General features: G+C 44.8%; 1 protein-coding gene across 1 annotated transcript; it reads right to left on the bottom strand.

The window, feature by feature from the left end:
- Positions 1-27,993: 27,993 nt before the first annotated feature.
- On the bottom strand, positions 27,994-67,181 carry LOC135571547 (sporozoite surface protein 2-like). Its single transcript, XM_065018148.1, has 3 exons — positions 67,075-67,181; positions 28,678-29,242; positions 27,994-28,113 (listed from the first exon to the last, which is right to left on the bottom strand). Exons 1-3 carry the CDS (start codon positions 67,179-67,181, stop codon positions 27,994-27,996), a joined length of 792 nt encoding a protein of 263 aa, XP_064874220.1.
- Positions 67,182-72,089: the final 4,908 nt, after the last annotated feature.

Below are 72,089 nucleotides of genomic sequence, written 5' to 3'. Positions count from 1 at the left end.
TCAGTTTAATTTAGACTAGCTAGACCTACAATAAAGGGGATTGGTGGTAGGAGGAAGGAGTGGGGCCCCAGGCTAAAGGTATGTGGGGATTGTAAACCAGCTAGAGGCAGGACTTCCCAGAAACATGAAAGTTTCCACCTTTTGGCTCAATCCTCCCGAAATAAGCCCGGCTAGCCCAAGGCAAAGTCATCCAGTCGTAACTCGTATCCGGCCTATCAGCATCTAGGATCTGGGGTAAGGCAGATTCAGGAGGAGGACACAGTGTCCCGCATGAGTTACAGTGTATACAGACACTAGCAGCATCTCAAATGGCACCCTATTCCCTATATAGTGCACTACTTTTCACCAGAGCATACATAGGGAGTAGGGTGCAATTTGGGACGAAGCCACTATCATGTCAGTAAAGTTCATGTAGAAAATAAAAGATTTGTATGTGAGTTAGTGGACTGAATCATTTTAACGCAGGTGGTGCTTAGAGAAAATGACACTGAACCATTGAATACCCTTAGATGTGATATTGTGTTTCCCTCAATTGGCAACAGATAACATCTAAATTACAGGACAAGACCAGTCAAGAGCCTCACAGCCTCTATGTTAGCTACCATCAACAATACAGATCAATGATGCAAAGATGCCAAAAACATCAAAGTAGAACTGGGACAGTCTGTCAGTGAACAGTGCATCAAAGCAGAACTGGGACAGTCTGTCAGTGCATCAAAGCAGAACTGAGACAGTCGGTCAGTGAACAGTGCATCAAAGCAGAACTGAGACAGTCTGTCAGTGCATCAAAGCAGAACTGAGACAGTCGGTCAGTGAACAGTGCATCAAAGCAGAACTGGGACAGTCTGTCAGTGCATCAAAGCAGAACTGAGACAGTCGGTCAGTGAACAGTGCATCAAAGCAGAACTGAGACAGTCTGTCAGTGCATCAAAGCAGAACTGAGACAGTCGGTCAGTGAACAGTGCATCAAAGCAGAACTGAGACAGTCTGTCAGTGCATCAAAGCAGAACTGAGACAGTCGGTCAGTGAACAGTGCATCAAAGCAGAACTGAGACAGTCTGTCAGTGAACAGTGCATCAAAGCAGAACTGAGACAGTCTGTCAGTGAACAGTGCATCAAAGCAGAACTGAGACAGTCTGTCAGTGAACAGTGCATCAAAGTAGAACTGGGACAGTCTGCCAGTGAACAGTGCATCAAAGCAGAACTGGGACAGTCTGTCAGTGAACAGTGCATCAAAGCAGAACTGAGACAGTCTGTCAGTGAACAGTGCATCAAAGCAGAACTGAGACAGTCTGTCAGTGCATCAAAGCAGAACTGAGACAGTCTGTCAGTGCATCAAAGCAGAACTGAGACAGTCTGTCAGTGCATCAAAGCAGAACTGAGACAGTCGGTCAGTGAACAGTGCATCAAAGCAGAACTGAGACAGTCTGTCAGTGCATCAAAGCAGAACTGAGACAGTCTGTCAGTGCATCAAAGCAGAACTGAGACAGTCTGTCAGTCATCAAAGCAGAACTGAGACAGTCTGCATCAAAAAGCAGAACTGAGACAGTCTGTCAGTGCATCAAAGCAGAACTGAGACAGTCGGTCAGTGAACAGTGCATCAAAGCAGAACTGAGACAGTCGGTCAGTAAACAGTGCATCAAAGCAGAACTGAGACAGTCGGTCAGTAAACAGTGCATCAAAGCAGAACTGAGACAGTCGGTCAGTAAACAGTGCATCAAAGCAGAACTGAGACAGTCGGTCAGTGCATCAAAGCAGAACTGAGACAGTCTGTCAGTGCATCAAAGCAGAACTGAGACAGTCGGTCAGTGAACAGTGCATCAAAGCAGAACTGAGACAGTCGGTCAGTAAACAGTGCATCAAAGCAGAACTGAGACAGTCGGTCAGTGCATCAAAGCAGAACTGAGACAGTCTGTCAGTGCATCAAAGCAGAACTGAGACAGTCTGTCAGTGCATCAAAGCAGAACTGAGACAGTCGGTCAGTAAACAGTGCATCAAAGCAGAACTGAGACAGTCTGTCAGTGCATCAAAGCAGAACTGAGACAGTCGGTCAGTAAACAGTGCATCAAAGCAGAACTGAGACAGTGAACAGTGCATCAAAGCAGAACTGAGACAGTCCAACAGTCCATCAAAGCAGAACTGAGACAGACGGTCAGTGAACAGTCCATCAAAGCAGAACTGAGACAGTCGGTCAGTGAACAGTCCATCAAAGCAGAACTGAAACAGTCGGTCAGTGAACAGTCCATCAAAGCAGAACTGAGACAGTCGGTCAGTGAACAGTGCATCAAAGCAGAACTGAGACAGTCGGTCAGTGAACAGTCCATCAAAGCAGAACTGAGACAGTCGGTCAGTGAACAGTCCATCAAAGCAGAACTGAGACAGTCGGTCAGTGAACAGTGCATCAAAGCAGAACTGAGACAGTCGGTCAGTGCATCAAAGCAGAACTGAGACAGTCTGTCAGTGCATCAAAGCAGAACTGGGACAGTCTGTCAGTGCATCAAAGCAGAACTGAGACAGTCGGTCAGTGAACAGTGCATCAAAGCAGAACTGAGACAGTCTGTCAGTGCATCAAAGCAGAACTGAGACAGTCGGTCAGTGAACAGTGCATCAAAGCAGAACTGGGACAGTCTGTCAGTGCATCAAAGCAGAACTGAGACAGTCGGTCAGTGAACAGTGCATCAAAGCAGAACTGAGACAGTCTGTCAGTGCATCAAAGCAGAACTGAGACAGTCGGTCAGTGAACAGTGCATCAAAGCAGAACTGAGACAGTCTGTCAGTGCATCAAAGCAGAACTGAGACAGTCGGTCAGTGAACAGTGCATCAAAGCAGAACTGAGACAGTCTGTCAGTGAACAGTGCATCAAAGCAGAACTGAGACAGTCTGTCAGTGAACAGTGCATCAAAGCAGAACTGAGACAGTCTGTCAGTGAACAGTGCATCAAAGTAGAACTGGGACAGTCTGTCAGTGAACAGTGCATCAAAGCAGAACTGGGACAGTCTGTCAGTGAACAGTGCATCAAAGCAGAACTGAGACAGTCTGTCAGTGCATCAAAGCAGAACTGAGACAGTCTGTCAGTGCATCAAAGCAGAACTGAGACAGTCTGTCAGTGCATCAAAGCAGAACTGAGACAGTCGGTCAGTGAACAGTGCATCAAAGCAGAACTGAGACAGTCGGTCAGTAAACAGTGCATCAAAGCAGAACTGAGACAGTCTGTCAGTGCATCAAAGCAGAACTGAGACAGTCTGTCAGTGCATCAAAGCAGAACTGAGACAGTCTGTCAGTGCATCAAAGCAGAACTGAGACAGTCTGTCAGTGCATCAAAGCAGAACTAAGACAGTCGGTCAGTGAACAGTGCATCAAAGCAGAACTGAGACAGTCGGTCAGTAAACAGTGCATCAAAGCAGAACTGAGACAGTCGGTCAGTAAACAGTGCATCAAAGCAGAACTGAGACAGTCGGTCAGTAAACAGTGCATCAAAGCAGAACTGAGACAGTCGGTCAGTGCATCAAAGCAGAACTGAGACAGTCTGTCAGTGCATCAAAGCAGAACTGAGACAGTCGGTCAGTGAACAGTGCATCAAAGCAGAACTGAGACAGTCGGTCAGTAAACAGTGCATCAAAGCAGAACTGAGACAGTCGGTCAGTGCATCAAAGCAGAACTGAGACAGTCTGTCAGTGCATCAAAGCAGAACTGAGACAGTCTGTCAGTGCATCAAAGCAGAACTGAGACAGTCGGTCAGTAAACAGTGCATCAAAGCAGAACTGAGACAGTCTGTCAGTGCATCAAAGCAGAACTGAGACAGTCGGTCAGTAAACAGTGCATCAAAGCAGAACTGAGACAGTCGGTCAGTGAACAGTGCATCAAAGCAGAACTGAGACAGTCGGTCAGTGAACAGTCCATCAAAGCAGAACTGAGACAGTCGGTCAGTGAACAGTCCATCAAAGCAGAACTGAGACAGTCGGTCAGTGAACAGTCCATCAAAGCAGAACTGAAACAGTCGGTCAGTGAACAGTCCATCAAAGCAGAACTGAGACAGTCGGTCAGTGAACAGTGCATCAAAGCAGAACTGAGACAGTCGGTCAGTGAACAGTCCATCAAAGCAGAACTGAGACAGTCGGTCAGTGAACAGTCCATCAAAGCAGAACTGAGACAGTCGGTCAGTGAACAGTGCATCAAAGCAGAACTGAGACAGTCGGTCAGTGAACAGTCCATCAAAGCAGAACTGAGACAGTCGGTCAGTGAACAGTCCATCAAAGCAGAACTGAGACAGTCGGTCAGTGAACAGTGCATCAAAGCAGAACTGAGACAGTCTGTCAGTGCATCAAAGCAGAACTGAGACAGTCGGTCAGTGAACAGTGCATCAAAGCAGAACTGAGACAGTCGGTCAGTGAACAGGGCATCAAAGCAGAACTGAGACAGTCGGTCAGTGAACAGTGCATCAAAGCAGAACTGAGACAGTCTGTCAGTGCATCAAAGCAGAACTGAGACAGTCTGTCAGTGAACAGTGCATCAAAGCAGAACTGAGACAGTCTGTCAGTGAACAGTGCATCAAAGCACCGCTGCCGCCCCCGGACTGGGCACCCTCGTTGCGAGACCCGGACTGGGCACCCTCGTTGCGGGCCCCGGACTGGGCACCCTCGTTGCGGGCCCCGGACTGGGCACCCTCGTTGCGGGCCCCCTCGTTACGGGCCCCGGACTGGGCACCCTCGTTGCGGGCCCCGGACTGGGCACCCTCGTTGCGGGCCCCGGACTGGGCACCCTCATTGCGGGCCCCGGACTGGGCACCCTCGTTGCGGGCTCCGGACTGAAGGACGTCGCCGGAGGCTCCGGACTGGAGGCCCTCAAAACATAGAAACACAAAATCATAGAAAACAACATAGAATGCCCACCCCAAATCACACCCTGACCAAAACAAATAGAGACATTAAAAGGCTCTCTAAGGTCAGGGCGTGACAGTTATCAGGTCTACAGTGCGCTAGAAGGATGTACTGCAGATTCCGCCAGGTGCCACATAGACTAATCCCATTGGTCAAAAGTAGTGCATGAAATAGTCAAGTATGTGTGACCACGTTTAACTTCTTAATCTCACAGTATTTAGGATGCAGGAACAGAGTCACTTTACTGTCTGTCTGGACACAATCAGCTCATTGGTCTCTATGGCTACTCTAGTAGATGATGCCTCTTCACTGATAAGATCAGAGAGATTCTATAGATTCTTGTCAGAGATCACTTCCTGTCTTTGACAAAAATCCCCCACAAAGTGGAGTTTCCTGTGTCGGTAGATGAGTGGATTTCCTAGTACACACTGTCATAGCACAAACTTTTTATGTAAGTGTGTACTTTGTAGTACACAGACATTTCATAGTACACCTCTACTCTTTATGTGAATGTGTAGGTAGGTCTGCTATGACCGCATAGGCTCTGTTTGTACAGTAAAGTATGTGGGTGTGTACATACTGTACCTATGAAATAATGTCTGTGAGACGTCCTAATATTTAGACTCAGTAGGCTCTTACAGTGTATGTCTGAATGCACGAAAACATTAAGGCTGAGTGAATCACTCTATAAGTTGGCACCAGTTGGACCGTCAGACTAAACAAAGGCTCTGCGGGTTGGAACTCTGATGTCATTCTATGAAGCCATAGTAATTTCAGGCCGGTTGGAACTCTGATGTCTTTTCTATGAAGCCATAGTAATTTCAGGCCGGTTGGAACTCTGATGTCTTTTCTATGAAGCCATAGTCATTTCAGGCCGGTTGGAACTCTGATGTCTTTTCTATGAAGCCATATTAATTTCAGGCAGGTTGGGACTCTGATGTCTTTTCTATGAAGCCATAGTCATTTCAGGCCGGTTGGAACTCTGATGTCTTTTCTATGAAGCTATAGTCATTTCAGGCAGGTTGGGACTCTGATGTCTTTTCTATGAAGCCATAGTCATTTCAGGCCGGTTGGAACTCTGATGTCTTTTCTATGAAGCCATAGTCATTTCAGGCCGGTTGGAACTCTGATATATAGCGGGACTATGAAACTACACAGGACAGTGTCGTAGTACAACAGGCCACATGATGTAGTAGAACACATGATGAGTAGAACAGCCCTTGTCCCTCCCACCTTTGTAAACTTACTTATCCAGTTCAAAAGGGACTCAGCACACAATAACTACCTGTACCCCCTCCTCATAGAGAATAGTAACATGAATAGTAACATAGTATATAGTAATATGAATAGTAACATGAATAGTAACATAGTGAATAGTAACATGAAAAGTAACATGAATAGTAACATAGTAAATAGTAACATGAATAGTAACATAGTAAATAGTAATATGAATAGTAACATGAATAGTAACATAGTAAATAGTAATATGAATAGTAACATAGCGAATAGTAACATGAATAGTAACATGAATAGTAACATAGTGAATAGTAACATAGTGAATAGTAACATAGTGAACAGTAACATGAATAGTAACATGAATAGTAACATAGTGAATAGTAACATGAATAGTAACATAGTGAATAGTAACAGTGAATAGTAACATAGTGAATAGTAACATGAATAGTAATATGAATAGTAACATAGTGAATAGTAATATGAATAGTAACATAGTGAATAGTAACATGAATAGTAACATGAATAGTAACATGAATAGTAACATAGTGAATAGTAACATAGTGAATAGTAACATGAATAGTAACATAATAATAATAATTTTTTATTTTATTTCACCTTTATTTAACCAGGTAGGCTAGTTGAGAACAGGTTCTCATTTGCAACTGCGACCTGGCCAAGATAAAGCATAGCAGAGTGATCAGACAACACAGAGTTACACATGGAGTAAACAATTAACAAGTCAATAACACAGTAGAGAAAAAAAAAGGGGGGGTCTATATACAATGTGTGCAAAAGGCATGAGGAGGTAGGCGAATAATTACAATATTGCAGATTAACACTGGAGTGATAAATGATCATGTGCAGGTAGAGATATTTGTGTGCAAAAGAGCAGAAAAGTAAATAAATAAAAACTGTGGGGATGAGGTAGGTGAAAATGGGTGGGCTATTTACCAATAGATTATGTACAGCTGCAGCGATCGGTTAGCTGCTCAGATAGCTGATGTTTGAAGTTGGTGAGGGAGATAAAATTCTCCAACTTCAGCGATTTTTGCAATTCGTTCCAGTCACAGGCAGCAGAGTACTGGAACGAAAGGCGGCCGAATGAGGTGTTGGCTTTGGGGATGCTCAATGAGATACACCTGCTGGAGCGCGTGCTACGGATGGGTGTTGCCATCGTGACCAGTGAGCTGAGATAAGGCGGAGCTTTGCCTAGCATGGCCTTGTAGATGACCTGGAGCCAGTGGGTCTGGCGACGAATATGTAGCGAGGGCCAGCCGACTAGAGCATACAAGTCGCAGTGGTGGGTAGTATAAGGTGCTTTAGTGACAAAACGGATGGCACTGTGATAAACTGCATCCAGTTTGCTGAGAAGAGTGTTGGAAGCCATTTTGTAGATGACATCGCCGAAGTCGAGGATCGGTAGGATAGTCAGTTTTACTAGGGTAAGCTTGGCAGCGTGAGTGAAGGAGGCTTTGTTGCGGAATAGAAAGCCGACTCTTGATTTGATTTTCGATTGGAGATGTTTGATATGGGTCTGGAAGGAGAGTTTGCAGTCTAGCCAGACACCTAGGTACTTATAGGTGTCCACATATTCAAGGTCGGAACCATCCAGTGTGGTGATGCTAGTCGGGGAAGCGGGTGCAGGCAGCGATCGGTTGAAAAGCATGCATTTGGTTTTACTAGCGTTTAAGAGCAGTTGGAGGCCACGGAAGGAGTGTTGTATGGCATTGAAGCTCGATTGGAGGTTAGATAGCACAGTGTCCAGTGACGGGCCAAAAGTGTATAGAATGGTGTCGTCTGCGTAGAGGTGGATCAGGGAATCGCCCGCAGCAAGAGCAACATCATTGATATACACAGAGAAAAGAGTCGGCCCGAGAATTGAACCCTGTGGCACCCCCACAGAGACTGCCAGAGGACCGGACAACATGCCCTCCGATTTGAAACACTGAACTCTGTCTGCAAAGTAATTGGTGAACCAGGCAAGGCAGTCATCCGAAAAGCCGAGGCTACTGAGTCTGCCGATAAGAATATGGTGATTGACAGAGTCGAAAGCCTTGGCAAGGTCGATGAAGACGGCTGCACAGTACTGTCTTTTATCGATGGCGGTTATGATGTCGTTTAGTACCTTGAGTGTGGCTGAGGTGCACCCGTGACCGGCTCGGAAACCAGATTGCATAGCGGAGAAGGTACGGTGGGATTCGAGATGGTCAATGACCTGTTTGTTGACTTGGCTTTCAAGACCTTAGATAGGCAGGGCAGAATGGATATAGGTCTGTAACAGTTTGGGTCCAGGGTGTCTCCCCTTTGAAGAGGGGGATGACTGCGGCAGCTTTCCAATCCTTGGGGATCTCAGACGATATGAGAGAGAGGTTGAACAGGCTGGTAATAGGGGTTGCGACAATGGCGGCGGATAGTTTCAGAAATAGAGGGTCCAGATTGTCAAGCCCAGCTGATTTATACGGGTCCAGGTTTTGCAGCTCTTTCAGAACATCTGCTATCTGGATTTGGGTAAAGGAGAACCTGGAGAGGCTTGGGCGAGGAGCTGCGGGGGGGCCGGAGCTGTTGGCTGAGGTAGGAGTAGCCAGGCGGAAGGCATGGCCAGCCGTTGAGAAATGCTTGTTGAAGTTTTCGATAATCATGGATTTGTCGGTGGTGACAGTGTTCCCTAGCCTCAGTGCAGTGGGCAGCTGGGAGGAGGTGCTCTTGTTCTCCATGGACTTCACAGTGTCCCAGAACGTTTTGGAGTTGGAGCTACAGGATGCAAACTTCTGCCTGAAGAAGCTGGCCTTAGCTTTCCTGACTGACTGCGTGTATTGGTTCCTGACTTCCCTGAACAGTTGCATATCGCGGGGACTGTTCGATGCTATTGCAGTCCGCCACAGGATGTTTTTGTGCTGGTCGAGGGCAGTCAGGACTGGAGTGAACCAAGGGCTGTATCTGTTCTTAGTTCTGCATTTTTTGAACGGAGCATGCTTATCTAATATGGTGAGGAAGTTACTCTTAAAGAATGACCAGGCATCCTCAACTGACGGGATGAGGTCAATGTCCTTCCAGGATACCCGGGCCAGGTCGATTAGAAAGGCCTGCTCACAGAAGTGTTTTAGGGAGCGTTTGACAGTGATGTAACATAGTGAATAGTAACATGAATAGTAACATAGTGAATAGTAACATAGTGAATAGTAACATGAATAGTAACATAGTGAATAGTAACATGAATAGTAACATGGTGAATAGTAACATGAATAGTAACATGAATAGTAACATGAATAGTAACATAGTGAATAGTACCATGAAGAATAACATAGTGAATAGTAACATGAATAGTAACATAGTGAATAGTAACATGAACAGTAACATAGTAAATAGTAATATAAATAGTAACATGAATAGTAACATGAATAGTAACATAGTGAATAGTAACATGAGTAGTAACATGAATAGTAACATACTGAATAGTACCATGAATAGTAACATAGTGAATAGTACCATGAATAGTAACACAGTGAATAGTAACATGAATAGTAACATAGTGAGTAGTAACAAGAATAGTAACATAGTGAATAGTACCATGAATAGTAACACAGTGAATAGTAACATGAATAGTAACATAGTGAATAGTAACATGAATAGTAACATGAATAGTAACATAGTGAATAGTAACATGAATAGTAACACCATGAATAGTAACATAGTGAATAGTAACATAGTGAATAGTAACATGAATAGTAACATGAATAGTAACATAGTGAATAGTACCATGAATAGTAACACAGTGAATAGTAACGTGAATAGTAACATGAATAGTAACATAGTGAATAGTAACGTGAATAGTAACATGAATAGTAACACAGTGAATAGTAACGTGAATAGTAATATGAATAGTAACACAGTGAATAGTAACATAGTGAATAGTAACATGAATAGTAACATAGTGAATAGTAACATAGTGAATAGTAACATGAATAGTAACATAGTGAATAGTAACATGAATAGTAACATGGTGAATAGTAACACTAATAGTAACATGAATAGTAACATAGTGAATAGTAATATGAATAGTAACATGAATAGTAACATAGTGAATAGTACCATGAAGAGTAACATAGTGAATAGTAACATGAATAGTAACATAGTGAATAGTAACATGAACAGTAACATAGTAAATAGTAACATGAATAGTAACATGGTGAATAGCAACATGAATAGTACCATGAATAGTAACATAGTGAATAGTAACATGAATAGTAACATGAATAGTAACATAGTGAATAGTAACATGAATAGTAACATAGTGAATAGTAACATAGTGAATAGTAACATGAATAGTAACATAGTGAATCGTAACATGAACAGTAACATGAATAGTAATATAGTGAACAGTAACATGAATAGTAAAATAGTGAATAGTAACATGAATAGAAACATGAATAGTAACATAGTGAATAGTAACATAGTGAATAGTAACATGAACAGTAACATGAATAGTAACATAGTGAATAGTAACATGAATAGTAACATAGTGAATAGTAACATAGTGAATAGTAACATAGTGAATAGTAACATAGTGAATAGTAACATAGTGAATAGTAACATAGTGAATAGTAACATAGTGAATAGTAACATAGTGAATAGTAACATAGTGAATAGTAACATGAACAGTAACATGAATAGTAACATAGTGAATAGTAATGTTGTGGAGAGTAACATGAATAGTAACATATTGAATTGTAACATGGTGAATTGTAACATAGTGAATAGTAATATAGTGAATATGTAACAGTATAGACTTTACGTCCGTCCCCTCGCCCGACCTGGGCGCGAACCAGGGACGCTCTGCAGTCACCCTCGAAGCATCGTTACCCATCACTCCACAAGTGACGTCACCGATTGAAACACCACTAGCGCCCACCACCGCTAACTAGCTAGCCATTTCACATCGGCTACATAGAGTAACATAGTGAATATTAAAATGAACTGTAACAAAGTGGATAGTTACATGAATAGCAACATAGTGAATAGTTACATCGTGAATTGTAACATTGTGAATAGTATCATAGTGAATTTTAACATAGTGAATAGTAACATAGTGAATAGTAAAATGAGTAATAACATAGTGAATAGTAACATGAAAAGTAACATAGTGAATAGCAACATGAATAGTAACATAGTGAATAGTAACATGAATAGTAACATAGTGAATAGTAACATGAATAGTAACATGAATAGTAACATAGTGAATAGTAACATAGTGAATAGTAACATGAATAGTAACATAGTGAATAGTAACATAGTGAATAGTAACATAGTGAATCGTAACATAGTGAATAGTAACATGAATAGTAACATAGTGAATAGTAACATGAATAGTAACATAGTGAATAGTAACATAGTAAATAGTAACATGAATAGTAACACAGTGAATAGTAACATAGTGAATAGCAACATGAATAGTAACATAGTGAATTGTAACATGAAGAGTAACATAGTGAATAGTAACATGAATAGTAACATAGTGAAGAGTAACATAATGAATAGCAACATGAATAGTAACACATATATACAATGGACACATATATACAAATGACTAATATATATGAATATATACAGTACCAGTCAAAAGTTTGGACACACCTATTCATTCAAGGGTTTTTCTTTATTTTATTATTTTCTACATTGCTGAAAAGATTTGGCATGGGTCCTCAGATCCTCAAAAGGTTTTACAGCTGTACAATGGAGAGCATCCTGACTGGTTGCAACACTGCCTAGTAATGGCAAATGCTTGGCCTCCGACACTACAGAGGGCACTATAGAGGGTAGTGCTAACGGCCCAGTATATCACCGGGGCCAAGCTTTCTGCCATCCAGGATCTCTATACCAGGCGGTGTCAGAGGAAGTCTAGGTCCAAGAGGCTTCTAAACAGCTTCTACCCCCCAAGCCATAAGACTCTTGAACAGCTAATCAAATGGCTACCCAGACTATTTGCTGCTGCTACTCTCTGATATTATCTATGCATAGCCACTTTAATAACTTTAATAACCCGACCTGCATGTACATCATTTTGTTGTGAAATAGGAAGCCGATTCAAGAGTTAATTTTGGATTGGAGATGTTTAATGTGAGTCTGGAAGGAGAGTTTGCAGTCTAGCCAGACACCAAGGTATTTGTAGTTGTCCACATATTCTAAGTCAGAACTGTCCAGAGTAGTGATGCTGGTCGGGCGGGTGGGTGCGGGCAGCGAACGACTCAAAAGCATGCATTTGGTTTTACTAGCGTTAAAGAGCAGTTGGAGGCCACGGAAGGAGTGTTTTATGGCATTGAAGCTCGTTTGGAGATTAGCTAACAGTGTCCAAAGAAGGGCCAGATATATAGAGAATGGTGTCGTCTGCGTAGAGGTGGATCGGGGAATCACCCGCAGCAAGAGCAACATCATTGATATATACAAAGAAAAGAGTCGGCCCGAGAATTGAACCCTGTGGTACCCCCGTAGAAACTACCAGAGGTCCGGAAAATAGGCCCTCCAATTTGACACACTGAACTCTGTCTGAGAAGTAGTTGGTGAGCCAGGCGAGACAATCATTTGAGAAACCAAGGCCGACTCTAGATTTGATTTTGGATTGGAGATGTTTGATATGAGTCTGGAAGGAGAGTTTACAGTCTAGCCAGACACCTAGGTACTTATAGATGTCCACATATTCTAGGTCGGAACCATCCAGGTTGGTGATGCTAGTCGAGCGGGCGGGTGCAGGCAGCAAACGGTTGAAAAGCATGCATTTGGTTTTACTAGCGTTTAAGAGCAGTTGGAGGCCACGGAAGGAGTGTTGAATGGCATTGAAGCTCGTTTGGAGGTTAGATAGCACAGTGTCGGAGGAAGGGCCAGAAGTATACAGAATGGGCTCGTCTGCGTAGAGGTGGATCAGGGAATCGCCTGCAGCAGGAGCAACATCATTGATATACACAGAGAAAAGAGTCGGCCCCAGAATTGAACCCTGTGGTACCCCCATAGAGACTGCCAGAGGACCGGACAACATGCCCTCCGATTTGAACCAGGCAAGGCAGTCATTAGAAAAACCGAGGCTACTGAGTCTGCCGATAAGAATACGGTGATTGACAGAGTCGAAAGCCTTGGCCAGGTTGATGAAGACGGCTGCACAGTACTGTCTTTTATGGATGGCGGTTATGATATCGTTTAGTACCTTGAGCGTGGCTGAGGTGTACCTGTGACCAGCTCGGAAACTGGATTGCACAGCAGAGAAGGTACGGTGGGATTCAAGATGGTCAGTGATCTGTTTGTTGACTTGGCTTTCGAAGACCTTAGATAGGCAGGGCAGATGGATATAGGTCTGTAACAGTTTGGGTCCAGGGTGTCACCCCCTTTGAAGAGGGGGATGACCGCGGCAGCTTTCCAATCCTTGGGGATCTCAGATGATACGAAGGAGAGGTTGAACAGGCTGGTAATAGGGGTTGCGACAATGGTTGCAGACAGTTTCAGAAATAGTGGGTCCAGATTGTCAAGCCCAGCTGATTTGTATTGTATGGGTCCAGATTTTGCCGCTCTTTCAGAACATCTGCTATCTGGATTTGGGTAAAGGAGAAGCTGGGGGGGCGTGGGCTAGTAGCTACGGAGGGGGGGGGGGCGGAGCTGTTGGCCGGGTTGGAGTAGCCAGGAAGTTTTCGATTATCACGGATTTATCGGTGGTGACCGTGTTACCTAGCCTCAATGCAGTGAGCAGCTGGGAGGAGGTGCTCTTGTTCTCCATGGACTTTACAGTGTCCCAGAACGTTTTGGAGATGCAAATTTCTGCTTGAAAAAGCTGGCCTTAGCTTTCCTGACTGACTGCGTGTATTGGTTCCTGACTTCCCTGAACAGTTGCATATCGCGGGGACTATTCGATGCTATTGCAGTCCGCCACAGGATGCTTTTGTGCTGGTCGAGGGCAGTCAGGTCTGAAGTGAACCAAGGGCTATATCTGTTCTTAGTTCTTCATTTTTTGAACGGAGCATGCTTGTCTAAGATGGTGAGGAAGTTACTTTTAAAGAATGACCAGGCATCCTCAACTGACAGGATGAGGTCAATATCCTTCCAGGATACCCAGGCCAGGTCGAATAGAAAGGCCTGCTCGCAGAAGTGTTTTAGGGAGCGTTTGACAGTGGACCCAGGGTGGTCGTTTGACCGTGGACCCGTAGCGGATACAGGCAATGAGGCAGTGATCGCTGAGATCCTGATTGAAGAGAGCAGAAGTGTATTTGGAGGGCAAGTTGGTCAGGATCATGTCAATTAGGGTGCCCATGTTTACGGATTCAGGGTTGTACCTGGTGGGTTCCTTGATGATTTGTGTGAGATTGAGGGCATCTAGCTTAGATTGTAGGACTGCCAGGGTGTTAAGCATATCCCAGTTTAGGTCACCTAACAGAACAAACTCTGAAGCCAGATGGGGGGCGATCAATTCACAGATGGTGTCCAGGGCACAGCTTGGAGCTGAGGGGGGTCGGTACCAGGCGGCAACAGTGAGAGACTGATTTCTGGAGAGATGAATTCTTTAAATTAGAAGTTCGAACTGTTTGGGCATAGACCTGGAAAGTATGTCAGAACTTTGCAGGCTATTGATTGGGAGAGCTTGCTAAAACAACAGGTGAGACAACAACAGCTAGTTAGCTAACACAACAACAGCAGGTAAAATGGCGATGACTAGGCAGAGAGGGTTGGATTAACTACACAAAGAGCCTGAGTTCGCGGCTGGGGCCGACAGATAAAACATAAATAAACTAAATGGAGTACCGTGATTAATGGACAGTCCAGCAGGCATCAGTTATGTAGCCAAGTGATCCTAGAGTCCAGGGGGCAGCAGTAGATGGAACAGGGAAGCCGCCACTACGCTAGCACGCGGGCGACACAGCGTTTAAAGTTAGAGGCCCGGGGGTGGTAGGGGGGGTGGTAGGGGGGGTCTACCACAGCAGATGGAGTAGGCACAGCAGATGGAGTATTCGTCGGCAGACCAGTCGTGGTGGTGCGGCGGGGGTCTGATTTGTCAGAGAATCCAAGCCAGATGGCGAAAGAGGTATTGTAGAATTTAGTTTGCTAGCAGGGAGATGTGCCTGGCTCACGGCTAACTGGTGCTAGCTTCGTGGCAGTGGGGTTAGCCAAGGTCCAGAGTTTACAGCAAGGATCCGGTGGAGTATTGGGCTCTAGCCATGTATGATTGGGGTTCAGGTGAACAGCTGAGTAGGCCGGGAGGTGGGCCTCAGGGATAGCTTCGGTACTGGGTGCAAGCTAGCTGTGAAGATCAGAAGTAGTGGTCCAGGGTGTCACGCCCTGGCCTTAGTATTTTGTGTTTTCTTTATTATTTTGGTCAGGCCAGGGTGTGACATGGGTGATTTATGTGTCTTGTCTTGTCTAGGGGTTTATTAGATTTATCTGGTTGTATTTAGTAGAGTTGTCTAGGAAAGTCTATGGTTTCCTAGAGTGGTTCTCAATCAGAGGCAGGTGTTTATCATTGTCTCTGATTGGGAACCATGTTTAGACAGCCATATTCTTTGAGTATTTCGTGGGTGATTGTTCCTGTCTCTGTGTTTTGCACCAGTTAGGACTGTTTTCGGTTTTCCACGTTTTGTATAAGTATATTGTTCACGTTATCATCTTTACTAAAGATGTTTATAAATAACCACGCTGTGTTTTGGTCCGCCTCTCTTTCACCAGAAGAAAACCGTAACACAGGGATTACGGCAGGAATCCGACGTTGTTGTGGAGAGACAGTTCGATACTGGTAGACTGGCGAGCATTATCCAGGCTAAAAAGGGCTGGCTGTGCAGAAGGTAAAAGCCGCTAGCAGTGGCTAACAATGACTAAACAGCTTGTAGCTAATTAGCTGGTTAGCTTCTGGAGGTTCCTGAATGTATTCTAAAATTAAAAATAATAGCGATTCCGTATCACATTGGGTGAGGCAGGTTACCGGAAGGTATAATCGAATTAAAAATCGAAAAGAGATTGAAAATAAATATGGGTCCAGTGAGTGGTTGGGCTGGCTGGGGACACGGCGATTCAGACAGTTAGCAGGCCTGTGCTAACAAGCTAACAGTTAGTAGGCTGGGGCTAAACAAGCTAGCAGATAGCAGACCGGGGCTAAACAAGCTAGCAGTTAGTAGACCAGGGCAGGCTAGCAGTTACCTGGCCGGGTTAGCAAGCAAGCAGGGGCTAGAAAGTTAGCCTTTGGGGGTTAAGTCTGTTTTTGCCTCTTCATGCGGTGACGTCGATAGACCGGTCGTGGAATTAGTAGTGTTCCAAGTAGCTCTAGGTAGCTAGCAGGCCTAGCTGGTTAGCATAATGGGCCTTCAGCGGGCGTCGCGCCTGAGGGGCCTGTTGGAGTCCTCGGGCAGATTATGTCGGTATTCCAGTCGTAGGGGATCTGTGGGGTTCCATGCCCTGTACCGGCTGTAGAAGGGGTCCGGATATTGTAGCCCAGGTGTATGCTTCGGTGGTAGCACAGGAGCTCTGGCCAGGCTAGCTTCAAGCTAAGTGGATGGAAACGCTAGCCAGGGGTAATCATCCGGGGTTGCTGTTAGCTAGTTGTGAAGATCCAGATGAAAATGTTCAGTTTGCGAGGGGAATCCGGTGATAAAAATAATAGGTCTGTTATGCTCTGGTTAGAGTCACGTTGTTCGAACTGGCGAGAGCTATTCGAGCTGAAGGTTAGCTGATGACCGCTGGCAATGGTTTGCTGACTGATAGCTGGTAGTTAGCTGGCTAGCTTCAGTTGAGGGATTCCAGATCCGAAGTAAATATAAATACTTTAGAAGGAAAAAAAAGCAGATCCATGCCACATTGGGTGAGGCGGGTTGCAGGAGAGTATTTAGATGTTGAGGTTTAGCAAAATATTTTTTTTAAATATGCGAAGAAAAATATATATATTCATCACTGTTGCAGTTATTAATATGTATATCATATTATTTACTTGTTTTTATTTCACTCAATGGTTGTGCTGCTGTTCCCCCTATGGTAATTCCACCCCACCCCCTCAAGCCTTTACTCTGCCTCTGCCCCAATGGACGTATTTACTCATCACTGCCACAGTTGTTATGATGTATATAGTGGTATATCTATTCATAACTGCCACAGTTGTTATGATGTATATAGTGGTATATCTATTCATAACTGCCACAGTTGTTATGATGTATATAGTGGTATATATATTCATAACTGCCACAGTTGTTATGATGTATATAGTGGTATATCTATTCATAACTGCCACAGTTGTTATGATGTATATAGTGGTATATCTATTCATAACTGCCACAGTTGTTATGATGTATATAGTGGTATATATATTCATTGACTGCCACAGTTGTTATGACTTATATAGTGGTATATCTATTCATCACAGTTGTTATGATGTATATAGTGGTATATCTATTTCTATTCTTTTTATGACCATTGTCATTATTTTATTTCATTAGTTCTGCATGTTGGAGTTCGAAGCCTAAGATTTTCATTGCACCCTGCAATTACACCTGCAACCCTGTACATGTGATTATCAAACACTCTGAATCTGAACAGCAATGAGGGTATTTGCAACAATCACACGGTTTCCTCTCTGGCACATGGTTTTGTGTATACTAACCACATCTTTGTCCACAGTGTGACCGATGAGAGGATCCATAGCCTGATAATGACAATGAGTTTTCAAAACACCACAAATATATCACCTCAATTCCAAGGTCAAACAGCCTGACTACCTGGACCCATGTGACTAAAAAATACCTAATGACATGCTAGTTCGGAAACTCGCACATTTCCAACTTGCTAAATGGTTGAAAGTGGCACGTGTATAATTACAACCAGTTAGCAAGTCATACATTTCAGAGTTTTCTAGTTCCAAGTAGCATGTGAACGCGGTAATATATATATATTTTTTAAATGTTCCACCTTTATTTAACCAGGTAGGCCAGTTGAGAACACCTTTATTTAACCAGGTAGGCCAGGTGAGAACACCTTTATTTAACCAGGTAGGCCAGTTGAGAACACCTTTATTTAACCAGGTGAGCTAGTTGAGAACACCTTTATTTAACCAGGTAGGCCAGTTGAGAACACCTTTATTTAACCAGGTAGGCCAGTTGAGAACACCTTTATTTAACCAGGTAGGCCAGTTGAGAACACCTTTATTTAACCAGGTAGGCTAGTTGAGAACACCTTTATTTAACCAGGTAGGCCAGTTGAGAACACCTTTATTTAACCAGGTAGGCTAGTTGAGAACACCTTTATTTAACCAGGTGAGCTAGTTGAGAACACCTTTATTTAACCAGGTAGGCCAGTTGAGAACACCTTTATTTAACCAGGTAGGCCAGTTGAGAACACCTTTATTTAACCAGGTAGGCTAGTTGAGAACACCTTTATTTAACCAGGTAGGCCAGTTGAGAACACCTTTATTTAACCAGGTAGGCCAGTTGAGAACACCTTTATTTAACCAGGTAGGCCAGTTGAGAACACCTTTATTTAACCAGGTAGGCCAGTTGAGAACACCTTTATTTAACCAGGTAGGCTAGTTGAGAACACCTTTATTTAACCAGGTAGGCCAGTTGAGAACACCTTTATTTAACCAGGTAGGCCAGTTGAGAACACCTTTATTTAACCAGGTAGGCCAGTTGAGAACACCTTTATTTAACCAGGTAGGCCAGTTGAGAACACCTTTATTTAACCAGGTAGGCTAGTTGAGAACACCTTTATTTAACCAGGTAGGCCAGTTGAGAACACCTTTATTTAACCAGGTAGGCCAGTTGAGAACACCTTTATTTAACCAGGTAGGCCAGTTGAGAACACCTTTATTTAACCAGGTAGGCCAGTTGAGAACACCTTTATTTAACCAGGTAGGCTAGTTGAGAACACCTTTATTTAACCAGGTAGGCCAGTTGAGAACACCTTTATTTAACCAGGTAGGCTAGTTGAGAACACCTTTATTTAACCAGGTAGGCTAGTTGAGAACACCTTTATTTAACCAGGTAGGCCAGTTGAGAACACCTTTATTTAACCAGGTAGGCTAGTTGAGAACAAATTCTCATTGAAAACTGTGACCTGGCCAAGATAAAGCAAAGCAGTGTGACACAGACAACAACACAGAGTTACACATGGAGTAGACAATAAACAAGCCAATAACACAATAAACAAGTCAATGACACAGAGAAAAATCAAGTCTATATACAGTGTGTGCAAAAGGCATGAGGAGGTAGGCAATAAATAGGCCATAGGAGAGAATTATTACAATTTAGCAGATTAACACTGGAGTGATAAATGAGCAGATGATGATGTGCAAGTAGAGATACTGGTGTGCAAAAGAGCAGAAAAGTAAATCAAATATAAACAGTATGGGGATGAGGTAGGTAGATTGGGTGGGCTATTTACAGATGGACTATGTACAGCTGCAGCGATCGGTTAGCTGCTCAGATAGTTGATGTTTAAAGTTAGTGAGGGAAATAAAAGTCTCCAACTTCAGCGATTTTTGCAATTCGTTCCAGTCACTGGCAGCAGAGAACTGGAAGGAAAGGCGGCCAAATTAGGTGTTGGCTAAGCGGATGATCAGTGAGATATACCTGCTGGAATGTGAGCTACAGGTGGGTGTTGTTATCGTGGCCAGTGAACTGAGATAAGGCGGAGCTTAACCTAGCATAGACTTATAGATGACCTGGAGCCAGTGGGTCTGGCGACTAATATGTAGCGAGGGCCAGCCTACTACAGGATACAGGTCACAGTGGTGGGTGGTACAAGGTGATTTGGTAACAAAACGGATGGCACTGTGATAAACTGCATCCAGTTTGCTGAGTATAGTATTGGAAGCTATTTTGTAGATGACATCGCCGAAGTTCAAGATCGGTAGGATAATCAGATTTATGTTTGGCGGCGAGTGAAGGAGGCTTTGTTGTGAAATAGGAAGCCGATTCAAGAGTTAATTTTGGATTGGAGATGTTTAATGTGGGTCTGGAAAGATAGTTTGCAGTCTAACCAGACACCTAGGTATTTATAGTTGTGCACATATTCTAGGTCGGAACCGTCCAGGGTGGTGATGCTAGTCGGGCGGGCGGGTGCAAGCAGCAAACGGTTGAAAAGCATGCATTTGGTTTTACTAGCGTTTAAGAGCAGTTGGAGGCCACGGAAGGAGTGTTGTATGGCATTGAAGCTCGTTTGGATGTTAGTTAGCACAGTACCCAAGGAAGGGCCAGAAGATACAGAATGATGTCGTCTGCGTAGAGGTGGATCAGGGAATCACCCACAGCAAGAGCGACATCATTGATATATACAGAGAAAAGAGTCGGCCCGAGAATTGAACCCTGTGGTACCCCCATAGAGACTGCCAGAGATCCGGACAACATGCCCTCCAATTTAACACACTGAACTCTGTCTGCAAAGTAGTTGGTGAACCAGGCAAGGCAGTCATTAGAAAAACCGAGGCTACTGAGTCTGCCGATAAGAATACGGTGATTGACAGAGTCGAAAGCCTTGGCCAGGTTGATGAAGACGGCTGCACAGTACTGTCTTTTATGGATGGCGGTTATGATATCGTTTAGTACCTTGAGCGTGGCTGAGGTGCACCCGTGACCGGCTCGGAAACCGGATTGCACAGCGGAGAAGGTATGGTGGGATTCAAGATGGTCAGTGATCTGTTTGTTGACTTGGCTTTCGAAGACCTTAGATAGGCAGGGCAGGATGGATATAGGTCTGTAACAGTTTGGGTCTAGGGTGTCACCCCCTTTGAAGAGGCTTTCCAATCTTTAGGGATCTCAGACGATACGAAAGAGAGGTTGAACAGGCTGGTAATAGGGGTTGCAACAATGGCGGCGCATAGTTTTAGAAAGAGAGGGTCCAGATTGTCAAGCCCAGCTGATATGTATGGGCCCAGGTTTTGCAGTTCTTTCAGAACTCCTGCTGTCTGGATTTGGGTGAAGGAGAATCTGGGGAGGCTTGGTGCAAGTAGCTGCCGGGGGAGCTGTTGGCTGGGGTTGGAGTAGCCAGGAGAAAGGCATGGCCAGTCGTTGAGAAATGCTTATTGAAATTTTTGATTATCATCGATTTATCAGTGGTGACCGTGTTACCTAGCCTCAGTGCACTGGACAGCTGGGAGGAGGTGCTCTTGTTCTCCATGGACTTTAGTGTCCCAAAACCTTTTGGAGTTAGAGCTACAGGATGCGAATTTCTGATTGAAAAATTTAGCCTTTGCTTTCCTGACTGACTGCATGTATTGGTTCCTGACTTCCCTGAACAGTTGCGTATCGTAGGGACTATTCGATGCTATTGCAGTCCGCCACAGGATGTTTTTGTGCTGGTCAAGGGCAGTCAGGTCTGGAGTGAACCAAGGGCTATATCTGTTCTTAGTTCTACATTGAACGGGACATGCTTATCTAAGATGGTGAGGAAATTACTTTTAAAGAATGACCAGGCATCCTTGACTGATGGGATAAGGTCAATATTCTTCCAGGATACCCGGGCCAGGTCGATTAGAAAGGCCTGCTCGCAGAAGTGTTTTAGGGAGTTTTTGACAGTGATGAGGGGTGGTTGTTTGACTACCGACCCATAGCGTATCCTGAGATCCTGATTGAAAACAGCGGAGGTGTATTTGGAGGGCAAGTTGGTCAGGATAATGTCTATGAGGGTGCCCATGTTTACGGATTTAGGGTTGTACCTAGATGGGGGGAGATCATTTCACAAATGGTGTCCAGGGCACAGCTGGGAGCGGAGGGGGGACGATAGCAGGTGGCAACAGTGAGAGACTGATTTCTGGAGAGGTTCATTTTTAAAATTAGAAGTTCAAACTGTTTGGGTATAGACCTGGAAAGTATGACAGAACTTTGCAGGCTATCTCTGCAGTAGATTGCAACTCCTCCCCCTTTGGCAGTTCTATCTTGATGGAAAATGTTGTAGTTGGGTATGGAAATCTCAGAATTGTTGGTGGCCTTCCTAAGCCAGGATTCAGACACGGCAAGGACATCAGAGTGTGCTAAAGCAGTGACTAAAACAAACTTAGGGAGGAGACTTCTGATATTGACATGCATGAAACCAAGGCTTTTTCGATCACAGAAGTTAACAAATGAGGGTGCCTGGGGACAAGCAGGGCCTGGGCTTTCCTCCACATCAACCGAGGAACAGAGGAGGAGTAAGGATGAGGGTACGGCTAAAGGCTATCAAAACTGGTTGCCTAGAGCGTTGAGGACAAAGAATAAAAGGAGCAGATTTCTGGGCGTGGTAGAATAAATTCAGGGCATAATGCGCAGACAGGGGTATGGTGGGGTACAGCGGAGGTAAGCCCAGGCACTGAGTGATAATAAGAGAGGTGGTATCTCTGGATAAGCTGGTTATAATGGGTGAGATCACCGCATGTGTGGGCGGTTGGACAACGGAGGTATCAGAGGTATGATGAATGGAACTGGGGGCCCCATTGTAAACTAAAACAATGATAACTAACCTAAACAATAGTATACAAGGCATATTGACATATGAGAGAGACATACAGCGAGGCATAAAGTAATCACAGGTGTTGATTGGGAGAGCTAGCTAAGACAACGTGTGAGACAACAAAGGCTAATCAGCTAAAACAACAAAATGTAAAATGGCGATGACTGGGCAGAGAGGGTCGGTTAACTACACAGAGTAGAGCCTGAGTTCACGGCTGGGGCCGACAGATAAACAAAAAATAAACAGAATGGAGTACCGTGATTAATGAACAGTCCAGCAGGCATCAGCTATGTAGCCAAGTGATTCAGGGGGCAGCAATAGAAGGAACAGGGAAGCAGCTACTACCCTAGCACGCGGGCGATGACACGGCGTCGGCGACACGGCGTGTAAAGTTAGTAGCCCGGGGCTAGTAGAAGCGTCTGCTCCGATGTCCGACGGAGGCCGGTTGAAGGCACAGTGGATGAGATATTCGTCGGCAGACCTGTCGTGGTGGTGCGGCGGGGCGCCGTGTCGACAAAGGATCCAAGCCAGATGGCGAAAGAGGTATTGTAGTTGTAGTAATTTAGTTTTCTAGCCGGGAGATGCGCCTGGCTCATGGCTAACTGGTGCTAGCTTCGGGGCAGGGGCGTTAGCCACTATAGCCACTCGGTAGCAGCGGTGATCCTGTGTCCAGAGTTTACAGCAAGGATCCAGTGGAGTAGTGTGTTCTAGCCGTGTTTGGGTGGAGTCCGGGTGAACAACTGAGTAGGCCGGGAGGTGGGCCTCAGGGATAGCTTCGGTACTGGGTAACTCGGTGGGTGCTAGCTAGCTGTGAAGATCAGGAGTAATGGTCCAGGGATTAAGGCAGGAATCCGGCGTTGTAGTGGAGAGACAGGCCGTTACTGGTAGGCTGGCGAGTATTATCCAGGCAAAAAAATAAAAAAGGGCTGTTATCTGTGCAGAAGGTAAAGGCCACTAGCAGTGGCTAACAATGACTAAATAGCTTCTAGCTAATTAGCTGGTTAGCTTCTGATGGCTAGGTTGTTCTTGCTATAAGGTTAAAAAATGAAAAATAATAGCAGTTCCGTATCACATTGGGTGAGGCAGGTTACCGGAAGGTATAATTGAACTAAAATGGGGAAGAGATTGAAAATAAAATTGAAATATATACAAAAAAATACAAAAAATACAAAAGTACACGAGAGGATGAACAAAACACGTCTGCACTGATACGCCATCTTGGTGTTCAATAGTCGGCAGGGGGGCGGCAGGGTAGCCTAGTGGTTAGAGTGTAGAGGCGGCAGGGTAGTCTAGTGGTTAGAGTGTAGAGGCGGCAGGGTAGCCTAGTGGTTAGAGTGTAGAGGCGGCAGGGTAGCCTAGTGGTTAGAGCGTTGGACTAGTAACCGGAAGGTTTCAAGTTCAAACCCCCGAGCTGACAAGGTACAAATCTGTCGTTCTGCCCCTGAACAAGCAGTTAACCCACTGTTCCTAGGCCATCATTGAAAATAATAATTTGTTCTTAACTGACTTGCCTAGTTAAATAAAGGTAAAATAAAAATAAAAATAAATAAAAATAGCGACCCCCCCCAGGGTCTTAATCTGGTTTCCAGTACTAAACAGCTACGTCTCTTTGAAAGTCCTGGTCTAGACAAACACCTTGTCAGTCCACTTACCATATAAGGCTGCACTGTACTATATTCACACTCAGAGCAAAACATACTTTGTTGTATAAACTCTACTACACAAAATGGACTTCCAGTCGGCGAAACATTAAGAGGAGAATGGGGAAAAGGGAAAAGATCCTTTGTAATCTTTAGAACATAACATGTTGATCCATCTGCTTCTGTGTGTGTCCAATGCTAACAGGTTAAACCACAACTGTTCCGTGGGTTACAGAAGCCAGGACTGCGTCCCAATGGGAACCCTTTAAAGTGCACTATAGGGAACAGGATGCCATTTGGGATGCGTGTCCAGAGCACTAGCTGTGCCCAGGGAAAGAGATTACGTCATGGGTACTAGACTGTGCCAGCCAGCCAACCACTGACTGACTGCATGGTTAACAATGACAGGGCATCTCCGAAGTAAAAGCATGGGGTGGGTACACTCTGTGCATGAACAAACAGGAAACATTTGTGGCTGATGAGATCTGTCACTAAAGAATGACAATTTTGTTCTTTCCGTGATCCCCTCTCCGTTTCTATGTTGAGTTTGATTGCAACGGCATTCGACCATGTTGTCTATAATCATAATGCAAACGTTCGAGTATATTTGGTCCTGAGCTAAAGGGAAGTCAATTATTTGGTCATTTTGGATTCCAGTGTTATACTGTAGTAATGTAATGTCATTTGTGTGAAGTGTTATTCATTCGTTTATATTTAGGAAAGTTTCATTTATTTCTACTCATATCATCTTTGTGAAAATCATTTTGTCTCACCAGGTCAATCACTAATTGGACCTTAATCCACGGAGACATAATATTATGGTATAAGCAGATGTTATACAATGTTATGGTATAAGCCCGTGTTTACTAAACCCAGTAGTTCAGGTGTACAGATAATCTAACTTCTAAAACCTTGTTTTCTTACAGTAGTTCAGGTATACCGATAGTCTAACTTCTTATTTCTTGCGCTCTATCTCTCTCTCTCTTTCTCTTACTCTCTCAGGACGCTCTTTCTTTCTCTCTCTCTCTCTCTCTCTCAACTGTCTCATCTCTCTCTCTCAACTCCTCTCTTCCCCCCCCCCCAAGTGTATTGAGGCCGGGGATCGGGTAGCAACAACGGATGCCCCCATTTCCCTTGCCTGTAGTTTCAGTGCCGAGCTGAACTGCTCTCTCACGTTTTGCTCTTGGGGGGCCTCTTATTTATGGGTTAGTTGACGAGTCTCAGATGAATGATACCGTTTAAGATTCCGGGAAAAGGGAACGCGTCCCAAATGGCACCCTATTCCCTACATAGTGCACTACTTTTGACCAGAGCCCTATGGGGTCAGATCAAAAGGAGTGCGCTATAAAGGGAATAGGGTGCCATTTGGGATGCAGACAGGAGTCCAAACAGTAAAACAGCTCCTTCCCATCTGTCCTTACCTGTACCTCTGGGACCTGGACACAATGGCTACTTCATCAAGCACTGTACTCTACTGTTTTTCACCAAGCACATTTCAAAGACCTTTAAATATCCTGGGATTCTCTGACCAGTATAACACGATAGGATGAAACACTGAGGTCTAGACCGAGGCATTTACAACCTGACTGTTGTTCCTCCTCTCTCCCTCAGAGAGTTCTAGAATGGGGAAGAAAGCAGTTGCACTGGGGCAGTTTAATCTGCCTTGGAGTTCAGCAGGTTCTAGCTAAGCTAGCTAACAGTGTTGGAAAGTAGTTTGTGTGTTTCAAGTTTCAAGTGTTATTAGTTGTATATACGGGATACACATGTTATACATCATCCAAACAAATGCTTACTCACAGGTTCCTTCTCGACAATGCAACAACACTAAATAGTAAAATCTAAGAATAAGAACATAAAGTAAACAGCTCAGTAGAATATAATAGACATTTTAGCATCAGTATAATACAGGAAGGCACGACTGATAGTCCAATATTTACACATTTATTGGGGAGGGGGAGGGGGGGGTAAGTGTAAATTGAGCAGTATAATAAGAGTCTGGTAGAGTCTTGTAATGTGTGTGTGTGTGTGTGTGTGTGTGTGTGTGTGTGTGTGTGTGTGTGTGTGTGTGTGTGTGTGTGTGTGTGTGTGTGTGTGTGTGTGTGTGTGTGTGTGTGTGTGTGTGTGTGTGTGTGTGTGTGTGTGTGTGTGTGCTGTATGTGCTTTGGTGCATTCATGCGGCAGGTAGCCTGGCGGATAGGGGCGTTGGGCCAATAACTGAAAGGTTGCTGGATCAAATAGTAAGAGTCTGGCAGCAACAGTTGTAATGTGTGTGTGTGTGTGTGTGTGTGTGTGTGTGTGTGTGTGTGTGTGTGTGTGTGTGTGTGTGTGTGTGTGTGTGTGTGTGTGTGTGTGTGTGTGTGTGTGTGTGTGTGTGTGTGTGTATGTGTGTGTGTAGCATGAATGTGTGTGTGTCTGTGTATTTCCAGTTCAAGTGTTCAGCAGTCTGAAGGCTTGTAGATAGAAACTGTCTCTGAGCCTGTTGGTATGAGACATCATGCTCCGATACAGTCTGTCCGACGGTAAGCTAGAGAACAAGCTCGTGGCTGGGATGTGTGGAGTAGGTTTCACGTGGATGTCCTGGATGGGAGCACGGTCCTGAGCGTTCTTCACCGCCCGCTGGAGGGCCTTTAGGTCATGGATGGAGCAATAGCCTTACCAGGCCACGATGCAACTGGTCAGGAGGCTCTCGATGGTGCACCGCCCGGTGGAGGGCCTTTAGGTCATGGATGGAGCAATAGCCTTACCAGGCCATGATGCAACTGGTCAGGAGGCTCTCGATGGTGCACCGCCCGGTGGAGGGCCTTTAGGTCATGGATGGAGCAATAGCCTTACCAGGCCATGATGCAACTGGTCAGGAGGCTCTCGATGGTGCACCGCCCGGTGGAGGGCCTTTAGGTCATGGATGGAGCAATAGCCTTACCAGGCCACGATGCAACTGGTCAGGAGGCTCTCGATGGTGCAGCGGTAGTATCTGGCGAAGACTCAGGGTGGCATGCCAGATTTCTTCAGCCACCTTTAGGAAGTAGAGATGCTGTTGCATCCTCTTGACAAAAGTGGTGGTGTTGGTGGCCCATGTCGAGTCCTCAGTGATGTGGACCAGGAGGAACTTAACTTGCACGTGTGGCTTGCATGTGTGCGTGTGTGTGTTTGAACAGAAGCATTCCAAGGGGTGAGACCGAGACTACCTGACTTCCCCACCATGTTTAGCAGATCAGGTCACTGGGTTTAAACCAATGCAGGTCCTGATCTCTGGGTCACTGGGTTTAAACCAATGCAGGTCCTGATCTCTGGGTCACTGGGTTTAAACCAATGCAGGTCCTGATCTCTGGGTCACTGGGTTTAAACCAATGCAGGTCCTGATCTCTGGGTCACTGGGTTTAAACCTGCTGTGTAAACCATGGTATAGACACCCAGGTAAAGGGGTGTGTGTCCTGTTACAAAGTGTGTAGGGGTGTGAGTAAGTGTGTGGGTACGTATGTGTTTGTGTCTGTGTATCTGTGTGTGTGTGTGTGTGTGTCTGTGTCTGTGTGTCTGTGTATCTGTGTATGTGTGTGTGTGTATGTGTGTGTATATCTGTGTGTCTGTGTGTGTGTCTGTATAGCTCTGTGTGTGTGTGTCTGTGTATCTGTATCTCTGTATCTGTGTGTGTGTGTGTGTGTGTGTGTGTGTGTGTGTGTGTGTGTGTGTGTGTGTGTGTGTGTGTGTGTGTGTGTGTGTGTGTGTGTGTGTGTGTCCTGAAGAGGCCAGTCCTCTCTCAGAACCCACTGGATCTCTAATGATAGCCTCTGAAGTACGGAGCTGTTCTTCTCTCATCAGAGCCTCAGAGACCTCAGCAGGATGGGACACTGTCCATAATCTACCCACATAGGCAACTCAGGCTCCCATCTCTTGCTGTTAGTGGTGAGCTGGCGAAAACCTTGCACCCAGTGAGCCTTGAAGAGACTCAGGAGACTCAAGAGAGGCACTTCTAGGTCGTGTCCCAAATGTCACCTTATTTACTATCCGGTATAGTGCACTACTATCGACCAGGGCCTATAGGACTCTGGTCAGAAGTAGTGCCCTATCTAGGGAAAAGGGTGTGCACTCAGAAAAGAACACTGACTTAGGATCTGGTGACATGTCCATCATAGCAGGGTTTCCATGTCAAATTTCCTACATGCAGCGAAGGATCCCACCTCTCTCTAAGTAGTGCACTATGAAGAGTATAAGGGTGCCATTTGGGACACAGACCTTTTTTACATCATGACACTCATGAACCCCAAACCGCACGCAGAGCTTTCACCACGACGACAAACCTCTCGGGGAGAAAAAAACCTTGCTGGTCATCCCGAGAAAGTACAGCTCTGTGGGTTAGTGGAGGAATATGATTAGATAAACATATGACGAGGCTGCAGCTTGTTTAATCATGAAGGGGTGATAAGAGGGGAGGGAGGGAGAAGGAGGGAGGCAGGGAGGTAGAAAGAGAGACACTGGGAGGCCGCCGGGGGGGGGGACACAGGAATCTCAAGGTACACTCTGTTCCTGTGAGGCTGGCTGGGCTGGTCAGGGCTCCTGTGAGGCTGGCTGGGCTGGTCAGGGCTCCTGTGAGGCTGGCTGGGCTGGTCAGGGCTCCTGTGAGGCTGGATGGGCTGGTCAGGGCTCCTGTGAGGCTGGTTGGGCTGGTCAGGGCTCCTGTGAGGCTGGTTGGGCTGGTCCGGGCTCCTGTGAGGCTGGCTGCGCTGGTCAGGGCTCCTGTGAGGCTGGCTGGGCTTGTCAGGGCTCCTGTGAGGCTGGCTGGGCTGGTCAGGGTTCCTGTGAGGCTGGATGGGCTGGTCAGGGCTCCTGTGAGGCTGGATGGGCTGGTCAGGGCTCCTGTGAGGCTGGATGGGCTGGTCAGGGCTCCTGTGAGGCTGGATGGGCTGGTCAGGGCTCCTGTGAGGCTGGATGGGCTGGTCAGGGCTCCTGTGAGGCTGGATGGGCTGGTCAGGGCTCCTGTGAGGCTGGATGGGCTGGTCAGGGCTCCTGTGAGGCTGGATGGGCTGGTCAGGGCTCCTGTGAGGCTGGATGGGCTGGTCAGGGCTCCTGCTCAGGGCTTAAAGAGGATGAAAAAGGACATTAATCTGTGTGGAGTGGCAGCAGCAGTGACGTCCACAGAGCTAGATGAAGCTGTTTATTAAACACAGGCTGGCTGATCACTGAACTGAGGCCGCCTGCCTGCCCTGCCTGTCTGGCATCCTGTCTCCCTGCCTGCCCTCGCCTCAGCCTGTCTTCCTGCCTGTCTGCCTCTCCCTGCCTGCCCTCGCCTCAGCCTGTCTTGCTGCCTGTCTGCCTCTCCCTGCCTGCCCTCGCCTCAGCCTGTCTTCCTGCCTGTCTGCCTCTCCCTGCCTGCCCTCGCCTCAGCCTGTCTTGCTGCCTGTCTGCCTCTCCCTGCCTGCCCTCGCCTCAGCCTGTCTTCCTGCCTGTCTGCCTCTCCCTGCCTGCCCTCGCCTCAGCCTGTCTTGCTGCCTGTCTGCCTCTCCCTGCCTGCCCTCGCCTCAGCCTGTCTTCCTGCCTGTCTGCCTCTCCCTGCCTGCCCTCGCCTCAGCCTGTCTTCCTGCCTGTCTGCCTCTCCCTGCCTGCCCTCGCCTCAGCCTGTCTTCCTGCCTGTCTGCCTCTCCCTGCCTGCCCTCGCCTCAGCCTGTCTTCCTGCCTGTCTGCCTCTCCCTGCCTGCCCTCGCCTCAGCCTGTCTTCCTGCCTGTCTGCCTCTCCCTGCCTGCCCTCGCCTCAGCCTGTCTTTCTGCCTGTCTGCCTCTCCCTGCCTGCCCTCGCCTCAGCCTTTCTGAGCTATTTTAGACCACAAGAGAGTCCTGTGTAAGAGGAGAGGAGACAGTGGCTGCAGTCCAAACACATTATTTTTACCCCCTCAGCCCTCGCGCTAGCCACTGTCCCTTGGGAGAATCCCCGTCGAAACTGGATGCAGTTTGATTGCCATCTTAAATGGAGGTCCAATTCACTAATGTTGACCCCTCAGCCCTCGATTTAGCTCGAGGGAGCGGGTGAACAACTTCGTCACTTGCGGGGTTGATACGACCCACAATTCAATGCAAACTGTAGTGACTGTAGTCATTCTATTAAAACACTCACTCCCTGAACTTGCTTCCTGACTCTCAACGCACATCGTTACGAAACGTCATTCAAGACTGAGGGTTTAGGGCCGAGGGCTGTCTACTTTGAGTTTAAAACACAACCAGTTTATAGGGGACAAGTCACACCTGGCCGTGCTCTCAGTGATCATTGTTTCATTTGGCATCTCTTTTAAGTCTTTGATAATCCTAAGAAGTGAGAAATGGTTAATGTACCCCCATCTCATGCTTTGAAGAGTGTGTGTGTGTGTGTGTGTGTGTGTGTGTGTGTGTGTGTGTGTGTGTGTGTGTGTGTGTGTGTGTGTGTGTGTGTGTGTGTGTGTGTGTGTGTGTGTGTGTGTGTGTGTGTGTGTGTGTGTGTGTGTGTGTGTGTGTGCGTGTGCATTCCTGTGTGCATTATGCAACTCCTTCTAGTAGCCCTTATTATCAGAACTTTCCCTCTCATTCCCCTAAAAGCCAACTCTTACATTCCCTGTTTCTTCTTAACTCCTCGTTGTTTTTGACAGTTTGAATACGCAGACGTTCATCCATTACATGATCGATGCAGGTTTTTCCCAGAAGCTTGATTCTGATGTGGGCAATGAAAGGCGTCCTTCAACAAAAAATCCACTACATTGTCGTTAGCGTTGGCTAGCCATTCTGGTAGAGGAAACTGCACTCTGGTAGCTAGCTAGCTACTTTCTACTAAAGTTAGCAAGGTAAATTGAAATAAATTACACAAACTCAAGACAAAACTTTTTCTAAAATGGTCTAAAACCAAGAACCATACATAATCTACTTTGTCCATCTCCTGTAGTTTGAAGAAACTAATTTCAATTGAATAATATCCAACTATATCCAACACTATTCACTATCTAAATCTCAATCTGTCCAACAATGTCACCATCTCACCAAGCTTCTAAAATGACACACTACTGCAGACCTTCAATGCAAAACAGTGTGTTTTTGTCAGGTATTTGGTAACGTGAATGTATTTAGGGATGGATGAACCTTTTACCGCAGTGGGCTGAATCAGGGTCCACACAGAGTGATTCTTGGTAGTCTTAAACAAATCTACTTTGAAACCAAAGTATACACCCGTATACACACATGGAAATGGACTTAAGAAAATAAGACACCTGTAACATGTCAGGTATAGAGTTGAAATGTATTACCTTTGGAGTTTGCATCCCAATATTACACGTTTTATACAGTACGTCAGAGAGGACTGAAATATAACATATAACCGTTTGACATAGAAACACCGGATTTTCATCTGGTTTTGTTGAAAGAACATTATAAATTATCAATTATGATTTTGGTCATTGACTGCAAGAAAGGGCTACATCCGTATCACAGGAACATTGCCTTTAAATTTAAATGAAGCTATAACATGGAAACATTGCCTTTAAATTTAAATCAAGCTATAACGTGGAACATTGCCTTTAAATTTAAATGAAGCTATAACACGGGATCATCCCTTTAAATTTAAATCAATCTATAACACGGGAACATTGCCTTTAAATTTAAATCAAGCTATAACTAAGGAACATTGCCTTTAAATTTAAATCAAGCTATAACACAGGAACATTGCCTTTAAATTTAAATCAAGCTATAACATGGGAACATTGCCTTTAAATTGAAATCAAGCTATAACGTGGAACATTGCCTTTAAATTTAATCAAGCTATAACTAAGGAACATTGCCTTTAAATTTAAATCAAGCTATAACACGGGAACATTGCCTTTAAATTTAAATCAAGCTATAACTAAGGAACATTGCCTTTAAATTTAAATCAAGCTATAACTAAGGAACATTGCCTTTGAATTTAAATCAAGCTATACCTAAGGAACATTGCCTTTAAATTTAAATCAAGCTATAACTAAGGAACATTGCCTTTAAATTTAAAATCAAGCTATAACACGGGAACATTGCCTTTAAATTTAAATCAAGCTATAACGTGGAACATTGCCTTTAAATTTAAATCAAGCTATAACTAAGGAACATTGCCTTTAAATTTAAATCAAGCTATAACTAAGGAACATTGCCTTTAAATTTAAATCAAGAACATTGCCTTTAGATTTAAATCAAGCTTAAATTTAAATCAAGCAAGCTTTAAATTTAAATCAAGCTATAACACAAGCATTGCCTTTAAATTTAAATCAAGCTATAACTAAGAACATTGCCTTTAAATTTAAATCAAGCTTTAAAAGAAACATTGCCTTTAAATCAAATCAAGCTATAACTAAGGAACATTGCCTTTAAATTTAAATCAAGCTATAACGTGGAACATTGCCTTTAAATTTAAATCAAGCTATAACTAAGGAACATTGCCTTTAAATTTAAATCAAGCTATAACTAAGGAACATTGCCTTTAAATTTAAATCAAGCTATAACAAGGGAACATTGCCTTTAAATTTAAATCAAGCTATAACTAAGGAACATTGCCTTTAAATTTAAAATCAAGCTATAACACGGGAACATTGCCTTTAAATTTAAATCAAGCTATAACTAAGGAACATTGCCTTTAAATTTAAATCAAGCTATAACTAAGGAACATTGCCTTTAAATTTAAATCAAGCTATAACTAAGGAACATTGCCTTTAAATTTAAATCAAGAACATTGCCTTTAAGTTTAAATCAAGCTATAACTAAGGAACATTGCCTTTAAATTTAAATCAAGCTATAACTAAGGAACATTGCCTTTAAATTTAAATCAAGCTATAACACAGGAGCATTGCCTTTAAATTTAAATCAAGCTATAACTAAGGAACAGAGACCGTGTCTGTGCCTCGACCTAGGTTGGGCAAAACTAAACATGGCGGTGTTCGCCTTAGCAATCTCACTAGGATAAAGACCACCTCCATTCCTGTCATTACTGAAAGAGATCATGATACCTCACATCTCAAAATAGGGCTACTTAATGTTAGATCCCTTACTTCAAAGGCAATTATAGTCAATGAACTAATCACTGATCATAATCTTGATGTGATTGGCCTGACTGAAACATGGCTTAAGCCTGATGAATTTACTGTGTTAAATGAGGCCTCACCTCCTGGCTACACTAGTGAACATATCCCCCGTGCATCCCGCAAAGGCGGAGGTGTTGCTAACATTTACGATAGCAAATTTCAATTTACAAAAAAAAAAATGATGACGTTTTCGTCTTTTGAGCTTCTAGTCATGAAATCTATGCAGCCTACTCAATCACTTTTTATAGCTACTGTTTACAGGCCTCCTGGGCCATATACAGCGTTTCTCACTGAGTTCCCTGAATTCCTATCGGACCTTGTAGTCATTGCAGATAATATTCTAATCTTTGGTGACTTTAATATTCACATGGAAAAGTCCACAGACCCACTCCAAAAGGCTTTCGGAGCCATCATCGACTCAGTGGGTTTTGTCCAACATGTCTCTGGACCCACTCACTGTCACAGTCATACGCTGGACCTAGTTTTGTCCCATGGAATAAATGTTGTGGATCTTAATGTTTTTCCTCATAATCCTGGACTATCGGACCACCATTTTATTACGTTTGCAATTGCAACAAATAATCTGCTCAGACCCCAACCAAGGAACATCAAAAGTCGTGCTATAAATTCACAGACAACACAAAGATTCCTTGATGCCCTTCCAGACTCCCTCTGCCTACCCAAGGACGCCACAGGACAAAAATCTGTTAACCACCTAACTGAGGATCTCAATTTAACCTTGCGCAATACCCTAGATGCAGTTGCACCCCTAAAAACTAAAAAAATGTCTCATAAGAAACTAGCTCCCTGGTACACAGAAAATACCCGAGCTCTGAAGCAAGCTTCCAGAAAATTGGAACGGAAATGGCGCCACACCAAACTGGAAGTCTTCCGACTAGCTTGGAAGGACGGTACCGTGCAGTACCGAAGAGCCCTTACTGCTGCTCAATCATCCTATTTTTCTTACTGTCGCAAAGCTAACTAAAAAGCAGCATTCCCCAAGAGAGGATGACTTTCACTTTAGCAGTGATAAATTCATGAACTTCTTTGAGGAAAAGATTATGATTATTAGAAAGCAAATTACGGACTCCTCTTTAAACCTGCGTATTCCTCCAAACCTCAGTTGTCCTGAGTCTGCACAACTCTGCCAGGACCTAGGATCAAGAGAGACGCTCAAGTCTTTTAGTACTATATCTCTTGACACAATGATGAAAATAATCATGGCCTCTAAACCTTCAAGCTGCATACTGGACCCTATTCCAACTAAACTACTGAAAGAGCTGCTTCCTGTGCTTGGCCCTCCTATGTTGAACATCTCTATCCACTGGATGTGTACCAAACTCACTAAAAGTGGCAGTAATAAAGCCTCTCTTGAAAAAGCCAAACCTTGACCCAGAAAATATAAAAAACTATCGGCCTATATCGAATCTTCCATTCCTCTCAAAAATTTTAGAGAAGGCTGTTGCGCAGCAACTCACTGCCTTCCTGAAGACAAACTATGTATACGAAATGCTTCAGTCTGGTTTTAGACCCCATCATAGCACTGAGACGGCACTTGTGAAGGTGGTAAATGACATTTTAATGGCATCGGACCGAGGCTCTGCATCTGTCCTCGTGCTCCTAGACCTTAGTGCTGCTTTTGATACCATCGATCATCACATTCTTTTGGAGAGATTGGAAACCCAAATTGGTCTACACGGACATGTTCTGGCCTGGTTTAGATCTTATCTGTCGGAAAGATATCAGTTTGTCTCTGTGAATGGTTTGTCCTCTGACAAATCAACTGTAAATTTCGGTGTTCCTCAAGGTTCTGTTTTAGGACCACTATTGTTTTCACTATATATTTTACATCTTGGGGATGTTATTCGAAAACATAATGTAAACTTTCACTGCTATGCGGATGACACCCATCAGTCATAGATGCCAGCCTGCCAGCCTTTCTCATCAGTCACAGATGCCAGCCTGTCTCATCAGTCATAGCTGCCAGCCTGTCTCATCAGTCATAGATGCCAGCCTGCCAGCCTGTCTCATCAGTCAGAGATGCCAGCCTGCCAGCCTGTCTCATCAGTCATAGATGCCAGCCCGCCAGCCTGTCTCATCAGACATAGATGCCAGCCTGCCAGCCTGTCTCATCAGTCATAGATGCCAGCCTGTCTCATCAGTCATAGCTGTCAGCCTGTCTCATCAGTCATAGATACCAGCCTGCCAGGCTGTCTCATCAGTCATAGATGCCAGCCTGTCTCATCAGTCATAGATGCCAGCCTGCCAGCCTGTCTCATTAGTCATAGATGCCAGCCTGCCAGCCTGTCTCATCAGTCATAGATGCCAGCCTGTCTCATCAGTCATAGATGCCATCCTGCCAGCCTGTCTCATCAGTCATAGATGCCAGCCTGTCTCATCAGTCATAGCTGCCAGCCTGTCTCATCAGTCATAGATGCCAGCCTGCCAGCCTGTCTCATCAGTCAGAGATGCCAGCCTGCCAGCCTGTCTCATCAGTCATAGATGCCAGCCCGCCAGCCTGTCTCATCAGACATAGATGCCAGCCTGCCAGCCTGTCTCATCAGTCATAGATGCTAGCCTGTCTCATCAGTCATAGCTGTCAGCCTGTCTCATCAGTCATAGATACCAGCCTGCCAGGCTGTCTCATCAGTCATAGATTCCAGCCTGTCTCATCAGTCATAGATGCCATCCTGCCAGCCTGTCTCATCAGTCATAGATGCCAGCCTACCAGCCTGTCTCATCAGTCATAGATGCCAGCCTGCCAGCCTGTCTCATCAGTCATAGATGCCAGCCTGCCAGCCTGTCTCATCAGTCATAGATGCCAGCCTGCCAGCCTGCCTCATCAGTCATAGATGCCAGCCTGTCTCAGTCATAGATAGATGCCAGCCTGCCTCACCAGTCATAGATGCCAGCCTGTCAGTCATAGATGCCGCCCGTCTCATCAGTCATAGATGCCAGCCTGCCAGCCTGTCTCATCAGTCATAGATGCCAGCCTGCCAGCCTGCCTCAGTCATAGATGCCAGCCTGCCAGCCTGTCTCAGTCATAGCTGCCAGCCTGCCAGCCTTTCTCATCAGTCATAGATCTTTCTCATCAGTCATAGATGCCAGCCTGTCTCATCAGTCATAGCTGCCATCCTGTCTCATCAGTCATAGATGCCAGCCTGTCTCATCAGTCAGAGATGCCAGCCTGCCAGCCTGTCTCAGTCATAGATGCCAGCCCGTCTCACCAGTCATAGATGCCAGCCTGTCAGCCGGTCTCATCAGTCATAGATGCCAGCCTGCCAGCCTGTCTCATCAGTCATAGATGCCAGCCTGCCAGCCTGCCTCAGTCATAGATGCCAGCCTGCCAGCCTGTCTCAGTCATAGCTGCCAGCCTGCCAGCCTTTCTCATCAGTCATAGATGCCAGCCTGTCTCATCAGTCATAGATGCCAACCTGTCTCATCAGTCACAGATGCCAGCCTGCCAGCCTGTCTCAGTCATAGATGCCAGCCTGCCAGCCTGTCTCAGTCATAGCTGCCAGCCTGCCAGCCTTTCTCATCAGTCATAGATGCCAGCCTGTCTCATCAGTCATAGCTGCCATCCTGTCTCATCAGTCATAGATGCCAGCCTGTCTCATCAGTCAGAGATGCCAGCCTGCCAGCCTGTCTCATCAGTCATAGATGCTAGCCCGCCAGCCTGTCTCATATTTTACCTCTTGGGGATGTTATTCGAAAACAAAATGTTAACTTTCACTGCTATGCGGATGACACACAGCTGTACATTTCAATGAAACATGGTGAAGCCCCAAAATTGCCCTCGCTAGAAGCATGTGTTTCAGACATAAGGAAGTGGATGGCTGCAAACTTTCTACTATTAAACTCGGACAAAACAGAGATGCTTGTTCTAGGTCCCAAGAAACAAAGAGATATTCTGTTGAATCTGACAATTAATCTTAATGGTTGTACAGTCGTCTCAAATAAAACTGTGAAGGACCTCGGCGTTACTCTGGACCCTGATCTCTCTTTTGAATGTGTGTGTGTGTGTGTGTGTGTGTGTGTGTGTGTGTGTGTGTGTGTGTGTGTGTGTGTGTGTGTGTGTGTGTGTGTGTGTGTGTGTGTGTGTGTGTGTGTGTGTGTGTGTGTGTGTGTGTGTGTGTGTGTGTGTGTGTGTGTGTGCATTCATGCGGCAGGTAGCCTGGCGGATAGGGGCGTTGGGCCAATAACTGAAAGGTTGCTGGATCAAATCTCTGAGCTGATAAGGTAAAAATCTGTCATTCTGCCCCTGAACAAGGCAGTTAACCCACTGTTCCTCGGGCGCCGAAGACGTGGATGTCAATTAAGGCAGCCCCCCGCACCGCTCTGATTCAGAGGGGTTGGGTTAAATGTGTAAATGTTTCAGTTGAAGGCATTCCGTTGTACAACTGACTAGGTTATCCCCCTGTTCCTGTGTGCGTTGTGTGCATGCATGTGTGTCTTACAAAAACACGAGAAAACGATCAAAAGAGTGAACCACCAACCTTATAAAGATGCTCCTCATACTCTTTCCTGAGTATTTTTACCTTTCATAGATTCTGTTGTTTGGCCACAGCCAGGCCTTGTGAGGACAGAACAGTCCATCGATAAACCCCCTAAGAGACATGCCCATCTGGGCTGGAGGCTGGCATTGCTGCCACTTTGAAGTGCATCCTGGGTAGTAGGAAGTTGTTGTTTTAGGAAGGGACAGAAGCCCAGAAACTATATTTGTCCTCAGTTGGTGAAGCCAAATAAACAAATGAGTCAGGCTGTGTTCCACATGGCCCCCTAGTCACTAGATATTACACCAGGGGCACAACTTTCACTGGGGACGCAAAAATGCAATTCTGAAATTGCATTTTTGTCCCACCCAGTTTTATAATTAGAATGTGATACAAAATATGGCAACGGTGTGCTTTAGGACCATGCGGACGCCCCCGAGCGGTCGGGTAGGCTGTTTAGAGTGTTCATCTGACTGGATAAAAACATATATTTAAAAAAAAAGAAAAATACATCCTCCCCACTTCTAAAACCAAAGCTGCACCCCTGTTGTAACAGCGTTCTTCGTTTGAAAGAGAGTCGGACCGAAATGCAGCGTAGTGGTTACTCATGACTTTAATGAACAAAGTGACACATGAAATAACTTATAAATACAAAAACAGCAAACGGAACGTGAAACCTAATTACAGCCTATCTGGTGAAACTACACAGAGACAGGAACAATCACCCACGAAATACAAAGTGAAACCCAGGCTACCTAAATACGGTTCCCAATCCGAGACAACGAGAATCACCTGACTCTGATTGAGAACCGCCTCAGGCAGCCAAGCCTATACAACACCCCTACTCAGCCGCGATCCCAAATACAAAAACCCCAATACGAACCACAACATATAAACCCATGTCACACCCTGGCCTGACCAAACATATAACGAAAACACAATACAATGACCAAGGCGTGACACCTGTATTTAACTACTTTTACCCAGGCTCTGGTTATACTTTAGGCTCTGGTCAAAAGTAGTGCACTATATAGGGAATAGGGCTCTGGTCAGTAGTGCACTATATAGGGAATAGGGCTCTGGTCAGTATTGCACTATATAGGGAATAGGGCTCTGGTCAGTAGTGCACTATATAGGGAATAGAGTGCCATTTGAAACATTGACAAACTCATCAGTCGGTCTCTCAAATGAAACCCCAGCTGTAGCTGCCAGTCTGTCTCATCAGTCGGTCTCTCAAATGAAACCCCAGCTGTAGCTGCCAGTCTGTCTCATCAGTCGGTCTCTCAAATGAAACCCCAGCTGTAGTTGCCAGCCTGCCAGCCTCTCATCAGTCAGTCTCCCAAATGAAACCCCAGCTGTAGTTGCCAGCCTGCTAGCCTGTCTCATCAGTCAGCCTCCCAAAAAAATCCCCAGCTGTAGGTGCCAGCCTGCCTCATCAGTCATAGCTGCCAGCCTAACAACCTGTCTCATCAGTTAGCTGTCAGCCTGCCAGCCTCTCATCAGTCAGTCTCCCAAATGAAATCCCTAGCTGTAGGTGCCAGCCTGCCAGCCTGCCTCATCAGTCATAGCTGCCAGCCTAACAACCTGTCCCATCAGTCATAGATGCCAGCCTGCCAGCCTTTCTCATCAGTCACAGATGCCAGCCTGTCTCATCAGTCATAGCTGCCAGCCTGTCTCATCAGTCATAGATGCCAGCCTGCCAGCCTGTCTCATCAGTCAGAGATGCCAGCCTGCCAGCCTGTCTCATCAGTCATAGATGCCAGCCCGCCAGCCTGTCTCATCAGACATAGATGCCAGCCTGCCAGCCTGTCTCATCAGTCATAGATGCCAGCCTGTCTCATCAGTCATAGCTGTCAGCCTGTCTCATCAGTCATAGATACCAGCCTGCCAGGCTGTCTCATCAGTCATAGATGCCAGCCTGTCTCATCAGTCATAGATGCCAGCCTGCCAGCCTGTCTCATTAGTCATAGATGCCAGCCTGCCAGCCTGTCTCATCAGTCATAGATGCCAGCCTGTCTCATCAGTCATAGATGCCATCCTGCCAGCCTGTCTCATCAGTCATAGATGCCAGCCTGTCTCATCAGTCATAGCTGCCAGCCTGTCTCATCAGTCATAGATGCCAGCCTGCCAGCCTGTCTCATCAGTCAGAGATGCCAGCCTGCCAGCCTGTCTCATCAGTCATAGATGCCAGCCCGCCAGCCTGTCTCATCAGACATAGATGCCAGCCTGCCAGCCTGTCTCATCAGTCATAGATGCTAGCCTGTCTCATCAGTCATAGCTGTCAGCCTGTCTCATCAGTCATAGATACCAGCCTGCCAGGCTGTCTCATCAGTCATAGATGCCAGCCTGTCTCATCAGTCATAGATGCCAGCCTGTCTCATCAGTCATAGATGCCAGCCTGCCAGCCTGTCTCATTAGTCATAGATGCCAGCCTGCCAGCCTGTCTCATCAGTCATAGATGCCAGCCTGTCTCATCAGTCATAGATGCCATCCTGCCAGCCTGTCTCATCAGTCATAGATGCCAGCCTACCAGCCTGTCTCATCAGTCATAGATGCCAGCCAGCCAGCCTGTCTCATCAGTCATAGATGCCAGCCTGCCAGCCTGTCTCATCAGTCATAGATGCCAGCCTGCCAGCCTACCTCATCAGTCATAGATGCCAGCCTGTCTCAGTCATAGATGCCAGCCCGTCTCACCAGTCATAGATGCCAGCCTGTCAGCCGGTCTCATCAGTCATAGATGCCAGCCTGCCAGCCTGTCTCATCAGTCATAGATGCCAGCCTGCCAGCCTGCCTCATCAGTCATAGATGCCAGCCTGTCTCAGTCATAGATGCCAACCTGTCTCATCAGTCACAGATGCCAGCCTGCCAGCCTGTCTCAGTCATAGATGCCAGCCTGCCAGCCTGTCTCAGTCATAGCTGCCAGCCTGCCAGCCTTTCTCATCAGTCATAGATGCCAGCCTGTCTCATCAGTCATAGCTGCCATCCTGTCTCATCAGTCATAGATGCCAGCCTGTCTCATCAGTCAGAGATGCCAGCCTGCCAGCCTGTCTCATCAGTCATAGATGCTTGCCCGCCAGCCTGTCTCATATTTTACCTCTTGGGGATGTTATTCGAAAACAAAATGTTAACTTTCACTGCTATGCGGATGACACACAGCTGTACATTTCAATGAAACATGGTGAAGCCCCAAAATTGCCCTTACTAGAAGCATGTGTTTCAGACATAAGGAAGTGGATGGCTGCAAACGTTCTACTTTTAAACTCGGACAAAACAGAGATGCTTGTTCTAGGTCCCAAGAAACAAAGAGATCTTCTGTTGAATCTGACAATTAATCTTAATGGTTGTACAGTCGTCTCAAATAAAACTGTGAAGGACCTCGGCGTTACTCTGGACCCTGATCTCTCTTTTGAAGAACATATCAAGACCATTTCAAGGACAGCTTTTTTCATCTACGTAACATTGCAAAAATCAGAAACTTTCTGGCCAAAAATGATGCAGAAAAATTAATCCATGCTTTTGTCACTTCTAGGTTAGACTACTGCAATGCTCTACTTTCCGGCTACCCGGATAAAGCACTAAATAAACTTCAGTTGGTGCTAAATACGGCTGCTAGAATGCTGACTAGAACCAAAAAAATGTATCATATTACTCCAGTGCTAGCCTCTCTACACTGGCTTCCTGTCAAAGCGAGGGCTGAGTTCAAGGTTTTACAGCTAACCTACAAAGCATTACATGGGCTTACTCCTACCTATCTCTCTGATTTGGTCCTGCCGTACATACCTACACGTACGCTACGGTCACAAGACGCAGGCCTCCCAATTGTCCCTAGAATTTCTAAGCAAACAGCTGGAGGCAGGGCTTTCTCCAATAGAGCTCAATTTTTATGGAATTTTTATGTCTGCCTACCCATGTCAGAGACGCAAACTCGGTCTCAACCTTTAAGTCTTTACTGAAGACTCATCTCTTCAGTGGGTCATATGATTGAGTGTAGTCTGGCCCAAGAGTGGGAAGGTGAACGGAAAGGCTCTGGAGCAACGCACCGCCCTTGCTGTCTCTGCCTGGCCGGTTCCCCTCTTTCCACTGGGATTCTCTGCCTCTAACCCTATTACAGGGGCTGAGTCACTGGCTTACTGGGGCTCTCTCATGCCGTCCCTGGAAGGGGTGCGTCACCTGAGTGGGTTGATTCACTGATGTGGTCATCCTGTCTGGGTTGGCGCCCCCCCCTTGGGTTGTGCCATGGCAGAGATCTTTGTGGGCTATACTCAGCCTTGTCTCAGGATGGTAAGTTGGTGGTTGAAGATATCCCTCTAGTGGTGTGGGGGCTGTGCTTTGGCAAAGTGGGTGGGGTTATATCCTTCCTGTTTGGCCCTGTCCGGGGGTGTCCTCGGATAGGGCCACAGCGTCTCCTGACCCCTCATGTCTCAGCCTCCAGTATTTATGCTGCAGTAGTTTATGTGTCGGGGGGCTAGGGTCAGTTTGTTATATCTGGAGTACTTTCTCCTGTCCTATTCAGTGTCCTGTGTGAATCTAAGTGTGCGTTCTCTAATTCTCTCCTTCTCTCTTTCTTTCTCTCTCTCGGAGGACCTGAGCCCTAGGACCATGCCCCAGGACTACCTGACATGATGACTCCTTGCTGTCCCCAGTCCACCTGGCCATGCTGCTGCTCCAGTTTCAACTGACCTGAGCCCTAGGACCATGCCACAGGACTACCTGACATGATGACTCCTTGCTGTCCCCAGTCCACCTGGCTGTGCTGCTGCTCCAGTTTCAACTGTTCTGCCTTATTATTATTCGACCATGCTGGTCATTTATGAACATTTTAACATCCGTCTCATCAGTCATACTGTAGATGCCAGCCCGTCTCATCAGTCATAGATGCCAGCCTGCCAGCCTGTCTCATCAGTCATAGATGCCAGCCTGCCAGCCTGCCAGCCCGTCTCATCAGTCATACTGTAGATGCCAGCCCGTCTCATCAGTCATAGATGCCAGCCTGCCAGCCTGTCTCATCAGTCATAGATCTAGCTGCCAGTGTTAACGTTCTCCTCTCTGTTTCTTCTTCTCTTTTTCTAAACATTCTAATCAGATGGAGTCATTAGCATGTGATTGTGCAGCCGTCTGATGTCCTTTATGACAGGGACAAGAGATGTGAAAGTAATCTGCCTTTAGTTGAGAGCAAATCTAATTTAAAATGCAAATCAGTAGTGTCATTAAGTCGGCGATGCAGTAGTACTCACGGCACAGCTGTGGAAGAGCCAATCAGCTGCCTCCCCATGCATTCTAATGGAGCCTCCCAGAACAAATAGGAATGGACTGTTTGCCACAGAATCTGAGATTACACACACACACACACAGACTCACACACGGAATCACACACCTGCGCACACACACACACACACACACACACACACACACACACACACACACACACACAAACACTGCTGCTAAACCAGATGAGTTGCTTGCACTAAGATGAGAGTTAGTTTACTAATTAGCCTGGCTTAGGGAAAGTCAACTTTGTGAAATGTGGTTCAAAGCAGCAGGGTATTTGCCAGCTTGGTGTGAGACTGTGTTCAGAGTAGCCACGTAAACCAGAGATATATACAGTGCCTTCGGAAAGTATTCAGACCCCTTGACTTTTTCCACATTTTGTTACGTTACAGCCTTATTCTAAAATGGATCAAATAAATTAACATTCTCAGCAATCTACACACAACATCCCATAATGACAATGCGAAAACAGGTTTTTAGAAAAAAATATATATACATACAAAACATGAATACTTTATTTACATAAGTATTCAGACCATTTGCTGTGCGATTGGAAATTGAGCTCAGGTGCATCCTGTTTCTTTGAGATGTTTCTACAACTTGATTGGAGTCCACCTGTGGTAAATTCAACTGATTTGACACGATTTGGAAAGGCAGACACCTGTCTATATAAGGTCCCACAGTTGACAGTCATGTCAGAGCAAAAGCCAAGCCATGAGGTCGAAGGAATTGTCCGAAGAGCTCCGAGAGGCACAGATCTGGGGAGGGGAACCAAAACATTTCGGCAGCATTGAAGGTCCCCAAGAACACAGTGGCCTCCATCATTCTTAAATGGAAGAAGTTTGGAACCACCAAGACTCTTCAAAGAGCTGGCCGCCCGGGCCAAAATGAGCAATCAGGGGGAGAAGGGCTTTGGTCAGGGAGGTGTGAAAACTCCCAGAAGACACTGTAGCCTCCACTATTCCTGTATCTCCAGACTAGACCATGGGAGAAAGGCCTCAAAATCAAAGATGAAGTTCTTAGTGGAAGTATCAGTGTCTGTGTCCTAGTTCTGATACATGGCAATGATAGAGCCTCGTTCTAAAAATGGCCTTGTTTATAGAGGCATTTCACAGTGTCTGTGTCCTAGTTCTGATACATGGCAATGATAGAGCCTCGTTCCAAAAATGGCCTTGTTTATAGAGGCATTTCACAGTGTCTGTGTCCTAGTTCTGATACATGGCAATGATAGAGCCTCGTTCCAAAAATGGCCTTGTTTATAGAGGCATTTCACTGTGTCTGTGTCCTAGTTCTGATACATGGCAATGATAGAGCCTCGTTCCAGAAATGGCCTTGTTTACAGAGGCATTTCACAGTGTCTGACAGGACAGACAATCTCTCTGTGATTCTAATGATGGGGGTTTGCTTGCTCAGGTGGAACCACACACAGCCATTAGGTCATTCACAAATACAGCAGCTCCTGTCTGTCTGTTCTTCCACTCACTCACTCCCCTCCTCCTCCTCTCCCACTCCCAATGGTTCCTCTCTTCCTCCTCCTCCTCTCCCACTCCCAATGGTTCCTCTCTTCCTCCTCCTCCTCTCCCACTCCCAATGGTTCCTCTCTTCCTCCTCCTCCTCTCCCACTCCCAATGGTTCCTCTCTTCCTCCTCCTCCTCTCCCACTCCCAATGGTTCCTCTCTTCCTCCTCCTCCTCTCCCACTCCCAATGGTTCCTCTCTTCCTCCTCCTCCTCTCCCACTCCCAATGGTTCCTCTCTTCCTTCTCCTACTCAACCACTCCCAATGATACTTCAGAGTGTCCCCAGGGTTGTACCCCTACAGGGAGAGAGGGAACCAGGTGGACCAATCCAACAATTAGAAACACACACACACAGCGGGAACTGCAGCTAATCCTTCCTAAAAAAAGCTACCAGTATGAGTCAAGCCTGTGGGTGGTCTGTGAATGGTCAGGAACTGCTGTTCTTCTGGCTAATTGGTTTTCATGCATCCTGACCACCATCTCCTCTGTGCTTAACTGAACAGTGAACTCAAAATCACCATCTCCTCTGTGCTTAACTGAACAGTGAACTCAAAATCACCATCTCCTCTGTGCTTAACTGAACAGTGAACTCAAAATCACCATCTCCTCTCTAAGAAAGAGAGATTCTCTCCTCCAGTGCTCTTTTCGTCACGTTAATTTTCTTTAAATCCACAGACAGCAGAATTAGGATTGGATCCCCCATCCCCCAATATTCTCCAGTGAACCCCATGGCCGAGCCCATGGTTCTCTCCAGGACGGCGTTCCAAATGGCACCCTATTTACTATGTAGGTAAGCTGGGACGATAGACCCGAAAATGATTGACACCGACCACACATCGCAGGCATTTTTGCTGATATCGTTCCATTACAATAAGTAGCCTATCTTAGAGAAATGTGAAGTTTGCTGATATCGTCCCATTACAATAAGTAGCCTATCTTAGAGAAATGTGAAGTTTGCTGATATCGTCCCATTACAATAAGTAGCCTATCTTAGAGAAATGTGAAGTTTGCTGATATCGTCCCATTACAATAAGTAGCCTATCTTAGAGAAATGTGAAGTTTGCTGATATCGTCCCATTACAATAAGTAGCCTATCTTAGAGAAATGTGAAGTTTGCTGATATCGTCCCATTACAATAAGTAGCCTATCTTAGAGAAATGTGAAGTTTGCTGATATCGTCCCATTACAATAAGTAGCCTATCTTAGAGAAATGTGAAGTTTGCTGATATCGTCCCATTACAATAAGTAGCCTATCTTAGAGAAATGTGAAGTTTGCTGATATCGTCCCATTACAATAAGTAGCCTATCTTAGAGAAATGTGAAGTTTGCTGATATCGTCCCATTACAATAAGTAGCCTATCTTAGAGAAATGTGAAGTTTGCTGATATCGTCCCATTACAATAAGTAGCCTATCTTAGAGAAATGTGAAGTTTGCTGATATCGTCCCATTACAATAAGTAGCCTATCTTAGAGAAATGTGAAGTTTGCTGATATCGTCCCATTACAATAAGTAGCCTATCTTAGAGAAATGTGAAGTTTGCTGATATCGTCCCATTACAATAAGTAGCCTATCTTAGAGAAATGTGAAGTTTGCTGATATCGTCCCATTACAATAAGTAGCCTATCTTAGAGAAATGTGAAGTTTGCTGATATCGTCCCATTACAATAAGTAGCCTATCTTAGAGAAATGTGAAGTTTGCTGATATCGTCCCATTACAATAAGTAGCCTATCTTAGAGAAATGTGAAGTTTGAAATGAAAATACGTTCTGTTAACATGGATGATAACCATTAAACTAGTAGTAGTAGTTTAAAGGAGGAATAATTACAAGACTGTAACATTAAATGTTAAACTTCCTTCTATCTATTGTCAGAGATCAATGTCATTTGCTTACTATATAGATTTGTCCTGTCTGTATATAAATGTGCACAGTTTGCAAATCAAATCAAATGTAGCACTATCTTAGATGTGTTTGCTGATATTGGTCACATTACAATGTTTAGCCTATCTTAGGTCACAAATGTTAGAAGATTGTTATATGGTCACATACAATGGTTAGCCTATCTTAGGTCAATACATGTGTTTTGCTGATATTGGTCACATATACATGTTTAGTAGATCTTATTGGTCAATGTGGTTTAGATGTTATTGGTCACATTACAATAAGTAGCCTATCTTAGGTCACAATGTGTTTGCTGATATTGGTCACATACATGTGTTTAGCCTATCTTAGAGGTCAATGTGAAGTTTGCTGATATTATTACAATAAGTAGCCTATCTTATGTTAGTTTGCTGATATTGGTCACATACATGTGTAGCCTATCTTAGAGGTCAATGTACATGTTTAGCAGATATTGTCCCATTACAATGGTTAGTAGCCTATCTTCACATAAATGTTAGAAGTTTGCTGGTCACATACATGTGTTTAGCAGATCTTAGGTCACATATGTGAATGTTTGCTGATGTTATTGGTCCATATACAATAAGTTTAGCCTATCTTAGAGAAATGGTTAGGGGATTTGCTGATATGGTCACATTTTACAATGTTAGCACATACACATTTAGAGAAATGTGGTCACATGTTTGCTGATATTGGTCCCATTACAATAAGTTTAGCCTATCTTAGGACAATACACATGTTTAGCAGATGTTATTGTCACATTGTTAGCTGATGTTATTGGTCACATTACAATAAGTTTTAGATGTGAAGTTTGAAATGAAAATACGTTCTGTTAACATGGATGATTGTCAACGGCCATATAACCATTAAACTAGTTGTAGTAGTTTAAAGGAGGAATAATTACAAGACTGTAACATTAAATGTTAAACTTCTCATTCTATCTATTGTCATCAGATCAGGTCATTTATTACTATATAGATTTGTCTCTGTACTGTATATAGTGCACAGCTTCAAATCAAATCAAATGTTATTGGTCACATACATGTGTTTAGCAGATGTTATTGGTCACATACATGTGTTTAGCAGATGTTATTGGTCACATACACATGGTTAGCAGATGTTATTGGTCACATACATGTGTTTAGCAGATGTTATTGGTCACATACACATGTTTAGCAGATGTTATTGGTCACATACACATGGTTAGGGGATGTTATTGGTCACATACACATGGTTAGCAGATGTTATTGGTCACATGGTTAGCAGATGTTATTGGTCACATACACATGATTAGCAGATGTTATTGGTCACATACACATGGTTAGCAGATGTTATTGGTCACATACACATGTTTAGCAGATGTTATTGGTCACATACACATGATTAGCAGATGTTATTGGTCACATACACATGTTTAGCAGATGTTATTGGTCACATACACATGTTTAGCAGATGTTATTGGTCACATACACATGGTTAGCAGATGTTATTGGTCACATACACATGTTTAGCAGATGTTATTGGTCACATACACATGGTTAGCAGATGTTATTGGTCACATACACATGGTTAGCAGATGTTATTGGTCACATACACATGGTTAGCAGATGTTATTGGTCACATACACATGGTTAGCAGATGTTATTGGTCACATACACATGTTTAGCAGATGTTATTGGTCACATACACAGGGTTAACAGATGTTATTGGTCACATACACATGGTTAACAGATGTTATTGTGGATGTTGGGAAACGTTTGTGTTTCTAGCTCCAACGGTTCAGTAATATCAATCCACAACAATACACACAAATCTAAAAGTCAAAGAATGGAACTAGCAATGTTGCATAGACAAAAATGACTTTTGACCGGGGGCCCATAATAGTGCACTAGATAGGGAATAAGGGGAATATTTGGGACGCTGACCTCAATTTCCCACCACGTCCCCCGTAAATGTCTCGTCCTCACTAGTAAATCTCCTGCAGCAGGACAGGCCAAGAACGTGGCCATGAGGAATTACAAACGTCTGGGTAGCGTCTCCAGGAGAAACTACCCGTCCCCAGCCAGCCAATGGTTTACAAGAATTGCCTCAGCCAGCCAATGGTGTACACAAGTTGTTTAAGAAGATGAGTAGAGGATAATGGCTACTGTAGGTCGAATGTTCTCACCCCGAAACTGGATGACAGACTGTATAACTGTGCAGTTTCTATGTCCAGGACTCATCTAACATGTTGGTCTGTTATATGGCTGAGAGGGTCATAACTCTGCAGTTTCTATGGCCAGGACTCATCTAATATGTTGGTCTGTTATATGGCTGAGAGGGTCATACCTCTGCAGTTTCTATGTCCAGGACTCATCTAATATGTTGGTCTGTTATATGGCTGAGAGGGTCATAACTCTGCAGTTTCTATGGCCAGGACTCATCTAATATGTTGGTCTGTTATATGGCTGAGAGGGTCATACCTCTGCAGTTTCTATGTCCAGGACTCATCTAATATGTTGGTCTGTTATATGGCTGAGAGGGTCATACCTCTGCAGTTTCTATGTCCAGGACTCATCTAACATGTTGGTCTGTTATATGGCTGAGAGGGTCATACCTCTGCAGTTTCTATGTTTCTAACATGTTGGTCTGTTATATGGACATCAGTTTCTAAGGACTCATCTAACATGTTGGTCTGTTATATGGCTGAGAGGGTCATACCTCTGCAGTTTCTATGGCCAGGACTCATCTAACATGTTGGTCTGTTATATGGCTGAGAGGACATTAACAGTTATAGGGACTGTATAGCTTTTCAATCAAACACTATTACCAGTAATCATTTCCATCAATTCTGTTACGTTTTTTTGTGCAGATAGAACGTACACGTTCATTTATACAACCTATGCCTTTCTTTCAGTATGACAATGGTGTTTTGTTATTTGACTTGATTTTCTTTTCTTTTTTCTTTTCTTCTTTTTACCAATCAGTGTTGGCCAGTGTTACCATGCAGCAATGATGTCACACTGTGAGACGGTCAACTGTAAACGGTTTCTCTCCCTCTGTCACACTGGGCTTCTACGAAACGGCAGCTCGGACACGGTGCAGCTGTGGGAAACAGCCATGTCAGACTCCTTCCTCTCGTCACCGTGGCAACATCTGCAGCAGCACAACCTTGCTGAACTTCACAGAAGAATACATCAGAAAGGAAACCATGCCTGTATCTCAAATGACTACCCTGTTCCCTACACTGTAGTGCACTATGTAGGGTATAGTGTGCCATTTGGGACACACTACATCGTTCTAGTCTGCCAGCTCAACAACAACTTTCCGAAAACATACTCCTAGGCTAGTGCGTAGTCCCAGAGCGGTTATGGGAACATGGTGTGCTGTCAGTCAGTCAATATGAGGTGAAGAGACTGATCCTCAGGGCTTGTCTGTCTGTCTGGAAGAGGAGGGGTGTGGGAGATAGATATGTGTTGAGAGGCAGGGGATTGGGGGCCGGAGGGGGGATGGTTGGGAGGGGAGAGATTGGGTTGTAAGTTTCACAGACTCTCCATAGCTACATGTCTAGACTGTAGATTATATTTGTACAGTTTGTCTCTCACTTCATATGTTGCAGGTTTAGAAAAACAGGTCAACTTTACGTAGAAACAACCACCATGTATCTACATTGTATCTACATTATAGAACATTACACACTCTTTCATACACACACACGACACAGCTATACTCTTGCTGGGGTCAGACTAAATGCCTAAGGCAATGTCAGTGCAGTATGATGTGTCACAGAGTGTCACACAGAGTATGACGTGGCACTTGACCAGAGTCATGACACCATGCCACAGGCCATCTCTCTACTCTATAGCCTGTGATTCATCCGAACAAACCGAATGTCCCTCCGTACCATGTGTCACCAGACACCTGGGACATCCAACGGACGTTGGTGTATTGGGTGACAGTCATTCATGCTCCTCACCACACCTATACTAATCCCTATTCCCAAGGGGGGGGACACGTCACAACCTCACAGTGTAGAACAGTTGGCATATGTCATCCCTGTTCTCTGTGACTGCATCCCAAACGGCACCCTATTCCCTATGTAGTGAGCTGCTTTTGACCGGGGCCCATAGGTGTCCAAAAGTAGTGCACTATATAGATGATGAGGGTGCCATTTGGGACTCATCCTTTGTGTTCCCACCAGGTTCCCTCAGGACCCTGTGGGCCGACTAATAACCAAGTGACGGACAGGCACGGACACCTTATCTCTCTTGTGTTTCAAAGTGGATCTGTGTATGGTTACGTTCTCTTCTGCAGGGTAGGGAATCTTTTTTAAATGTATTCCCAGGATAGAGAGGGGAATGGGAATAGCCCCTGTCTGTGTTGTCATGAGCAGATCATTGGGAACTTTAGATACTTGAGATCTTTCCCGCTCTCTGCGCAGGATTCAGTACCACAGGTACTGGACCTGTGGTACCTTTCAGTACCACAGGTCCCCCGTTGTCATACAGCCTCCGGTTTTACGCTGGAGAGAGTCTTTTCGCTTATCAGACACTGATTATAAAAGTGGCCTCTCATAGTTGATTTGCCTGGGCACACCTGGGGCATGTGTACGTATCATCATACTACATTACACAGTCATTGTAAGTAAGCAGCTTTGTCTGAGACAGAAAGACCCATAAATTGTCATTTATAAAAGTTCATCCTTTGGTACAAGATTAAGACAAATCTATGATAAAATATTGAAATGATCAAATTTACTGGTATCAAAGCCACAGAAAAAAAAATGTATGAGGGAAACCGCTCTTCTTCAAGGCCTATATTAGATTATTATTAATATGAATACTTATTAATATATTCATATTATCTGTGAACATAGGGGCCCCAGCCCAGTCATCACCAACATGTGGTTTTCTCTTCTGAGCTGCCTCTCTGAGACAACAGCTCCTCTCCTCCAACATCTCCTGTCTCTGATACTACAGCTCCACTCCTCCAACATCTCCTGTCTCTGAGACTCAGCTCCTCTCCTCCAACATCTCCTGTCTCTGAACATAACATCTCCCTCAACATCTTCAGTCTCTGAGACAACAGCTCCTCTCCTCCAACATCTCCTGTGACCAGCCCAGTCATCACCAACATGGGCTGCCTCTCTGAACTCCAACATCTCCTGTCTCTGATCCAGCCTGAGAGATCAACATAGACAACAGCTGTCTCTGAGACAACAGCTCCTCTCCTCCAACATCTCCTGTCTCTGAGACAACAGCTCCTCTCCTCCAACATCTCCTGTCTCTGAGACTACAGCTCATCTCCTCCAACATCTCCTGCAGGACAGATGCAGAACAACAGCTCATCTCAACATCTCCTCCCCAGCTCATTAGATAAACCTTTATAAATGAACTGCAGTGGTCCCTAATCCATCCAGCCAAAGAGACACTAAACAGTAAACCGCAGCCCACTTGGCAGGAGGGATTGTCCATGCAGGACAGATGCAGAACACAGATTCATCCCTCCCCCATTGGTGGAGGGAGGGGGCCTCAGTCCTACCAGTGTAATGGTGGAGGGTGGGCCTCAGTCCTAACAGTCTAATGGTGGAGGGTGGGCCTCAGTCCTACCAGTGTAATGGTGGATGGTGGGCCTCAGTCCTACCAGTGTAATGGTAGAGGGTGGGCCTCAGTCCTAACAGTCTAGTGGTGGAGGGTGGGCCTCAGTCCTACCAGTGTAATGGTGGATGGTGGGCCTCAGTCCTACCAGTCTAGTGGTGGAGGGTGGGCCTCAGTCCTACCAGTGTAATGGTGGATGGTGGGCCTCAGTCCTACCAGTGTAATGGTGGATGGTGGGTCTCAGTCCTACGAGTCAAATGGTGGAGGGTGGGCCTCAGTCCTACCAGTCTAATGGTGGAGGGTGGGCCTCAGTCCTAACAGTCTAGTGGTAGAGAGTGGGCCTCAGTCCTACCAGTCTAGTGGTGGAGGGTGGGCCTCAGTCCTACCAGTCTAGTGGTGGAGGGTGGGCCTTAGTCCTACCAGTCTAGTGGTGGAGGGTGGGCCTCAGTCCTAACAGTCTAGTGGTAGAGAGTGGGCCTCAGTCCTACCAGTCTAGTGGTGGAGGGTGGGCCTCAGTCCTACCAGTCTAGTGGTGGAGGGTGGGCCTTAGTCCTACCAGTCTAGTGGTAGAGAGTGGGCCTCAGTCCTTCCAGTCTAGTGGTAGAGTGGGCCTCAGTCCTACCAGTCTAGTGGTGGAGGGTGGGCCTCAGTCCTACCAGTCTAGTGGTGGAGGGTGGGCCTTAGTCCTACCAGTCTAGTGGTAGAGTGGGCCTCAGTCCTACCAGTGTAATGGTAGAGGGTGGACCTCAGTCCTAACAGTCTAGTGGTGGAGGGTGGGCCTCAGTCCTACCAGTGTAATGGTGGATGGTGGGCCTCAGTCCTACCAGTCTAGTGGTGGAGGGTGGGCCTCAGTCCTACCAGTGTAATGGTGGATGGTGGGCCTCAGTCCTACCAGTGTAATGGTGGATGGTGGGTCTCAGTCCTACGAGTCAAATGGTGGAGGGTGGGCCTCAGTCCTACCAGTCTAATGGTGGAGGGTGGGCCTCAGTCCTAACAGTCTAGTGGTAGAGAGTGGGCCTCAGTCCTACCAGTCTAGTGGTGGAGGGTGGGCCTCAGTCCTACCAGTCTAGTGGTGGAGGGTGGGCCTTAGTCCTACCAGTCTAGTGGTGGAGGGTGGGCCTCAGTCCTAACAGTCTAGTGGTAGAGAGTGGGCCTCAGTCCTACCAGTCTAGTGGTAGAGGGTGGGCCTCAGTCCTACCAGTCTAGTGGTGGAGGGTGGGCCTTAGTCCTACCAGTCTAGTGGTAGAGAGTGGGCCTCAGTCCTTCCAGTCTAGTGGTAGAGTGGGCCTCAGTCCTACCAGTGTAATGGTGGAGGGATGGGCCTCAGTCCTTCCAGTGTAATGGTGGAGGGATGAGCCTCAGTCCTACCAGTCTAGTGGTGGAGGTATGGGCCTCAGTCCTACCAGTCTAGTGGTGGAGGGATGGGCCTCAGTCCTTCCAGTGTAATGGTGGAGGGATGGGCCTCAGTCCTTCCAGTGTAATGGTGGAGGGATGGGCCTCAGTCCTAACAGTCTAGTGGTGGAGGGTGGGCCTCAGTCCTTCCAGTGTAATGGTGGAGGGATGGGCCTCAGTCCTTCCAGTGTAATGGTGGAGGGATGGGCCTCAGTCCTTCCAGTGTAATGGTGGAGGGTGGGCCTCAGTCCTACCAGTGTAATGGTGGAGGGCGGGCCTCAGTCCTACCAGTCTAGTGGTAGAGGGTGGGTCTCAGTCCTAACAGTCTAGTGGTAGAGAGTGGGCCTCAGTCCTACCAGTGTAATGGTGGAGGGTGGGCCTCAGTCCTTCCAGTGTAATGGTGGAGGGTGGGCCTCAGTCCTACCAGTCTAATGGTGGAGAGATGTGGGTTATTAATCCCTCTCCTATGATTTTATGATTTTAATTCAGATCCCTGTTAGCTGTTGAAGAAGCAGCAGCTAGTCGTCCTGGGGTCCACACATTATATTGAACATGACCAAATACAGAACACAAACTGACAAGAACAGCAACACACATCCAAACTAAGAACACCACGACCCCCCTCCCCCATTAGATAAACCTTTATAAATGACGTAGAGGGTGGGCCTCAGTCCTACCAGTCAGGACAGATGCAGAACACAGATTCATCCCTCCCCATTAGATAAACCTTTATAAATGACGTAGAGGGTGGGCCTCAGTCCTACCAGTCAGGACAGATGCAGAACACAGATTCATCCCTCCCCATTAGATAAACCTTTATAAATGACGTAGAGGGTGGGCCTCAGTCCTACCAGTCAGGACAGATGCAGAACACAGATTCATCCCTCCCCCATTAGATAAACCTTTATAAATGACGTAGAGGGTGGGCCTCAGTCCTACCAGTCAGGACAGATGCAGAACACAGATTCATCCCTCCCCCATTAGATAAACCTTTATAAATGACGTAGAGGGTGGGCCTCAGTCCTACCAGTCAGGACAGATGCAGAACACAGATTCATCCCTCCCCCATTAGATAAACCTTTATAAATGACGTAGAGAGTGGGCCTCAGTCCTACCAGTCAGGACAGATGCAGAACACAGATTCATCCCTCCCCATTAGATAAACCTTTATAAATGACGTAGAGGGTGGGCCTCAGTCCTACCAGTCAGGACAGATGCAGAACACAGATTCATCCCTCCCCCATTAGATAAACCTTTATAAATGACGTAGAGGGTGGGCCTCAGTCCTACCAGTCAGGACAGATGCAGAACACAGATTCATCCCTCCCCCATTAGATAAACCTTTATAAATGACGTCTTCCAATGGGTAATTTCCTTCCTTAAAACCCACAGCTGCTGAGAAACAGTCAGCTTACACTAAAAACAGCTTTCAGTCACACATTATTGTGAAGGATAACTAAAGCTACACACACACACACACACACACACACACACACACACACACACACACACACACACACACACACACACACACACACACACACACACACACACACACACACACACACACACACACCAGTGAATCATCATGCGTGCTTAAGCCACCACACTGCTGTTGTTCTCCCACAATACAACCCAATGCTGGGTGTTGATAAGCCTGCTTTGCCTCAGTCCTTCCAGTCTAATGGTAGAAGGTGGTCCTCAGTCCTACCAGTGTAATGGTAGAAGGTGGTCCTCAGTCCTACCAGTGTAATGGTAAAAGGTGGTCCTCAGTCCTACCAGTGTAATGGTAGAAGGTGGTCCTCAGTCCTACCAGTGTAATGGTAGAAGGTGGTCCTCAGTCCTTCCAGTGTAATGGCGGAGGGATGGGCCTCAGTCTTAACAGTCTAATCGTGGAGGTGGAGGGTGGGCCTCAGTCCTAACAGTCTAGTGGTAGAGGGTGGGCCTCAGTCCTACCAGTCTAATGGTGGAGGGTGGGCCTCAGTCCTACCAGTCTAATGGTAGAAGGTGGGCCTCAGTCCTACCAGTCTAATGGTGGAGGGTGGGCCTCAGTCCTACCAGTCTAATGGTGGGCCTCAGTCCTACCAGTCTAATGGTGGAGGGTGGGCCTCAGTCCTACCAGTCTAGTGGTAGAGAGTGGGCCTCAGTCCTACCAGTCTAGTGGTAGAGAGTGGGCCTCAGTCCTACCAGTCTAGTGGTGGAGGGTGGGTCTCAGTCATAACAGTCTAGTGGTAGAGGGTGGGCCTCAGTCATAACAGTCTAATGGTGGAGGGTGGGCCTCAGTCCTACCAGTCTTGTGGTGGAGGGTGGGCCTCAGTCCTACCAGTCTAATGGTGGAGGGTGGGCCTCAGTCCTACCAGTCTAATGGTGGAGGGTGGGCCTCAGTCCTAACAGTCTAATGGTGGAGGGTGGGCCTCAGTCCTACCAGTGTAACGGTGGAGGGTGGGCCTCGGTCCTACCAGTCTAATGGTGGAGGGTGTTCCTCAGTCCTTCCAGTCTAGTGGTGGAGGGTGGGCCTCAGTCCTAACAGTCTAGTGGTGGAGGGTGGGCCTCAGTCCTAACAGTCTAATGGTGGAGGGCGGGCCTCAGTCCTACCAGTCTAGTGGTGGATGGTGGGCCTCAGTCCTAACAGTCTAGTGGTGGATGTTGGGCCTCAGTCCTAACAGTGTAATGGTGGAGGGTGGGCCTCAGTCCTACCAGTCTAATGGTGGAGGGTGGGCCTCAGTCCAAACAGTCTAATGGTGGAGGGTGGGCCTCAGTCCTACCAGTCTAATGGTGGAGGGTGGGCCTCAGTCCTACCAGTCTAATGGTGGAGGGTGGGCCTCAGTCCAAACAGTCTAGTGGTGGAGGGTGGGCCTCAGTCCTACCAGTGTAATGGTGGAGGGTGGGCCTCAGTCCTTCCAGTGTAATGGTGGAGGGTGGGCCTCAGTCCTACCAGTCTAATGGTGGAGAGATGTGGGTTATTAATCCCTCTCCTATGATTTTATGATTTTAATTCAGATCCCTGTTAGCTGTTGAAGAAGCAGCAGCTAGTCGTTCTGGGGTCCACACATTATATTGAACATTACCAAATACAGAACACAAACTGACAAGAACAGCAACACACATCCAAACTAAGAACACCACGACCCCTCAAGAAAGGGGACTGAGGCCCACCCTCCACCATTAGACTGGTATGACTTAGGCCCACCCTCCACCACTAGACTGTTAGGACTGAGACCCACCCTCCACCACTAGACTGCTAGAACTGAGGCCCACCCTCCACCACTAGACTGTTAGAACTGAGGCCCACCATTAGACTGGTAGGACTGAGGCCCACCCTCCACCATTAGACTGGTAGGACTGAGGCCCACCCTCCACCATTACACCTTTAGGACTGAGGCCCAACATCCACCACTAGACTGTTAGGACTGAGGATCACCTTCTACCATTAGACAGGTAGGACTGAGGCAAAGCAGGCTTATCAACACCCAGCATTGGGTTGTATTGTGGGAGAACAACAGCAGTGTGGTGGCTTAAGCACGCATGATGATTCACTGGTGTGTGTGTGTGTGTGTGTGTGTGTGTGTGTGTGTGTGTGTGTGTGTGTGTGTGTGTGTGTGTGTGTGTGTGTGTGTGTGTGTGTGTGTGTGTGTGTGTGTGTGTGTGTGTGTGTAGCTTTAGTTATCCTTCACAATAATGTGTGACTGAAAGCTGTTTTTAGTGTTAGCTGACTGTTTCTCAGCAGCTGTGGGTTTTAAGGAAGGAAATGACCCATTGGAAGACGTCATTTATAAAGGTTTATCTAATGGGGGAGGGATGAATCTGTGTTCTGCATCTGTCCTGACTGGTAGGACTGAGGCCCACCCTCTACGTCATTTATAAAGGTTTATCTAATGGGGGAGGGATGAATCTGTGTTCTGCATCTGTCCTGACTGGTAGGACTGAGGCCCACCCTCTACGTCATTTATAAAGGTTTATCTAATGGGGAGGGATGAATCTGTGTTCTGCATCTGTCCTGACTGGTAGGACTGAGGCCCACCCTCTACGTCATTTATAAAGGTTTATCTAATGGGGAGGGATGAATCTGTGTTCTGCATCTGTCCTGACTGGTAGGACTGAGGCCCACCCTCTACGTCATTTATAAAGGTTTATCTAATGGGGGAGGGATGAATCTGTGTTCTGCATCTGTCCTGACTGGTAGGACTGAGGCCCACCCTCTACGTCATTTATAAAGGTTTATCTAATGGGGAGGGATGAATCTGTGTTCTGCATCTGTCCTGACTGGTAGGACTGAGGCCCACCCTCTACGTCATTTATAAAGGTTTATCTAATGGGGAGGGATGAATCTGTGTTCTGCATCTGTCCTGACTGGTAGGACTGAGGCCCACCCTCTACGTCATTTATAAAGGTTTATCTAATGGGGAGGGATGAATCTGTGTTCTGCATCTGTCCTGACTGGTAGGACTGAGGCCCACCCTCTACGTCATTTATAAAGGTTTATCTAATGGGGGAGGGATGAATCTGTGTTCTGCATCTGTCCTGACTGGTAGGACTGAGGCCCACCCTCTACGTCATTTATAAAGGTTTATCTAATGGGGAGGGATGAATCTGTGTTCTGCATCTGTCCTGACTGGTAGGACTGAGGCCCACCCTCTCGTCATTTATAAAGGTTTATCTAATGGGGAGGGATGAATCTGTGTTCTGCATCTGTCCTGACTGGTAGGACTGAGGCCCACTCTCTACCACTAGACTGGTAGGACTGAGGCCCACCCTCTACGTCATTTATAAAGGTTTATCTAATGGAGGAGGGATGAATCTGTGTTCTGCATCTGTCCTGACTGGTAGGACTGAGGCCCACTCTCTACCACTAGACTGGTAGGACTGAGGCCCACCCTCTACGTCATTTATAAAGGTTTATCTAATGGGGGAGGGATGAATCTGTGTTCTGCATCTGTCCTGACTGGTAGGACTGAGGCCCACCCTCTACGTCATTTATAAAGGTTTATCTAATGGGGGAGGGATGAATCTGTGTTCTGCATCTGTCCTGACTGGTAGGACTGAGGCCCACCCTCTACGTCATTTATAAAGGTTTATCTAATGGGGAGGGATGAATCTGTGTTCTGCATCTGTCCTGACTGGTAGGACTGAGGCCCACCCTCTACGTCATTTATAAAGGTTTATCTAATGGGGGAGGGATGAATCTGTGTTCTGCATCTGTCCTGACTGGTAGGACTGAGGCCCACCCTCTACGTCATTTATAAAGGTTTATCTAATGGGGAGGGATGAATCTGTGTTCTGCATCTGTCCTGACTGGTAGGACTGAGGCCCACCCTCTACGTCATTTATAAAGGTTTATCTAATGGGGGAGGGATGAATCTGTGTTCTGCATCTGTCCTGACTGGTAGGACTGAGGCCCACCCTCTACGTCATTTATAAAGGTTTATCTAATGGGGGAGGGATGAATCTGTGTTCTGCATCTGTCCTGACTGGTAGGACTGAGGCCCACTCTCTACCACTAGACTGGTAGGACTGAGGCCCACCCTCTACGTCATTTATAAAGGTTTATCTAATGGAGGAGGGATGAATCTGTGTTCTGCATCTGTCCTGACTGGTAGGACTGAGGCCCACTCTCTACCACTAGACTGGTAGGACTGAGGCCCACCCTCTACGTCATTTATAAAGGTTTATCTAATGGGGGAGGGATGAATCTGTGTTCTGCATCTGTCCTGACTGGTAGGACTGAGGCCCACCCTCTACGTCATTTATAAAGGTTTATCTAATGGGGGAGGGATGAATCTGTGTTCTGCATCTGTCCTGACTGGTAGGACTGAGGCCCACCCTCTACGTCATTTATAAAGGTTTATCTAATGGGGGAGGGATGAATCTGTGTTCTGCATCTGTCCTGACTGGTAGGACTGAGGCCCACCCTCTACGTCATTTATAAAGGTTTATCTAATGGGGAGGGATGAATCTGTGTTCTGCATCTGTCCTGACTGGTAGGACTGAGGCCCACCCTCTACGTCATTTATAAAGGTTTATCTAATGGGGAGGGATGAATCTGTGTTCTGCATCTGTCCTGACTGGTAGGACTGAGGCCCACCCTCTACGTCATTTATAAAGGTTTATCTAATGGGGAGGGATGAATCTGTGTTCTGCATCTGTCCTGACTGGTAGGACTGAGGCCCACCCTCTACGTCATTTATAAAGGTTTATCTAATGGGGGAGGGATGAATCTGTGTTCTGCATCTGTCCTGACTGGTAGGACTGAGGCCCACCCTCTACGTCATTTATAAAGGTTTATCTAATGGGGGAGGGATGAATCTGTGTTCTGCATCTGTCCTGACTGGTAGGACTGAGGCCCACCCTCTACGTCATTTATAAAGGTTTATCTAATGGGGGAGGGATGAATCTGTGTTCTGCATCTGTCCTGACTGGTAGGACTGAGGCCCACTCTCTACCACTAGACTGGTAGGACTGAGGCCCACCCTCTACGTCATTTATAAAGGTTTATCTAATGGAGGAGGGATGAATCTGTGTTCTGCATCTGTCCTGACTGGTAGGACTGAGGCCCACTCTCTACCACTAGACTGGTAGGACTGAGGCCCACCCTCTACGTCATTTATAAAGGTTTATCTAATGGGGGAGGGATGAATCTGTGTTCTGCATCTGTCCTGACTGGTAGGACTGAGGCCCACCCTCTACGTCATTTATAAAGGTTTATCTAATGGGGGAGGGATGAATCTGTGTTCTGCATCTGTCCTGACTGGTAGGACTGAGGCCCACCCTCTACGTCATTTATAAAGGTTTATCTAATGGGGGAGGGATGAATCTGTGTTCTGCATCTGTCCTGACTGGTAGGACTGAGGCCCACCCTCTACGTCATTTATAAAGGTTTATCTAATGGGGGAGGGATGAATCTGTGTTCTGCATCTGTCCTGACTGGTAGGACTGAGGCCCACCCTCTACGTCATTTATAAAGGTTTATCTAATGGGGAGGGATGAATCTGTGTTCTGCATCTGTCCTGACTGGTAGGACTGAGGCCCACCCTCTACGTCATTTATAAAGGTTTATCTAATGGGGAGGGATGAATCTGTGTTCTGCATCTGTCCTGACTGGTAGGACTGAGGCCCACTCTCTACCACTAGACTGGTAGGACTGAGGCCCACCCTCTACGTCATTTATAAAGGTTTATCTAATGGAGGAGGGATGAATCTGTGTTCTGCATCTGTCCTGACTGGTAGGACTGAGGCCCACTCTCTACCACTAGACTGGTAGGACTGAGGCCCACCCTCTACGTCATTTATAAAGGTTTATCTAATGGGGGAGGGATGAATCTGTGTTCTGCATCTGTCCTGACTGGTAGGACTGAGGCCCACCCTCTACATCATTTATAAAGGTTTATCTAATGGGGGAGGGATGAATCTGTGTTCTGCATCTGTCCTGACTGGTAGGACTGAGGCCCACCCTCTACGTCATTTATAAAGGTTTATCTAATGGGGGAGGGATGAATCTGTGTTCTGCATCTGTCCTGACTGGTTGGACTGAGGCCCACCCTCTACGTCATTTATAAAGGTTTATCTAATGGGGGAGGGATGAATCTGTGTTCTGCATCTGTCCTGACTGGTAGGACTGAGGCCCACCCTCTACGTCATTTATAAAGGTTTATCGAATGGGGGAGGGATGAATCTGTGTTCTGCATCTGTCCTGACTGGTAGGACTGAGGCCCACCCTCTACGTCATTTATAAATGTTTATCTAATGGGGGAGGGATGAATCTGTGTTCTGCAGCTGTCCTGACTGGTAGGACTGAGGCCCACCCTCTACGTCATTTATAAAGGTTTATCTAATGGGGGAGGGATGAATCTGTGTTCTGCAGCTGTCCTGACTGGTAGGACTGAGGCCCACCCTCTACGTCATTTATAAAGGTTTATCTAATGGGGGAGGGATGAATCTGTGTTCTGCATCTGTCCTGACTGGTAGGACTGAGGCCCACCCTCTACGTCATTTATAAAGGTTTATCTAATGGGGGAGGGATGAATCTGTGTTCTGCATCTGTCCTGACTGGTAGGACTGAGGCCCACCCTCTACGTCATTTATAAAGGTTTATCTAATGGGGGAGGGATGAATCTATAACAAACAACCCATTGAACGACGTTAGTGACCGGCTCGTCATTTCTGAATGGCTGGTTGGTGAGACACAGAAGGGCACACACTGAGGTCCACTCTCTCACCATCGTGTTACATTTGACCTTTGGGTTGACCTTTGAGTAGTTTCCGCTTCCATGTCAGAATGAGCGTTTCCTGAACTTCAGTTGTCACAGAGGAAGGGTACTCCTGAAATTCATTGGTATTTTTAATGCAGTCACTCCCACCATCTCAAACAGGCTTAATGCAGTCAATCCCATCAGAAATAAAGACTCATAAATTGTAATTCATAAAGGTTTGTCCTTTGGTGAGCGATTAAGATGAATCTATAGTAAAAAATTTAAATTCTCCAATTTCCTGGTACTAAAGCTATAGAACAATCTCAAATGAGGGTGTCACATAGAGGATGCCAGAAGGATATACTGGAACACCTAACCTCTATCACGTAGAGTAGGCCAGAAGGCTATACTGGAAAACCTAACCTCTATCACGTAGAGTAGGCCAGAAGGCTATACTGGAAAACCTAACCTCTATCACGTAGAGTAGGCCAGAAGGCTAAACTGGAAAACCTAACCTCTGTCAAAATAAAAAGATGGCGGAGCCACAAATGATCTTCTGTTCTTCAGGGTGTTTATTTACAAAGTGATTCTGGAACAAAAACAACAGTACTGCCATCAAACGTATACCTTATGGGACAGCTAATCACAATGCTGCCCCATTCACAGCTCAATCCAAAATGGCCTCTCCATGAACTGAAAGAGGCTCCTTTTGTAGGGCTAGCCCCCCCCCCCCCCCTCAGAACAATTAACACTAATTAATTGAGCAATTACCTATACAAACCTACATTTTACATTAACTAAACAATCCAAAAGTATGTACATTGCAACACGTTTGTGAAACAATATCACAACATAACATTTACAAAATTACATCACTACTGACAGTGTCTTTCAATATGCACATTTACATTAATGAGTCATTTGGGACAGTCACTACAAAGTCAGCCCGATTCCCTTAGCTCGGGTCCTTATCCAGCATACCCGGGAGCTACAGAGATATAGAGAGGAACAGAACAAACAAACAAACAATGCTCTCATCCACAACATAGATAAATATAATACATATTACTTATATTAAAAATGAACACTGACAAGTATGAAATGTATGTACTAAGACAGAGAACTTAAGTTGTGTGTCGACCCACATTGTTAACTTATCTGATAACGGAGCAGGGAGGAGTGATGGATGTGTGCGTGCGTTAAAAGTACCAAATGCGGCCAGTGACGGACTTCTACGTCACAGAGGGAAACCCATATTCCAGTGTAGGCTGCCGAGGGGAGGACGGCTCATAATAATGTCCGGAACGGAGCAAATGGAATGTCATCAAACACCTGGAAACTATGGAAACCATGTGTGTTTGATGTATTTGATACCATTCCACTAATTCCGCTCCAGCCATTACCACGAGCCTGTCCTCCCCAATTAAGGTGCCACCAGCCTCCTGTATCTTATACCAATGTATTACTACAGGCCTTCACTTGAAAGAGAACATCCCATGAGAAGCATCTCAGAGTAGGACTGCTGATTTAGGACCCGTTTTGCCACCAACCTGTGTCTTTCTACAATCCCACCATCTTCTAACAGGCTTAATACAGTCAATCCCACCATGTAACAGGCTTAATACAGTCAATCCCACCATCTAACAGGCTTAATGCAGTCAATCCCACCATCTTCTAACAGGCTTAATACAGTCAATCCCACCATATTCTAACAGGCTTAATACAGTCAATCCCACCATCTTCTAACAGGCTTAATACAGTCAATCCCACCATCTTCTAACAGGCTTAATACAGTCAATCCCACCATCTTCTAACAAGCTTAATACAGTCAATCCCACCATCTACTAACAGGCTTAATACAGTCAATCCCACCATCTACTAACAGGCTTAATACAGTCAATCCCACCATTTTCTAAAAAGCTTAATACAGTCAATCCCACCATCTTCTAACAAGCTTAATACAGTCAATCCCACCATCTCTAACAAGCTTAATACAGTCAATCCCACCATCTTCTAACAGGCTTAATACAGTCAATCCCACCAATTTCTAAAAAGCTTAATACAGTCAATCCCACCATTTTCTAAAAAGCTTAATGCAGTCAATCCCACCATCTTCTAACAGGCTTAATACAGTCAATCCCACCATCTTCTAACAGGCTTAATACAGTCAATCCCACCATCTTCTAACAGGCTTAATACAGTCAATCCCACCATCTTCTAACAGGCTTAATACAGTCAATCCCACCATCTTCTAACAGGCTTAATACAGTCAATCCAACCATCTTCTAACATGCTTAATGCAGTCAATCCCACCATCTTCTAACAGGCTTAATACAGTCAATCCCACCATCTTCTAACAGGCTTAATACAGTCAATCCCACCCTCTTCTAACAGGCTTAATACAGTCAATCCCACCATCTTCTAACAGGCTTAATACAGTCAATCCCACCATCTTCTAACAAGCTTAATACAGTCAATCCCACCATCTACTAACAGGCTTAATACAGTCAATCCCACCATTTTCTAAAAAGCTTAATACAGTCAATCCCACCATCTTCTAACAAGCTTAATACAGTCAATCCCACCATCTTCTAACAAGCTTAATACAGTCAATCCCACCATCTACTAACAGGCTTAATACAGTCAATCCCACCATCTTCTAACAAGCTTAATACAGCCAATCCCACCATCTTCTAACAGGCTTAATACAGTCAATCCCACCATTTTCTAAAAAGCTTAATACAGTCAATCCCACCATCTTCTAACAGGCTTAATACAGTCAATCCCACCATCTTCTAACAGGCTTAATACAGTCAATCCCACCATTTTCTAACAGGCTTAATGCAGTCAATCCCACCATCTTCTAACAGGCTTAATACAGTCAATCCCACCATCTTCTAACAGGCTTAATGCAGTCAATCCCACCATCTTCTAACAGGCTTAATACAGTCAATCCCACCATCTTCTAACCTGCTTAATGCAGTCAATCCCACCATCTTCTAACAGGCTTAATGCAGTCAATCCCACCATCTTCTAACAGGCTTAATACAGTCAATCCCACCAATTTCTAAAAAGCTTAATACAGTCAATCCCACCATTTTCTAAAAAGCTTAATACAGTCAATCCCACCATCTTCTAACAGGCTTAATACAGTCAATCCCACCATCTTCTAACTGGCTTAATGCAGTCAATCCCACCATCTTCTAACAGGCTTAATACAGTCAATCCCACCATCTTCTAACAGGCTTAATGCAGTCAATCCCACCATCTTCTAACAGGCTTAATACAGTCAATCCCACCCTCTTCTAACAGGCTTAATACAGTCAATCCCACCATCTTCTAACAGGCTTAATACAGTCAATCCCACCATCTTCTAACAGGCTTAATACAGTCAATCCCACCATCTTCTAACATGCTTAATGCAGTCAATCCCACCATCTTCTAACAGGCTTAATACAGTCAATCCCACCATCTTCTAACAGGCTTAATACAGTCAATCCCACCCTCTTCTAACAGGCTTAATACAGTCAATCCCACCATCTTCTAACAGGCTTAATACAGTCAATCCCACCATCTTCTAACAGGCTTAATACAGTCAATCCCACCATCTTCTAACAGGCTTAATACAGTCAATCCCACCCTCTTCTAACAGGCTTAATACAGTCAATCCCACCATCTTCTAACAGGCTTAATACAGTCAATCCCACCATCTTCTAACAGGCTTAATACAGTCAATCCCACCCTCTTCTAACAGGCTTAATACAGTCAATCCCACCATCTTCTAACAGGCTTAATACAGTCAATCCCACCATCTTCTAACAAGCTTAATAAAGTCAATCCCACCATCTACTAACAGGCTTAATACAGTCAATCCCACCATCTTCTAACAGGCTTAATACAGTCAATCCCACCCTCTTCTAACAGGCTTAATACAGTCAATCCCACCATCTTCTAACAGGCTTAATACAGTCAATCCCACCATCTTCTAACAAGCTTAATACAGTCAATCCCACCATCTACTAACAGGCTTAATACAGTCAATCCCACCATCTTCTAACAAGCTTAATACAGTCAATCCCACCATCTTCTAACAGGCTTAATACAGTCAATCCCACCAATTTCTAAAAAGCTTAATACAGTCAATCCCACCATTTCTAAAAAGCTTAATACAGTCAATCCCACCATCTTCTAACAGGCTTAATACAGTCAATCCCACCATCTTCTAACAGGCTTAATACAGTCAATCCCACCATCTTCTAAAAAACTTAATACAGTCAATCCCACCATCTTCTAACAGGTTTAATACAGTCAATCCCACCATCTTCTAACAGGCTTAATACAGTCAATCCCACCATCTTCTAACAGGCTTAATACAGTCAATCCCACCATCTTCTAACAGGCTTAATACAGTCAATCCCACCATCTTCTAACAGGCTTAATACAGTCAATCCCACCATATTCTAAACAGTTTAATGCAGTCAATCCCACCATCTTCTAACAGGCTTAATACAGTCAATCCCACCATCTTCTAACAGGCTTAATACAGTCAATCCCACCAGTCAATCTTCTAAAAGACAATACCACACACCAACCTGCCCACATTCCGTACATTCACAGGATATCAGTTAGTTCAGGTCGGAAATTGTTTTACTACAAGGAACCTAACAAATCTGTTCAACCGATAGAAGGTTTAACCACAGACCTAACAATGAACCTAACAAATCTGTTCAACCGATAGGTTTAACCACAGGCCTAACAATGAACCTAACAATCTGTTCAAACGATAGAAGGTTTAACCACAGGCCTAACAATGAACCTAACAAATCTGGTCAACCGATAGAAGGTTTAACCACAGGCCTAACAATGAACCTAACAAATCTGTTCAACCGATAGAAGGTTTAACCACAGGCCTAACAATGAACCTAACAAATCTGTTCAACCGATAGAAGGTTTAACCACAGGCCTAACAATGAACCTAACAAATCTGTTCAACCGATAGAAGGTTTAACCACAGGCCTAACAATGAACCTAACAAATCTGTTCAACCGATAGAAGGTTTAACCACAGGCCTAACAATGAACCTAACAAATCTCAAATATCTTCAACCGATAGTAGACTTTCCTACAGGCCTAACAAGGAACCTAACAAACAAACATATTCTGCTCATTGCCAAAGTAACACAAACATCTCCTGCATGTTGACTAGTTACACAAACATCTTCTGCATGTTGACTAGTAACACAAACATCTTCTGCGTGTTGACTAGTAACACAAACATCATCTGCATGTTACCTAAGTAACACAAACATTTCTGCATGTTGACTAGTAACACAAACATCTTCTGCGTGTTGACTAGTTACACAAACATCTTCTGCATGTTGACTAGTTACACAAACATCATATGCATGTTGACTAGTTACACAAACATCTTCTGCATGTTGACTAGTAACACAAACATCTTCTGCGTGTTGACTAGTAACACAAACATCTTCTGCATGTTGACTAGTTACACAAACATCTTCTGCATGTTGACTAGTAACACAAACATCTTCTGCATGTTGACTAGTAACACAAACATCTTCTGCATGTTGACTAGTAACACAAACATATTCTGCATGTTACCTAAGTAACACAAACATTTCTGCATGTTGACTAGTAACACAAACATCATCTGCATGTTACCTAAGTAACACAAACATTTCTGCATGTTGACTAGTTACACAAACATCTTCTGCATGTTGACTAGTTACACAAACATCTTCTGCATGTTGACTAGTAACACAAACATCTTCTGCATGTTGACTAGTTACACAAACATCTTCTGCATGTTGACTAGTAACACAAACATCTTCTGCATGTTGATTAGTAACATAAACATGTTCTGCATGTTGACTAGTAACACAAACATCTTCTCCATGTTGACTAGTAACACAAACATTTCTGCATGTTGCCTAAGTAACACAAATATCTTCTGCATGTTGCCTAAGTAACACAAACATCTTCTGCGTGTTGACTAGTAACAAATATCTTCTGCGTGTTGACTAGTAACAAACATCTTTTGCATGTTGACTAGTAACACACATCTTCTGCGTGTTGACTAGTAACACAAACATCTTCTGCATGTTGACTAGTAACACAAACATCTTCTGCATGTTGACTAGTAACACAAACATCTTCTGTATGTTGACTTGTTACACAAACATCTTCTGCATGTTGACTAGTAACACAAACATCTTCTGCATGTTGACTAGTAACACAAACATCTTCTGCATGTTGATTAGTAACATAAACATCTTCTGCATGTTGACTAGTAACACAAACATCTTCTGCATGTTGACTAGTAACACAAACATCTTCTGCATGTTGACTAGTAACACAAACATTTCTGCATGTTGACTAGTAACACAAACATCTTCTGCATGTTGACTAGTAAGAAACATCTTCTGCATGTTGCCTAAGTAACACAAACATCTTCTGCATGTTGCCTAAGTAACTCAAACATCTTCTGCATGTTGACTAGTAACACAAACATCATCTGCATGTTGACTAGTAACACAAACATCTTCTGGATGTTAACTAGTAACACAAACATCTTCTGCATGTTGACTAGTAACACAAACATCTTCTGCATATTGACTAGTAACACAAACATCATCTGCATGTTGACTAGTAACACAAACATCTTCTGGATGTTGACTAGTAACACAAACATCTTCTGCATGTTGACTAGTAACACAAACATCTTCTGCATATTGACTAGTAACACAAACATCATCTGCATGTTGCCTAGTAACAAACAGCTCCTGCATGTTGACTAGTAACACAAACATCTTCTGCATGTTGACTAGTTACACAAACATCTTCTGCATGTTGACTAGTAACACAAACATCTTCTGCATATTGACTAGTAACACAAACATCATCTGCATGTTGCCTAAGTAACACAAACATCTTCTGCATGTTGACTAGTAACACAAACATCTTCTGCATGTTGCCTAAGTAACACAAACATCTTCTGCATGTTGACTAGTAACACAAACATCTTCTGCATGTTGACTAGTAACAAACATCTCCTGCATGTTGACTAGTAACACAAACATCTTCTGCATGTTGACTAGTTACACAAACATCTTCTGCATGTTGACTAGTAACACAAACATCTTCTGCATGTTGACTAGTAACACAAACATTTCTGCATGTTGCCTAAGTAACACAAACATCTTCTGCATGTTGCCTAAGTAACACAAACATCTCCTGCATGTTGACTAGTTACACAAACATCTTCTGCATGTTGACTAGTAACAAACATCTTCTGCATGTTGACTAGTTACACAAACATCTTCTGCATGTTGACTAGTAACAAACATCTTCTGCATGTTGCCTAAGTAACACAAACATCTTCTGCATGTTGCCTAAGTAACACAAACATCTTCTGCATGTTGACTAGTAACAAACATCTTCTGCATGTTGACTAGTTACACAAACATCTTCTGCATGTTGACTAGTTACACAAACATCTCCTGCATGTTGACTAGTAACACAAACATCTTCTGTGTGTTGACTAGAAACACAAACATCTTCTGCATGTTTCTTAAGTAACACAAACATCTTCTGCATGTTGACTAGTTACAAACATCTTCTGCATGTTGACTAGTAACACAAACATCTTCTGCATGTTGACTAGTAACACAAACATATTCTGCATGTTGACTAGTAACACAAACATCATCTGCATGTTACCTAAGTAACACAAACATCATCTGCACGTTGACTAGTAACACAAACATCATCTGCATGTTGACTAGTAACAAACATCTTCTGCATGTTGACTAGTAACACAAACATCTTCTGCATGTTGACTAGTAACACAAACATCTTCTGCATGTTGACTAGTTACACAAACATCTTCTGCATGTTGACTAGTAACACAAACATCTTCTGCATGTTGATTAGTAACATAAACATGTTCTGCATGTTGACTAGTAACACAAACATCTTCTCCATGTTGACTAGTAACACAAACATTTCTGCATGTTGCCTAAGTAACACAAACATCTTCTGCATGTTGCCTAAGTAACACAAATATCTTCTGCGTGTTGACTAGTAACAAACATCTTTTGCATGTTGACTAGTAACACACATCTTCTGCGTGTTGACTAGTAACACAAACATCTTCTGCATGTTGACTAGTAACACAAACATCTTCTGCATGTTGACTAGTAACACAAACATCTTCTGTATGTTGACTTGTTACACAAACATCTTCTGCATGTTGACTAGTAACACAAACATCTTCTGCATGTTGACTAGTTACACAAACATCTTCTGCATGTTGACTAGTAACACAAACATCTTCTGCATGTTGATTAGTAACATAAACATCTTCTGCATGTTGACTAGTAACACAAACATCTTCTGCATGTTGACTAGTAACACAAACATCTTCTGCATGTTGACTAGTAACACAAACATTTCTGCATGTTGACTAGTAACACAAACATCTTCTGCATGTTGACTAGTAAGAAACATCTTCTGCATGTTGCCTAAGTAACACAAACATCTTCTGCATGTTGACTAGTAACACAAACATCTTCTGCATATTGACTAGTAACACAAACATCATCTGCATGTTGACTAGTAACACAAACATCTTCTGGATGTTGACTAGTAACACAAACATTTTCTGCATATTGACTAGTAACACAAACATCATCTGCATGTTGCCTAAGTAACACAAACATCTTCTGCATGTTGACTAGTAACACAAACATCTTCTGCATGTTGATTAGTAACACAAACATCTTCTGCATGTTGACTAGTAACACAAACATCTTCTGCATGTTGACTAGTAACACAAACATTTCTGCATGTTGACTAGTAACACAAACATCTTCTGCATGTTGACTAGTAACAAACATCTTCTGCATATTGACTAGTAACACAAACATCATCTGCATGTTGACTAGTAACACAAACATCTTCTGGATGTTGACTAGTAACACAAACATCTTCTGCATATTGACTAGTAACACAAACATCATCTGCATGTTGCCTAAGTAACACAAACATCTTCTGCATGTTGACTAGTAACACAAACATCTTCTGCATGTTGATTAGTAACACAAACATCTTCTGCATGTTGACTAGTAACACAAACATCTTCTGCATGTTGACTAGTAACACAAACATTTCTGCATGTTGACTAGTAACAAACATCTTCTGCATGTTGCCTAAGTAACACAAACATCTTCTGCATGTTGCCTAAGTAACACAAACATCTCCTGCATGTTGACTAGTTACACAAACATCTTCTGCATGTTGACTAGTAACAAACATCTTCTGCATGTTGACTAGTTACACAAACATCTTCTGCATGTTGACTAGTAACAAACATCTTCTGCATGTTGCCTAAGTAACACAAACATCTTCTGCATGTTGCCTAAGTAACACAAACATCTTCTGCATGTTGACTAGTAACAAACATCTTCTGCATGTTGACTAGTTACACAAACATCTTCTGCATGTTGACTAGTTACACAAACATCTCCTGCATGTTGACTAGTAACACAAACATCTTCTGTGTGTTGACTAGAAACACAAACATCTTCTGCATGTTTCTTAAGTAACACAAACATCTTCTGCATGTTGACTAGTTACAAACATCTTCTGCATGTTGACTAGTAACACAAACATCTTCTGCATATTGACTAGTAACACAAACATCTTCTGCATGTTGACTAGTTACACAAACATCTCCTGCATGTTGACTAGTAACACAAACATATTCTGCATGTTGACTAGTAACACAAACATCATCTGCATGTTACCTAAGTAACACAAACATCATCTGCACGTTGACTAGTAACACAAACATCATCTGCATGTTGACTAGTAACAAACATCTTCTGCATGTTGACTAGTAACACAAACATCTTCTGCATGTTGATTAGTAACACAAACATCTTCTGCATGTTGACTAGTAACACAAACATCATCTGCATGTTGACTAGTAACACAAACATCTTCTGGATGTTGACTAGTAACACAGACATCTTCTGCATGTTGACTAGTAACACAAACATCTTCTGCATATTGACTAGTAACACAAACATCATTTGCATGTTGCCTAGTAACAAACAGCTCCTGCATGTTGACTAGTAACACAAACATCTTCTGCATGTTGACTAGTTACACAAACATCTCCTGCATGTTGAATAGTAACACAAACATCTTCTGCCTGTTGCCTAAGTAACAAACATCTTCTGCCTGTTGCCTAAGTAACAAACATCTTCTGCCTGTTGCCTAAGTAACACAAACACAGGTGCAAGAGGCGATAGAGGAGTGAAGGAAACAAACACATCTCTCTCTTAAAGGACACACCTTTAACCTTGACTTTAGGTGCGTCCCAAATGGTACGCTATTCCATATGTAGTGCACTGCTTTTGACCAGAGTCAATAGGGCTTTGGTCAAAAGTAACACACTATTTAGGGAAAGGGGTGCCATTTGGGACGCACTTTTGGTGAT

This window comes from Oncorhynchus nerka, linkage group LG4, assembly GCF_034236695.1.
Source record: "Oncorhynchus nerka isolate Pitt River linkage group LG4, Oner_Uvic_2.0, whole genome shotgun sequence".
In the NCBI taxonomy this organism is placed as follows: domain Eukaryota; kingdom Metazoa; phylum Chordata; class Actinopteri; order Salmoniformes; family Salmonidae; genus Oncorhynchus; species Oncorhynchus nerka.
This window is presented reverse-complemented; position numbering and strand designations above follow the sequence as displayed.

Excerpts from the sequence above, each read along its gene's own strand:
- LOC135571547 (XM_065018148.1), bottom strand. The coding sequence starts at position 67,181 with ATGCAGAATATGTTTGTGTTACTAGTCAACATGCAGAAGATGTTTGTG. Across the intron at positions 29,243-67,074 it reads AACATGCAGAAGATGTTTGT|GAGCCCTGACCAGCCCATCC; the intron begins GTAACTAGTCAA and ends AGCCCTGAGCAG. Across the intron at positions 28,114-28,677 it reads GAGTGTACCTTGAGATTCCT|GCTCACTGGGTGCAAGGTTT; the intron begins GTGTCCCCCCCC and ends AGTCTCTTCAAG.